The sequence below is a fragment of the Silene latifolia genome, chromosome 11 (assembly GCF_048544455.1).
Source record: "Silene latifolia isolate original U9 population chromosome 11, ASM4854445v1, whole genome shotgun sequence".
NCBI lineage: Eukaryota > Viridiplantae > Streptophyta > Magnoliopsida > Caryophyllales > Caryophyllaceae > Silene > Silene latifolia.
In genome coordinates, this window is record NC_133536.1 from 53,206,805 (window position 1) to 53,278,893 (window position 72,089).

The 72,089-nt window shown below is 34.8% G+C and overlaps 3 protein-coding genes across 4 annotated transcripts; all 3 read right to left on the reverse strand.

The window, feature by feature from the left end:
- Positions 1 to 27,355: 27,355 nt before the first annotated feature.
- On the reverse strand, positions 27,356 to 39,988 carry LOC141611633 (brefeldin A-inhibited guanine nucleotide-exchange protein 1). Of its 2 annotated transcripts, none has more exons than XM_074430220.1 (11): positions 38,649 to 39,988; positions 36,382 to 36,699; positions 35,422 to 35,758; positions 33,840 to 34,262; positions 33,366 to 33,658; positions 32,651 to 32,924; positions 31,562 to 32,064; positions 31,019 to 31,340; positions 30,029 to 30,389; positions 28,778 to 29,460; positions 27,356 to 28,176 (listed from the first exon to the last, which is right to left on the reverse strand). In XM_074430220.1, the coding sequence occupies exons 1-11, from the start codon at positions 39,668 to 39,670 to the stop codon at positions 27,562 to 27,564; spliced, it is 5,151 nt and encodes a 1,716-aa protein (XP_074286321.1). In that variant the 5' UTR covers positions 39,671 to 39,988; the 3' UTR covers positions 27,356 to 27,561. The 2 variants fall into 2 exon arrangements, with proteins under 2 accessions (XP_074286321.1, XP_074286322.1); XM_074430221.1 differs by having other exon boundaries at positions 35,422 to 35,768.
- A 1,163-nt stretch (positions 39,989 to 41,151) lies between these two features.
- On the reverse strand, positions 41,152 to 47,345 carry LOC141611635 (glutamate--tRNA ligase, chloroplastic/mitochondrial). Its single transcript, XM_074430222.1, has 13 exons — positions 47,027 to 47,345; positions 46,805 to 46,923; positions 45,726 to 45,847; positions 45,285 to 45,467; positions 44,525 to 44,643; positions 44,348 to 44,396; positions 44,148 to 44,249; positions 43,955 to 44,057; positions 43,779 to 43,842; positions 43,443 to 43,557; positions 42,557 to 42,657; positions 42,061 to 42,217; positions 41,152 to 41,632 (listed from the first exon to the last, which is right to left on the reverse strand). The coding sequence occupies exons 1-13, from the start codon at positions 47,260 to 47,262 to the stop codon at positions 41,399 to 41,401; spliced, it is 1,704 nt and encodes a 567-aa protein (XP_074286323.1). The 5' UTR covers positions 47,263 to 47,345; the 3' UTR covers positions 41,152 to 41,398.
- Positions 47,346 to 49,310: 1,965 nt separating this feature from the next.
- On the reverse strand, positions 49,311 to 52,564 carry LOC141613413 (uncharacterized). The gene is made up of 2 exons (XM_074432146.1): positions 52,233 to 52,564; positions 49,311 to 49,560 (listed from the first exon to the last, which is right to left on the reverse strand). Exons 1-2 carry the CDS (start codon positions 52,562 to 52,564, stop codon positions 49,311 to 49,313), a joined length of 582 nt encoding a protein of 193 aa, XP_074288247.1.
- Between the last annotated feature and the right edge of the window lie 19,525 nt (positions 52,565 to 72,089).

A 72,089-nucleotide genomic window follows, 5' to 3' on the forward strand; every position in this document is an offset into this window, starting at 1 on the left:
TATTTTTGTCAATTTGTCACATGTCACATGTCACATGTCACATAAAATTGTTATGTATTTTTAACATATTAAAAATCAACGCATTAATAAAAATACGTCATATACAAAATCAACTTAGTAATTCATAATTACTTGTACCAAAATATTTTACCAGTTATAAATCACAACATCTTGTATTTATAATAATTTATTCATTCAAATGCAATTGTTTCCTTAAACTCGATAAAATGATGATGCATGTTTTAGTTATGGCGATTTAGCGATGCATGCGACATATAAATAAAATGCAAAGCATAAAAATAAATCCTAGTATGGCCTTCCTAAAATAGAAAATCTAATTAACTATTACATATTCGGAAACCAACTCCATTGGTCCCTTGAACTTCGGTTTTAGCACGCATCTCGAGGTAACACCGTCTTTATGTATCGCCTTCTTGAGTGACACCGTCATTAAGGAACTCCGGAATAAATAAAATACATAACAAATTACATAATTTGCTATTATACATTTGTGATTAAAATAAAATAAATCTATTAAATTACAAAACGGTGATACGAGATCACAATAAATTACAACCGAATCGATATTCCCATACATTTCGGAAAATACCAATTAAAAACTAAGGCCATACTAAGTAAAAATTACATAAAACAAAATTACATAAAATAAAATTATGACAATCATAAATAAAATGCAGCATTATAATATGTATGAACATGCCCAATTTTATGCTAAATCGCCTTTAAGGAGCTAATATCGTATATTAAACGGTTTTTACGGATTTGCGTGATTCAACGTTTTATAATCACAATAATTACATAAATTCATATTTATGCACAAGTTAATTACCCTAACCTCTTAGGACTCACAATTAGTCTCCACTAACTATTTGACTATAATTAACTTATATTACTTAAAATTGTTCATTAATGGACTCAAAATTATAATAAAAAGCTATAAACTTTAAATAAATCACCAAAAATTCAAATAAATTTGAAATTTGAAATTTAAACTCATGAACATTGTGGAAAAAATACCATGACACTCATAATGTTCAAACACTTAGGTTAAAATTTCGAAATATTTATCGGAAAAACTATGTTGCGGTTTATCGGATTTATCAATTATAATCATAAAAACATGAGAAAAATATATTCATCAACTTTTTAATTTTAGATCTGAAATAGATAATAAAATGCAACATGTGACGTTTTTCCTTAGTCATGGAGTATGTTTTAGCAATTATTCACTAATTAAGTCACTATTTATGCTATTTTTCATCAAAAATTCATAAATCATGCCTGTGATTTTTATCATGAAAAATCCAAGTTCAACATACTAAATTGCATGTGACAACATACTAAATTTCTATGACTAGATTCGAAATTTATCTCATATTAACCTATTTTTCATCTAAATCCGATTTTTATCATGAAAAATCCAAATTTCGAGCATAAGAACTCCAAAAAATATGAAAATTTACAGGTCATCTAAAAATAATATATGTGAAAACATATCCAAAAACCACTGTAAAATTCAAAGTTTAGCTAATTTTAGTCCGAAAATGACATTTTAATCATAAAATCACATTTTTAATGCCATTATTATATAAGATGAACAATAAAATCCATAAATTAACCAAAATATCCTAAATACATTTTAGGATCAGAAACTTTAACATGCATAAATTATTTCGTGATATAACATAATAACACAAATTTACAAGTTTTATATGTTAATCGTATAACTCGGAAAAACTATAACCGATTTGCATGCAAACAACCAAGACTCTGATACCACTTGTTATATATCTATATCTCATTATAATACATATTCATATATGTGTTGATTTAATTTAGTCATAAAATTAAAAGTTGATCTTATGCATGCAAACAATAATAAAATTAAAGAAGAAATCATCATCTTACATTGAAGATTTCGGATTTTATGGGCACAAGTGAGTTCTCCTACTCACTTGTTCTTGAGCTTCCTTAAGTGGATGAACAAGGATTCAAGTAGATAATCCCTCCCAAGGATTTATACCCAAAGTAACAACTTAATAAAATTAATATTATTATTACTAGAACAATATTAATTTTGTATAAAATTGACCAAAATATTTCTTTGCTCTCTCAATGTTTCGGTTAAGAGAAAGGGAGAAAAGAGGAAGAATTTATCTCTCTAAAACTCTTATTTTAGATGTGTAGAATGAATTATACACTAACTATTTTAGGTAGTGTATAATAGGTAAAAATAAGGAGAAAAACCCATGGTTTTCTCCTCTTGAAAAACTGGGTGGAAGGGGGAGGAAGAAGGGTCAATGCATGCACAAGGTTGTCTTCACAAGAACAAGTAGGGTTGCATGTCTAGGTTTAGGAAGAAATGATTATGTTTACCACTAACATAATCAACATAATATATTCCTAATACCACCCCTAATTTCGGTCATTATAGATAAAATGGACTCTATTTTATTTTTGTCAATTTGTCACATGTCACATGTCAGATAAAATTGTTATGTAATTTTAACACATTAAAAATCAACGCATTAATAAAAATACGTCATATACAAAATCGACTTAGTAATTCATAATTACTTATAATCACAACATCTTGTATTTATAATAATTTATTCATTCAAATGCAATTGTTTCCTTAAACAATAATTTCATCTAAGTAATAAAACAATTCGATTACTTAGACCGTATCTTATTTAATCAAATTACAATGAGACACGTAAATATTACTTCCAAAATCGTCCGTCAATTTTAAGTAATTTAATTGACCTGTATCGTCATACGATCAATTAAATGATCAATTAAGAGTGTTACCCTTTAGGTATGACCTAAGGGGATCAACTGGTCACCACCGTCTCACGACAGTAATGTCAAACTCTAGTCAGCCAATCATTACCGATATGTGTGGACCAGTTGACAGTAAAATATTACTTCCCAATTGTATTCTTTAAAATGAGATTTAAACATGTGATCATCATGATCAATAGTTGTGATCGCATTATTGTCGGAGGACACATATTCCAACAATCTCCCACTTGTCCTCGACAAGTGTGCGTCACCAATTCTCTTGTCCTATTACTATCTCCCACTCAATGCAAGGTGTCTTTCAGGTCGTACTTGCAAGTGATCATATCGAGAGTGGTTTCCTCGATCTGGAGAATAACTTATTGACCGGACTTATCTATCATGGATACATTCCGAGCGTGGCCACGCATTTCCAGTTCATTACTCCTCGAGTGGCCCTGAGATATTGTTATAACCCTGACTAGGAGTGGACAATTCCTATCGCACTCATTCCCTTCGACTAGCCACAGCCATCATAACCCAAAATATGCCCATTTGACCCCATTTACGAAGGTCGTAGTAACACAAATCAAAGTTAATCTGAAAGTGTGCCATCTTAGGCGAATAGTCTTTAGTCAAAAGAATCGAATCATTAGAATACTATAGTAGCTCTCGCCACGACCAGGCTATATAAATTTGCCAGAACTCTATAAGCGGTCATTAGGCCCGACAAGGTGCTCTTAACAGTCTGCATATGTGATCGACTAGCCATCTCACATGACTCTATGGCACTTAAACTTGCCATCAATCGCATCACACTCTAGTCACTTCGAGACGTCGCCTCATACAAGTAACTATGGGCAAATACAATGTTAATCCATGTTCACTTTAACGGGGTTCAATTGTCTCCACAACCCGTTTGGATGTAACAAAGTAAAAGGTGAGTTAATAATAACTCAAACGACAAATGTCGACATCACATTCGGGTAGTCAATACCGTATTACAACCTTGTGATGCATATCGTAAGTGTATACACTTATAGATTGCAATAGAAGTTTAACATGCAATGTGTCCATGTGTTCAAACTTCTTACACTTGCATTTTCCTTTACATTCATGTTCTCTCTCACAGCATGAACTTTACCAAGTACACATCAAGGTTCCCGACCTTGGTTTTGGTTCTTTATCTCGAAAGAACTTTCTTATCGATTATCACATAACGAACGAATTTGTGGTGAATGATATAACTTGTACTGATCAAGTACTCCATCCACACACAATGCACTAGGTACATGTTTTGTAGAGTCTTGCAACAATTTGACAAGATGATTAGCCTAGCACTTCTCACAAGTCCTAGCATAGTTAGGAAGGATTAGTTTTGAGTAACTTCTTATTCAACTAAGTATCTTTCCAAAACTTCTTATTTCTCTTTTTAGCTAGAAAGGTTAAGTATTCTCATAAATCCTTGCATGTGAACGGATTTTCTATAATATGTGCAACCTCTTGACACGCAATAGAGCATTCCGTCAAACACCGAAATCGCTCATCGGATTCTTCTCGAGAATTCATGACGTTTCTATTATGGTTTACCGATGAATCATCATCCTCTTATGCATATGATTCACCATTTGGACATGTGCATGATAATTCTAATGGCGGAAACATTAGTAATTCATAATCATGAGATCAACCGTTCTTAGGTTCTATGAACGACCATGACTGCTAATGGTAATTTCATTTTCATTCATATGAATAACCTATGTGTATGTTGATACGATGTGTATCTCTCAATACTAATCCAACATCCCTTGATGTAATTGGATTCATCATAGTCCATTTTCATCCAGAATTGAAAACTCAAATCTTCTTTATGAAAGAAGGTATTAGCTCGTCATTCTTCAATGGGTGATGAGTTGTAAACATTCAAAGGATGATAGCTCCCACTAAATTCCATGTCTTCACATGAGAATTTCCTAACTCCCACTCAATTCTACATATTTCGAAATTGACTTCTCAATCGAAACTTTTCAAGAATTGAAATATAAATTGCATTGTCAAGTCATTAAGATCAAACCATATATGTTCCCATCATATCCCTTCAAAATACCTATTTCGAAGAGGTCTCATCTTAACCTTACGGAAAGAGATTTTAAATCTCTAACACACTCATGTCATAAAGATGTGTAGCAATGTCATTTATTAAATATAAGTAATATCTAATACACATCCTTCAAAATATCCCTTTCGGAAGGAGGTTTAACCATTTCATAATGAGGTTAAGCAATGACATTTGCGTGGTTAAAACTTGGCCATTTGAAGATATCGGTATATCAATCTTTGCAACTCGATCATAACTAGTATGTAACCTGGATTCATTTAGGCTCTTAAGTAAATCTCAAGGTTGAAACTATTGGTCAAAATTTCATAAACTTAGTCAAAAACTTGTTAAGACTTTACATTAGTCATTTTCCTTTCAAAACTTTCTTTTGGTCTCCTCGTGTAGTTATCTTGAGAATATACTCTTATGATTACTTCACTTGGTCTCTTTAGTCATATAGAACTAACTTGAGACCATAGATCTCATCTATTCGGTATACTATGTAAATAGATATACCTTCATTCAAATCATTCTCTCTTGCGTAGATCTTCATTTACACAAGAACACAATTTTATCTTGTTTTGTGTGTTGTGTCCTCATTTTTCTCCCACTCTATCTTTAGAATAAATACACTATAGATTCAAAGATAGTATATGAGACACAAATAATGATTTGAAATATAAGGAGAACTACCTCATAGGTTGACTAATAGTTTTAGATTTCTGATGTGACCATAATTAGCGCACATTTAGTCCCCTAATTGAGCCTATTTTGCATACTATTATAGCATTTTATGGCCATTTTATCCGTCAAAACCTTCCTATTTGCTTTTCTATCGCATTTCATATGTTTTGTAGAAAAGAAGTTAATAAGGCGGAAATTCCCGTCTTTCGTGCACATTTGGAAGCTACTTGACGATAATAGATGGACTAGTATGAAGAGGAAGTAAGGACTAAAGACCAATCCCGCAAGAATAAAATGGAAATGAGCAAAAAGGGGAGAAAAGAAGAAAAACCACTGCTGAAGAACAATCCGAGCGGATTGTCTCAAATCCGCCCGTCTCCACTAAACAATCCGAGCGTCCTGCTCCTAATCCGCTCGGATTCCCTTGGTACAATCCGAGCGTCTTGCTCCAAATCCGCTCGGATTCCCCCTCAACAATCCGCCCGGATTCCTTCACAGCATGATTTCGTCTTCTCCAAGCTTCAAAGAAAGACTCCCTTCCTCCGAAAAATACCGGCTCCTCCTTGCTCAAACTCAAAAGTGTAATTACTAGTTTAGTCCTTAGTTAACCCTAATGCATCCCACCTAATTTCCACTATAAATACCCCATCTTTGTAATTAATCAAGTATCAAGGTTTTTGGGTAGAAAATCCTTCTTTAGATTAGATTAGGAGTAGATTAGAATAGATTACTCTTTAATCTTTCCACAAATTACACATTAATCTCTCCTTAATTATTGTTCAAGTTTATTATTCAAGTTTATTATTGGGTAATTGAAGATTATTGGGTTATTATTGGGAGATTGACAACCTTCCATCAATCATCAAGTTTCTTCTATTATTCTTTGCTTTATTATTTGGATCATCTCAAGTTTGGTATAAAGCCTTTACTCTTTACTCTTTATTGTTTATTTCCTCATTCTACTATCATGTTTATACTTGTTGTGATGATTGACACCATTAATGACATGTTTCCCATGATAATGAGTGAGTAGTTTCTTTAGCTAGGATTAGTGGGTAATTAGGGGAAACCAACATGGGATTGATTCATGCTTAATCTAATATGTTCACATGATTAAATTGCTTGCTTGTTGTGATGTCAACTTTATGCACATGTTATGTTTGATGAAATGCTAAGCCTATGAATCCTTGCATTTACAACCATCTCTTATCTACTCAACTTGACTTGTAAGATATAACCCAACTCGAGTCTTGTTAGACCATGCATAGAAGTTGAATAGGAGGAAAGTAAGTCGACTTGTAGGTGTTGTACAATCTAATCGATTCGGCTCCGGGACCCAACTCTTCCTATGAACCGTAAGATATAACCCAACTCGGTTTCTCCACAACATTAATTGCTTGCAACCTTGTAAACATGTTTGTATGATCAATACCATGAATCCCCCATGACCCCATGATATCCTAGCACTTTTAATCAATTGTTTACATCTTTCCTTTCATTGCTCGTTCTACTTTATTGCTTGCATTAGTCTAGACACAACTACAAACCCCATCAATTGTGACACTAGCATAAATTGAGATAGATAGACTTAGAAGCCAAAGCACACCGTCCCATGGATCGACCTCGACTTACCGCTAACTAGTTGTTTGTTGAGTATTATAAAATGTGTTTGATTGGATGAGTGACGACCTCGACCACATCAAAATGGCGCCGTTGCCGGGGATGGTGCTATGTGATTAAGTTCTTACTTGTTTGTCTATTTTAATTGTGCTTTCACCTTGAGGAACTTGTTCCTCAAGGATCGTTTCTACCGTTTTCTTGTAGTTTCCATGTTTGTAGTTGTATCTTTATCTTGACCATGATGATGCAAGACTTGACATATGGAGTATGTGGTGGATCTTTTGAGTATGACTATAGGTATGGGGAGTTTGAGGAGCAAGTCAACACAAACCTACCTTACAATTCATACAATGAAAATCCTAACTACTACCCCAACTTTCCCCACCAAAACCACCACATACAATACCCACAACAACCAACCACCCAAAACTCACTTTACGACCAATTCCAAATGCCACAATACAACCACTTTCACACCTACCCACAACAAGAAGATGAACCCATTGAAAATATGATTCTACAAATGATGGGAGATCAACAAAACTTCTTCAAACAAATGCTAGAGGAGAGCCAAAAGTGGGACAATGTTCTTCAAGGCATTGTTGCCCAAAGTGAGGAGTTGGAGATTCAAATTGCCCAAATGAGAGAATCCCAAGAAACCACCCCCCACCACTCCTTGGACATTGACCATGAATGTGAGTTTAAAGGAGTTACCTTTGATGAGAAGTGGGAAGAGCCAACCTCTTTGGGCTCTTGTGAGTATGAAAGTGTGGTATTTGATGATGAAGACATGAGGTTGAGTAAGCCAAATACTCTTAGCCTTTGTGAGTATGAGGGTGTGTCATTTGAAGTAGATGTTGAGGTGTTGGAGAATGAGTTGGTGAAGAAGAGTGAAGCCCCCATTTATGATTCTTATGGAGATAGCGACGATGACAAGCCTATGGAAGAAGCTTGTGCGGGATATGTGTCTTGCAATGAAGAAGAGGAATGGAGTTGTGAGATTGCCTTACTTGAGGAGCCCATCCTTGAGAAGTTTGAGGTATGCTTCCATGAAGAAGATGAATTCCTCTTTCCTATTGACCATGAAGACATTTTCGCACCCACCATGGAACCTATGATTGTTGGAGATGATATGGTGGACCTTATCCAAAAGGTCAAAACATCATATAAAGGGTACTTGGTGGAGAAGCTCAAGAACAAAATTGCAAATGAACGTGCTTGTGGAGGTTTGGCACCCACAACATCAATTCCTAAGGTATCCGGTCATCAATGCCATGAGGATTCTCCTTCCACCTTGGAAGGATTGAAAAATCAAAATGCTATCATCATCACCAAAGTTGAAAAAGAAGGTGGCAAGTGGAAGTCTCCGGACGAAAATAAACCATACTTCATACCTAGTGATGAAAGGAATCATGGGCTTATTGGTTTGAAGCATCGTGAATATCCAAGTGCCAAGAAGAGGAAGAAAACAAGAATGAATGACAAAGTCCCTTGGCCAAGCTTCGTCTTGAAGTTAAGCAAACCATACTTATGCTTATTTGGAGCTTGTTCACAAGCTTTTGATCTTCTACTAAGAGCCTTGAGCTCTATGGACAAGAACCTTTACAATTTGAACATAGTTTGGTGGAGTCCTACCTCAAACCACCATTTGTAAGATACCCTTTCCCTTGACTTTGCATTACATTTACACTTGCATTTAGTTATTTACGTATACATTTAGCTTGCATTTGTATTATATTTCATATTTCATTTGCATTAGCTAGTTCATATGTATAGTTTGCATTGTAATATATCTCGCATGATTCATGTAGATAGTTGCATATAGACTAGAATTCATGCATAGTTATTATGACCAAACCTATTTCTTTCTACACTAGATATAGTGTTTAAATCGGTTTGGGGAGGTTTGATCATAAGTGACCATAGCTTAATAGAAATCATGCATCATATAGTATAGTTTAGTTTGCATTCACTTGTTATATATGTCATATAGAATTGCATTTAGTTAGAGCATGCATTCATTCATACCATATCATTGCATTTGTACTTTATTTCAAAAAAAAAAAAAAAAAAAAAAAAAATCCAAAAACATGTACTTTCTTTTCATTCCTACTCCTACATGTACATTGAGGACAATGTCCAAAATAAAGTGGGGGATGGGAATTTATATTCCAAACAATGATAAAAATTGAAAAATTTCGAAAAATCCCAAAAATATGTTCTTTAATTTCATAAAATCAAAAACCATAAAAATTTGAAAAATTTAAAAATCCAAAAGCTTGTTCATTTCCTTTGTAGCGTAGTCTTGTATATATTATTGTATATATTGTGTTTGTTCATCCTTGTTCACATTGATCGACTACGCCACATCCGAGACATAAGGATATTGAAGACCGCATGGTATGATCTTTCCAATCTCCTTTTTCCTCTTTATGTTAATGACTATGTGGCTTTATTTTGATTGATGCGGTAAAACAATGTGAATGTAGGATTGCATTTAGTTTATTTGGCATACTAGATGGTAGAATCATATGCATTAGGATGTTTATATGTTAGTTGCATCATGGCATATAGTTGCATGTTAGAAAAATTTTGTGAAACCGTCTACTTGGGAAGCTTGACAAGTGTATATAGGCCCTAGTAGATGCTTTTTCTTCTTAAGACTTTGCTTATTAGAATACTTGTAAAACACCCTAGGATGTGTCATGCTAGTATCCTTTGACCCATGGATTAAGGCCTAGTCAAGAGTACCTTGTGGTGTGATAACTCCTTGGCTACCGTTTATTCCAAGGTGACCCTTGAAACCATGCATCCATCCATCCATCCATCATCCATGTTCTACCACACTTTTGTCATCAAAGGGAATGGGCACAAAAAGAAATTATTCAAATTTGAGTTCAAGAAATGAAAAGTGAAAGAAAGTTTGCAAAAATGCATCAAAAGAAAAGAGGAGCAAAAATAGAACTCCTAAAGCTTCAAATACAAGGCACCCTCGTTACTAATTGGGGTGACTTTGAAAATGTTCAAAAAGAAATACAAAAAGTTGTCAAGTATTGAAATGCCAAAAATCAAAAAGAAATGGCAAGAAAGTGTTCTCAAATGTCAAAGGCCACAAGAAATTGGGGGGAAAACAAAAACAAAAGCAAACTCCCAAAATGAAACTCAAATACTATCGATCCCTTTTCCATCTTATCCATTTTTGTGCATGGTAGAGAGGGGACGACCCTTCTTCTTGTCTAGGCAAGAGGGGGAATTCCGCGATCCTCCAGTGTTTCTAACGCCATAGGGAGTCTACTCTTGACAAAAGCATTTAACGATTGAGGACAAAGGTACCCTAGCTTGACACAATTTGGAGGTGATTTATTGGTATCCTTCTAGGCTTAGTAGTTTGAACAAATTGCATCTATGAAGGATTGTGTACCCTTGAATTGCTTCCCTTGTAGGTAATTTCCGCCACTTAGATGAGGAAAGTGGCTATTCTTTTATAGATGCATCCATTACTTGATTTTGTGTGCTTAATGATTGGATGTGTCGCCATTTTTGCAAGACCCACCTTGCCTTGCAAGAAGGCATCCTACCTCATGGTTGTCTTGTTATGAGTTGAAGGGGCGGAGTGAGACCCGCTAATCGTCTCATATCGGCTATATTATTAGGTTAGTTTAAATAAAGGTCTAGTTTTAGTCACCTCTTTACTCGGGACGAGTAAAGGTTCGGTTTGGGGATATTTGATGTGACCATAATTAGCGCACATTTAGTCCCCTAATTGAGCCTATTTTGCATACTATTATAGCATTTTATGGCCATTTTATCCGTCAAAACCTTCCTATTTGCTTTTCTATCGCATTTCATATGTTTTGTAGAAAAGAAGTTAATAAGGCGGAAATTCCCGTCTTTCGTGCACATTTGGAAGCTACTTGACGATAATAGATGGACTAGTATGAAGAGGAAGCAAGGACTAAAGACCAATCCCGCAAGAATAAAATGGAAATGAGCAAAAAGGGGAGAAAATAAGAAAAACCACTGCTGAAGAACAATCCGAGCGGATTGTCTCAAATCCGCCCGTCCCGACCTTAATCCGCCCGGATTCCTTCACAGCATGATTTCGTCTTCTCCAAGCTTCAAAGAAAGACTCCCTTCCTCCGAAAAATACCGGCTCCTCCTTGCTCAAACTCAAAAGTGTAATTACTAGTTTAGCCCTTAGTTAACCCTAATGCATCCCACCTAATTTCCACTATAAATACCCCATCTTTGTAATTAATCAAGTATCAAGGTTTTTGGGTAGAAAATCCTTCTTTAGATTAGATTAGGAGTAGATTAGAATAGATTACTCTTTAATCTTTCCACAAATTACACATTAATCTCTCCTTAATTATTGTTCAAGTTTATTATTCAAGTTTATTATTGGGTAATTGAAGATTATTGGGTTATTATTGGGAGATTGACAACCTTCCATCAATCATCAAGTTTCTTCTATTATTCTTTGCTTTATTATTTGGATCATCTCAAGTTTGGTATAAATCCTTTACTCTTTACTCTTTATTGTTTATTTCCTCATTCTACTATCATGTTTATACTTGTTGTGATGATTGACACCATTAATGACATGTTTCCCATGATAATGAGTGAGTAGTTTCTTTAGCTATGATTAGTGGGTAATTAGGGGAAACCAACATGGGATTGATTCATGCTTAATCTAATATGTTCACATGATTAAATTGCTTGCTTGTTGTGATGTCAACTTTATGCACATGTTATGTTTGATGAAATGCTAAGCCTATGAATCCTTGCATTTACAACCATCTCTTATCTACTCAACTTGACTTGTAAGATATAACCCAACTCGAGTCTTGTTAGACCATGCATAGAAGTTGAATAGGAGGAAAGTAAGTCGACTTGTAGGTGTTGTACAATCTAATCGATTCGGCTCCGGGACCCAACTCTTCCTATGAACCGTAAGATATAACCCAACTCGGTTTCTCCACAACATTAATTGCTTGCAACCTTGTAAACATGTTTGTATGATCAATACCATGAATCCCCCATGACCCCATGATATCCTAGCACTTTTAATCAATTGTTTACATCTTTCCTTTCATTGTTCGTTCTACTTTATTGCTTGCATTAGTCTAGACACAACTACAAACTCCATCAATTGTGACACTAGCATAAATTGAGATAGATAGACTTAGAACCCAAAGCACACCGTCCCATGGATCGACCTCGACTTACCGCTAACTAGTTGTTTGTTGAGTATTATAAAATGTGTTTGATTGGATGAGTGACGACCTCGACCACATCAATTTCATATGTGTACTTGGTGATTGACATACCTTTAAAAGACTTCGTAGAGTCAAGGTTACTTTGTAAATGATCATACACAAGCCTTAAGCATGTGGACATATAATGAAACCCGTCATTATAGTTGTCTATTAGATCACTTTAAGCGAATAATCTTATGTTTCTAAGAGCAAGCATTTAAAGATGAATTTTAGAACAAAAGGATAAATGATAAAACGGGTGACTTGGGTTGCAAACCAAGTCACCATTATCCAAAATACAACCCATTATCCAAAATACCTTTCCATGTCGAACACGGAAACTTAAGGTTCTAAAATCCAAAACATAATTTAAAATAAGACAATGAAAAGCAAAGCTCCATAAAAGCTATCCCTAGCTTCTTGATGGTTTCTCATGCTTGCTTTTCTTTTCCCTTGTCTTTGCTTGGTGGAGGCCCTATTTACAATAAAAAGGGAGATACATTATCACAACTTTGCATCATAATACCATAGTTGAATTAGAAATATAAAAGAAGGATAGTCATTTACCTACTGGAGTAATCTTTCCAGCCTTAATATCACCAAGGTATTTGGAACAATTTCTTTTCCAATGTCCCATACCATTACAATAATGGCATTTATCAAGAGGACCCTTCTTGATTTTTGAAGTGCTAGCTTCACAAGTCTTAGCTTTGGTGAATGTGGGAGCTTGCTTTTTACCCTTCCTCCCATTCTTCTTGAACTTCCTCTTGCTTTTAGTGCTTATGTTAAGCACATCCTTTGGTGGGTTCACATTTAACCCCATGTCTCTCTCGGCTTGCACAAGTAACTTGTGCCACTCTTCAAGAGACACATCCTTGTCTTGCATGTTAAAATTCACCCGGAATTGAACATATGCTTTGACTTTGGACAAGGAGTGTAGAATCCTATCTATAATGAGTTCTTTGGGGATTTCAACCTTTTGAATTTTCAAGGTCTCGACAAGCTCCATAAGTTTGAGCACATGAGGGCTAACCTTTTGGCCCTCTTTGAAGTCGAGATCAAAGAATGCCGCGACCGCCTCATATTGGACGATCCGCGGAGCTTGTGAAAACATTGTCACAAGTTTGGAGTAAATCTCATTAGCATTGCCCATTTTAAAGGCTCTCCTTTGGAGGTCCGCCTCCATCGCAAATATCAAGACATTTTTCATTGCGGCGGACTCCTTTTGGTAAGCCTCATATGCTTCCCTAGTGGCGGCGGTTGACCTAGTAGTAGGTTCGGGTGGAGAGGCCTCGGTAAGGTAACGAAGCTTGTCGTCACCTTCGGCGGCTAATTTGAGTTGGGCATCCCAATCGGAGAAATTTGACCCATTCTTTTCAAGTTTACATCGATCCATAAAGGATCGGAGCCATGATGAACTAGCGAGAGGTGTGGCGTTTGGAGTTGGTGTTGCCATTTGTTATGAGAAAAAGAAGTGGTCTACAAAACAAAATATAAGGAGTAAAGCAATTGTCGTTTTAATAATACTCGTAAAAATGTATGATTTAAACAAGTTTTATGCATTTTTCTAGTGACTTCTACCCAACAAGATAAATGATTCCAAGACCCAAATTCATATCGACTCAAGCACGGGGTAGCCGATGAAACCTATATCAATATAACTTGGTGGATTAACTTTTAATCGATTCTACTTTTAGAACTCTTGGTCGATAAAATTACTCTAATATTTATCTATAGCCCAAAACACATCAACAAGGGCACGGGGTAGCCGATGAAACCCTTATCAATTACTTTTGTTGAGTTCAATCCAAATTTCGAATAAATGTGTCCATTATCCAAACCTATATTAACTTAGGCACGGGGTAGCCGATGAAACCCTAATCAACATGAATTCGGTGGATTAGACATTTATCACCCACTTCCCCTACGTAACAAGGTTTGTACCCCGGGGTAGCCGAGTGCACTCCCTCGCGAAATAGGTTTTCATGGTTTCTACTATTTGGTAAGGCTATGTCTCAATTAATTGTTTTAGCGAGAGGTCATGTCAATTTATTATCTATCACGTTTTAAGTGAACTAAAGCGGTGAACTACGATAATTTTAATTGACACGGTCGATAAACTCGATAAAAGAAGATGCATGTTTTAGTTATGGCGATTTAGCGATGCATGTGACATAAAATAAAATGCAAGCATAAAAATAAATAAATCCTAGCATGGCCTTTCCTAAAATAGAAAAACTATTTAACTATTACATATTCGGAAACCAACTCCATTGGTCCCTTGAACTTCGGTTGTGGCACGCATCTCGAGGTAACACCGTCTTTATGTATCGCCATTCATGAAGAAATCCGTCTTTGGGAACTCCGGAATGAGTAAAATTACATAATAAATTACATAATTTCCTATTATACATTTGTGAATTGAAATAAAATAAATCTATTAATTACAAAATGGTGATACGAGATCACAATAAAATTACAACCGAATCGATATTCCCATACATTTCGGGAAATACCAATTAAAATCTAAGGCCATACTAAGTAAAATTACATAATTCAAAATTACATAAATTAAAATTATGACAATCATAAAGAAAATGCAGCATTATAATATGTATGAACATGCTCAATTTTATGCTAAATCGCCTTTAATTTAGCCAATATCGTATATTACTCGGTTTTTACGGATTTGCGTGATTTCAACATTTTACAATCACAAAAATTACATAAATTCATATTTATGCATAAGTTAATTACCCTAACCTCTTAGGACTCAAAATTTAGTCTTCACTAATAATTTGACCATAATTAACTCATATTTATAAAAATTGTTCATTAATGGACTAAAAATTACAAAAATAAGCTATAAACTTCAAATAAATCACAAAATTTCAAATAAATTCAAAATTTGAAATTTAAACTCATGAACATTCTGGAAAAATACCATGACACTCATAATGTTCAAAATCTTAGGTTAAAATTTCGAAATTTTTCCGGAAAAACAATGTTGCGGTTTATCGGTTTTAACTAAAATAATCATAAAAACATGGAAAAATTATATTCATTAACTTTTCAATTTTAGATCTGAAAAAGATAATAAAATGCAACATTAGACATTTTTCCTAAGTCATAGATTATGTTTTATTAATTTTTCACTAATAATGTCACTATTTATGCCATTTTTCTTCAAAAATCCATAAATCATGCAAAAAGACTTCTTTATAGCCAATTATTTTACACACATCTTGTAAAATTGCATGTGACAACATATTAAATTTCTATGACCAGATTCGAAATTTAACTCTTATTAACCTATTTTTCACTTAAATCCGAATTTAATAATGAAAAATCCATTTTTCGAGCATAATAAGTCCAAAAATTATGAAAATTTACAGGTTATCTCAAAATAATATATGTGACAACATATCCAAAAATCACTGGAAAATTCGAAGTGTAGCTAATTTTAGACCGAAAATGACATTTTTACTCATAAAATCATATTTAAATGCCATTATTGTATAATATGAACAATAAAAATCCGTAAAGTTAACCAAAATATCCTAAAACACTTTAGGACCAGAAATATTAACATGCATGGATTAATTTCGTGATATATCATAATAACACAAAATATACAAGTTTTATATGTTATTCTTTATAACTCGGAAAAACTTTTAACCGATTTGCATGCAAACAACCGTGGCTCTGATACCAATTGAAGGATAAATATAGATCTATATACTTACATATTCATATATGATTTAATTTAATTTGTCATAAAATTAAAGATGGATCTTATGCATGCAAACATTAAAACAAAATAAGGAAGAAACATTGTCCTTACATTGGTATTTCGGTTCAAATGGGCACAAAAGAGATCTCCTTCTCTTTTGTTCTTGAGCTTTCCTTTTGGATGAACAAACATCCAAGTGTAGGATCTCTCCCAAGGAATAATACCCAAAGCTTACTCTTAATTAAAATTAATATTATAGTTACTAGTACAATATTAATCTTGTATGAAAATGACCCAAAAATATTATATACTCTTAATATTTTCGGTTTTGGAGGAGCAAGAAAATGGGAGCTTTTTATCTCTCTAAAACTATTATTTTAGATAAGTGAAAGTGTGAATGAATGATACCATTACATTAATGTATATTAGGTAAAATTTAAGAGGAAAAACCAAGTGGTTTTTCTCTTCATAAAACCGGGTGGGAGAGAGGCAAAAGGGGAGCCAATACATGCTCTTGTTTCTCTTCACAATGCAAACTAGGGTTGCATGGCTAGGCTATTAGGTAATCATTGTGTTTTCTATTAAATTAAACAACACAATATTAGCCTAATACCTCTTTAATTTCGGTACACTTATAACATGGAGTCCATATTATTTTTGTCAATTTGTCAATATGTAACATGTCACATGTCACATAAAATTGTTATGTAATTTTAACATATTAAAAATCAACGCATTATTAAAGATACGTCACATACAAAAATTGACTTAGTAATTTCATAATTACTTGTACCAAAATATTTTACCATTTATAAATCACAACATATTGTGTTTATAATAATTCATTCAATTTCAATTGTTACCTCAAACAATTATTTCATCCGAGTAATGATACAATTCGATTACTCAGACCGTATCTCATTTAATCACATTTCAATATGATACGTAAATTTTACTTCCAAAATCGTCCGTCAATTTTCAAGTAATTTAATTAACTCGTAACATTATACGATTAATTAAATAATCAATTAAGAGTGTTGCCCTATAGGTATGACCTAGGGGATCAACTGATCACCACCGTCGCACGACAGTAATGTCAAACTCTAGTCAGCCAATCATTACCGATATATGTTGACCGGGTTGACAAAGAACAATATTACTTCCCAATTGTATTCTTTATAATGAGATTTAAACATGTGATCATCATGATCAACAGTCGTGATCGCATTATTGTCGGAGGACACATATTCCAACACTTGGAACAATTTCTTTTCCAATGTCCAACACCATTACAATAATGGCATTTATCAAGAGGGCCCTTCTTGATCTTGGAAGTGCTAGCTTCATAAGTCTTAGCTTTGGTGAAAGTGGGAGCTTGCTTCTTACCTTTCTTTCCATTCTTTTTGAACTTCCCCTTACTCTTGGTGCTTATGTTAAGCACATCCTTGGGTGGGTTAACATTTAACCCCATGTCTCTTTCGGCTTGCACGAGTAACTTGTGCAACTCTTCAAGAGACATGTCCTTGTCTTGCATGTTAAAATTCACCCGAAATTGAACATATGCCTTGACTTTGGATAAGGAGTGTAGAATCCTATCTACAATGAGTTCTTTGGGGATTTCAACTTTTTGAATCTTCAAAGTCTCGACTAACTCCATTAATTTGAGCACATTAGGGCTAACCTTTTGGCCCTCTTTAAAGTCGAGATCAAAGAATGCCGCGGCCGCCTCATATTGGACGATCCGCGGAGTTTGTGAAAACATTGTCACAAGCTTGGAATAGATTTCATTAGCGGTGCCCATCTTAAAGGCTCTCCTTTGGAGATCCGCCTCCATCGCAAAGATCAACACATTTTTCATTGCGGCGGACTCCTTATGGTAAGCCTCATATGCTTCCCTAGTGGCGGCACTCGGCCTAGCATTAGGTTCGGGTGGAGAGGCCTCGGTGAGGTAACGAAGCTTGTCGTCACCTTGGGCGGCTAATTTGAGTTGGGCATCCCAATCGGAGAAATTTGACCCATTCTTTTCAAGTTTACAACGATCCATGAAGGATCGGAGCCATGAAGTATTTGTGAGAGGTGTGGCGTTTGGGTTTGGAGTAGCCATTTGTTATGAGAAATAGAAGCGGTCTACAAAATAAAATATAGAAGGAATAAAACATATGTCGTTTTCATAATAATAATACTCGTAAAAATATTAATTTAAACAAGTTTTATTGCATTTTTCTAGTGACCTCTACCCAACTAGATAAATGATTCCAAGACCCAAATTCATATTAACTTGGGCACGGTGTGGCCGATGAAACTCTTATCAATATAACTCGGTGGATTAACTCTTTAATCGATTCTACTTTTAGAACTCTTGGTCGATAAAATTACATTAACATTTTATCTTTAGCCCAAAACACATCCGACAAGGGCACGGTGTGGCCGATAAAACCCTTATCAAAAACTTTTTGTTGAGTTCAATCCAAATTTCGAATAAATGTGTCCATGATCCAAACCCACATTAACTTGGGCACGGTGTGGCCGATGAAACCCTCATCAACATGAATTCGGTGGATAGACATTTATCACCCACTTCCCCTACGTAACAAGGTTTGTACCCCGGTGTGGCCGAGTGCACTCCCTCACGAAATAGGTTTTCATGGTTTCTACTTTTTGGTAAGGCTATATCTCAATTGATTATTTTTGCGAGAGGTCATGTCAATTTATTATCTATCACGTTTTAAGTGAACTAAAGCGGTGAACTACGATAATTTTAATTGACACGGTCGATAAACTCGATAAAATGATGATGCATGTTTTAGTTATGGCGATTTAGCGATGCATGCGACATATAAATAAAATGCAAAGCATAAAAATAAATCCTAGTATGGCCTTCCTAAAATAGAAAATCTAATTAACTATTACATATTCGGAAACCAACTCCATTGGTCCCTTGAACTTCGGTTTTAGCACGCATCTCGAGGTAACACCGTCTTTATGTATCGCCTTCTTGAGTGACATCGTCTTTAAGGAACTCCGGAATAAATAAAATACATAACAAATTACATAATTTCCTATTATACATTTGTGATTAAAATAAAATAAATCTATTAAATTACAAAACGGTGATACGAGATCACAATAAATTACAACCGAATCGATATTCCCATACATTTCGGGTAATACCAATTAAAAACTAAGGCCATACTAAGTAAAAATTACATAAAACAAAATTACATAAAATAAAATTATGACAATCATAAATAAAATGCGCATTATAATATGTATGAACATGCCCAATTTTATGCTAAATCGCCTTTAAGGAGCCAATATCGTATATTAAACGGTTTTTACGGATTTGCGTGATTCAACGTTTTATAATCACAATAATTACATAAATTCATATTTATGCACAAGTTAATTACCCTAACCTCTTAGGACTCAAAATTAGTCTCCACTAACTATTTGACTATAATTAACTTATATTACTTAAAATTGTTCATTAATGGACTCAAAATTATAATAAAAAGCTATAAACTTTAAATAAATCACCAAAAATTCAAATAAATTTGAAATTTGAAATTTAAACTCATGAACATTCTGGAGAAAATACCATGACACTCATAATGTTAAAAAACTTAGGTTAAAATTTCGAAATATTTATCGGAAAACTATGTTGCGGTTTATCGGATTTATCAATTATAATCATAAAAACATGAGAAAAATATATTCATCAACTTTTTAATTTTAGATCTGAAATAGATAATAAAATGCAACATGTGACGTTTTTCCTTAGTCATGGAGTATGTTTTAGCAATTATTCACTAATTAAGTCACTATTTATGCTATTTTTCATCAAAAATTCATAAATCATGCCTGTGATTTTTATCATGAAAAATCCAAGTTCAACATACTAAATTGCATGTGACAACATACTAAATTTCTATGACTAGATTCGAAATTTATCTCATATTAACCTATTTTTCATCTAAATCCGATTTTTATCATGAAAAATCCAAATTTCGAGCATAAGAACTCCAAAAAATATGAAAATTTACAGGTCATCTAAAAATAATATATGTGAAAACATATCCAAAAACCACTGTAAAATTCAAAGTTTAGCTAATTTTAGTCCGAAAATGACATTTTAATCATAAAATCACATTTTTAATGCCATTATTATATAAGATGAACAATAAAATCCATAAATTAACCAAAATATCCTAAATACATTTTAGGATCAGAAACTTTAACATGCATAAATTATTTCGTGATATATCATAATAACACAAATTTACAAGTTTTATATGTTAATCGTATAACTCGGAAAAACTATAACCGATTTGCATGCAAACAACCAAGGCTCTGATACCACTTGTTATATATCTATATCTCATTATAATACATATTCATATATGTGTTGATTTAATTTAGTCATAAAATTAAAAGTTGATCTTATGCATGCAAACAATAATAAAATTAAAGAAGAAATCATCATCTTACATTGAAGATTTCGGATTTTATGGGCACAAGTGAGTTCTCCTACTCACTTGTTCTTGAGCTTCCTTAAGTGGATGAACAAGGATTCAAGTAGAGAATCCCTCCCAAGGATTTATACCCAAAGTAACAACTTAATAAAATTAATATTATTATTACTAGAACAATATTAATTTTGTATAAAATTGACCAAAATATTTCTTTGCTCTCTCAATGTTTCGGTTAAGAGAAAGGGAGAAAAGTGGAAGAATTTATCTCTCTAAAATTCTTATTTTAGATGTGTAGAATGAATTATACACTAACTATTTTAGGTAGTGTATAATAGGTAAAAATAAGGAGAAAAACCCATGGTTTTCTCCTCTTGAAAAACTGGGTGGAAGGGGGGGGGAGGGCCAATGCATGCACAAGGTTGTCTTCACAAGAACAAGTAGGGTTGCATGTCTAGGTTTAGGAAGAAATGATTATGTTTACCACTAACATAATCAACATAATATATTCCTAATACCACCCCTAATTTCGGTCATTATAGATAAAATGGACTCCATTTTATTTTTGTCAATTTGTCACATGTCACATGTCACATAAAATTGTTATGTATTTTTAACATATTAAAAATCAACGCATTAATAAAAATACGTCATATACAAAATCGACTTAGTAATTCATAATTACTTATAATCACAACATCTTGTATTTATAATAATTTATTCATTCAAATGCAATTGTTTCCTTAAACAATAATTTCATCTAAGTAATAAAACAATTCGATTACTTAGACCGTATCTTATTTAATCAAATTAAAATGAGACACGTAAATATTACTTCTAAAATCGTCCGTCAATTTTAAGTAATTTAATTTACCCGTATCGTCATACGATCAATTAAATGATCAACTAAGAGTGTTACCCTTTAGGTATGACCTAAGGGGATCAACTGGTCACCAGCGTCTCACGACAGTAATGTCAAACTCTAGTCAGCCAATCATTATCGATATGTGTGGACCAGTTGACAGTAAATTATTACTTCCCAATTGTATTCTTTAAAATGAGATTTAAACATGTGATCATCATGATCAACAGTTGTGATCGCATTATTGTCGGAGGACACATATTCCTACAGTAAAATCATATATAAAATGGACACATCAGGTTAATTAGTAGTATTTGTTGTTGTAGGATGCTTTGTGATAGTTGTTATGGAATTATGTAGGATGAGACGGTTTTATGATATGGATGCTTGGTGGTTTCAGATTTCTTATGAAGATGTTAAAAGGTAGGTTAATCCTACTCGGTTTCAGTAATGTGGTCATTTCACATGTTATTGTTAATGTTGTAATTAGTGTCACATAATTAGAGTGACAAATATAAAACCCTCTCCTCCTTCTCTCTAAAAAAGCCTAGCCTCCATCAATTAAATCTGGGGCTTCCATCGATCATTGATTGATGGTAAGCCCCTCAAATAGTTTTATTTATCAATTATCAGTATGAAATATTATGAATTAATCAATAAAAGTCTCCCTTTTGGTGAGATTTGTTTTTCCGTCTCTATTTTCAGAGTTTTAGTCCTTGTCTTTCTAGGGTTTAGTATTATTATTAGAATTATAGATAAGAGCGGTTTGTTGATGATTCATCATATGACTCTACAATGGATATGCGTTATTCGTCAGCGATCTATGGTGCCAGTAGCAGGTAAATTTTCTCCATCAATGAATCAAACAAAGGATCCCCTTAAAAGCTACATGAAGAGAGCAATACAAGGACGAGCCGAATTGGCATATCATGTTTTGAGATCCGTAGTTTTTCCGGAGAAATTTGTCCTTTTGTTTCTATTAGAATTGTTTTCGATTATACCTATCTTTTATAAGTGTTGTTTGACGTTTTATTAATAAATTGATCTTTTCCTTCAAAAAAAAAAAGAAGATAAGTATGTCGGTTGAATTGCCTTATAACATGATATTGGTTAAGTGATGAGTCGGTAGTTGGCATATTGTGTGGTATCTTACATTATTGTATTTGTCATGTATATTGGAAAATATGACGGTTGTGATTGTTTGGTGGTGTTACTTGGTTATTGAGGAGACGTAAGACGGTTGGGAGACCGTCTTACGCTTAAGTCGCCTCTTGGAGCTTCCCACTCCAAGAGGGATGTGCACATTAACGGCTTGAGTTACGGAGGGACTCGTGTGGTTGAGACACGACGTCTGGCAGGGGATTCGGTTGGCTTCCGGACCCGGTACATCTAGGCATGTCCCGGCACCCGTTTGTGGTTTTTGGTAGGTCTGGGCGTGTCCCGATACCAATGTGGTTGTTGGTATGTCTGGGCGTATCCTGATACCAGTGTGGTTGTTGGTATGTCTGGACGTGTCCCGATACCGTGGTGGTGGTTGTTGGATAGCGTCTCATTCATATTATAGTCATGTTGCATATTCACACACTGTGTCGTGTCACACTTTTTTTATTAAAACTGACGCTTGTGTGTCTGTGTAATTGTCACCTATTTCCGGGGTGGCCTGTGTCGATCCATATGATATTTCCGATCATATGGGGAGCAGGTTGAGTACATGTTTGCTTGTTGATGTGATCGGGATTTGGGTCGCGCTTTGGACTTGGAGTCGAGTATTGTCGCATGGATGACATAGTCATAGACGAGTTATATTTCATTTATTCATTTGTTTACATTTATGTAATCACCAAACTTGTTATTTATTTAATGAAGTTTCTTAATTGTAATTCCGATTTCACTGCCTCGGAAAACCGAGATGGTAACATTTCCTAATTACCTTGGCCGGGTAAGAAGGGAGTGTTACCCAGTTTCAACTCACAAACCGCTAAATTAAGGAAAAGGGATAGGCCGAGGGAAGTGGCCAAGGGCTGGTCATGTGCGGGTGGAAGGCCGAGGAAACATAAGAGTCTAAGGGCTTGTGAGTAATGACGAACAGCCAAAACGAAATTTTCGTCCCTGAAAAGTGAGTTACCCATATCCTTCACCAAATGGACATTGGAGATGGATGGTATCCCCAATTCCATAACCAACTTAACAAGGTCATTATCATCGACACCATTATCATCCACCACAAACAAATCTTACTTTCTTAGATCTATAACTCTTAGTCCTTAAGCTTGGTGCTTACACGATTCACTTCCATGAATTTGATACAATAGCTGGAGACAGTCAGAAGAGACGTCCATGTGATAAAAACCCTTTAACAAATCCCATTTCAGCACCTCTCTAATGCCAATAACTTTGGCTTGTATCGCAGAGACCAAAACCTAAAACCATCTTGATGAATGGTCTCGCCATTCGGAATATAGGCAACCATCCAATAGAGGAAATGAAACTCGGTTTCCAACTTCATCAACCTTAATTTTGACCGGATTGCAGCCAATTCCATTTCTTGCTTTTGTTTGATTATTTGATGGTTAGGGCCTTATAATATCTTCGATTGATTTATCTAATCTGGATAAACTTTATAAGAAATTGGAATTATGTTATGCCAATGTGGTGAAAACTTTAAGTTAATCAAATAAGGATAATACTATTCTTTTCTCTTGTAATTAGTCTTTTGTGAGGTGACATTACACCAAACTTAAATCAAACGAATCCCGACATAAAACCTGACCCATACATGATATATCTTAAAAATACGATATTAAAATTAGTGTAGATCTCGTGCGAATGCACGGATTTTTAAATTGTGATATGTAAAGAAATTAACATATATAAAGTAGTACGAAGTAATTATTATTTTAAATTTAGGGTTAAGAGTCTACAAATAAATATAATATTGAAGATACATTTATGGTTAAAATGTGATTATAGTATGAGTAAAGTATATAAAAGTCTACAATCTGAAATACATCATATAATATGTCACACGTAAAAGAAATAATAGAGTAAAATATTTTGGTAAAATATATTTTTGTAAAAATATTCACATATAAGAATTATTTAAGGTAGGCTAACATTTGTATAGACTATAGAATGAACAAAAATGTTAAGCCCAATACTTGAGAATAACTACTAAACATGTTAATACCCAATTTATAATTCTTAAATTCGCCTATTCTTTTGATAAATAGAGTGTTGTGTTTTACTATACACTGGTGTAAGAATGCATTAAACAAGTATTTTTCTCGTGATAGTTTCTTGAGAGACAACTTTACGATAAATATATTGTGAGACCGTGAAAATGGTATCATAGTTAAAAACACATGCACAAATCACGGTTATAGACAAATGAATACGCTTGTTATAAAAATAGTTACAAAATTAAGAGTCACTTTGATCCACGATCAATAATAGAAGAGTCACAAAAAACATTTAAAGAGGTATAAAAAAGTGATTTTAATAAGTTAATGAGAGACCCGTCTCTCGTATGTTCGTCTTTTACCTTTTTACCATCTAAACCCCCCATAATTTTAAATGGGTCGTATGGGACGGGCTACTACTACATTGAAGAAAAGGTCTTTGGTTTATGTTGAGGTTTCAACTTCTTTGTGCAGGTACAATCACACTATCGCTACGTTTATGAGGATAAAGAGAAATGAGGTTCACTCAATCGAATTTGATACTCATTATCATCCTCCTTTTAAGAAATGTCGTATTTTCTTCAGTTATAGCTTCATGTATAACTTTTCGTCCGTCACTAAGATATCGAGTAGTTTAGGGGCTTTAATGCCCCTTTGTTTGTAATTTAAGTAACTCTATGTAGTAGTTTTTTTTATCTATGGAAGTTAATTGTTGTCAAAAAAAAAATGTTAACAATTAAAAGGATAGACCTATTATGTTCGATGTCACCTTATGATGTTATTTGTGGGGTTATTAAGACACTAGGGTAATGTGGGTGTTGTCATGATGAGGCCTTAAGTATTTTTGAATTAGCATAGTAATGTATAAGGAGTATTGATTATATTTTGAGTGATGAATATAATGTGAACATAATCAATTGGAAAGACAAGAAATTTTGTGAAGGAACCCAACCGACGGAAATTAATTTGATTAAGATGATAACGATTCAACAGAACCTATTTATGAAAGATCATACTATTTGTCCAACGCGTAAGATGTCAAGTTATTGAAATCAAGTCCCGCATCGAAGAGATAAGAAACCAATAGTTTGTTTATATACAAAGTGATGAGCAGCTGCCTATTAGCTCTGATACCATAATAGGCCTTATTGAGAGTTGATTTAAGTCCTATTATTGAGTATCAGATTTTTGGAATTTTAAAAAATTATTTTCAAAATTATTAATAACGCTATGAAGATATAGATTAATTGGTTTTTGAAAATCCGATTTGCTCTTACGATTCTATGATCCAAAACGTCATGACCGATTCTGATCCTAGCTAGAATCTTCAGTTTTTTGGATTTTATGATCCAGTTTATTTTAAAAAATTTAATCATAACATGACCGTATGACTCAACGATTAGATTCCACCGTCCTATTATAATACTTTTTAATTTTTTAACAGTCTCATATATAATTTGCATATAAATTTTAGAAAATGAGATGATGAACAACAATTTTTCTTTATCTAAAAGCTCTTAGTGATATGTTTTTTTTAACATAAATTTTTGTTAACATATTTTAAGAATAAATGACTTAAAAGTAGATTGTTTTCTAACAACATTGGATATATCATGAAATATTTACTAGTGAAATAGAAGACACCATAAATCCTGTTCAATTAAATAGGGGTCTATACAGAGTTATGATTATGGTAGAACATACATTTTAAGTGTCGATTCTGTAATACAGTTATGATCATACAAAACGACGACTCATGTACTAACACCCTTTTACAGATTTGAAAATTTCAATTTCGAATGGATCTTTATCGACCGACCAATATTGAGTCCTTTTGAAACTAACTATAAGGCTCACTTTAAAAACAAAAAAAAATACTCCGTAGCAAATAGATTTTGAAGAAAACTTATTTATTAAGACCGAGTCCATTAAACATGCAGTAAGAGGATTATACATCTGATGTATTACCTCCAATTCTATAGTTTATGAGCATTCTAATAAAGTTTTTGAGTTTTATTTTAAAGTTTATGAGTTTTACTATGAAGTTTATGAGTTTATTCATTTAAACATTATGCTCTAAAAAATTACAATAAAACTCAAAAATATTACTATAAGTTTAGTTAAATTTGAGTTTTGACGGAAAAAATATTAAAATCTAACTTATAAACTTTAATATGCTCAAAAAATACACATATATGCTCAAAAACAAATAAAGTTTGAGGGAATAAGCTCAAAAAAAATACATATATGCTCAAAAAACAAAAAAGTTGGAGGTAGTACATCCGATGTATGTTCCTTTTTCTCATTAAACATGCGCAATTCTATGGAATCGCAAATGACATTGGTTTGTGGAGGAATATGGTTCAGTTCAATTACCTATGAATGACCACAACCAGAGCCACGGACCATATGAACAGAGTGAGCAGCACTGTTGATGATCATTAGGGCTAAGCAAAACCATATATCCAATGCGGTTTTACCATTTAGCAAAATTGGTACATGGTTTTGATACCGTATACTATTTTTGTATGTATAATTAATTTCTTGTTTAACAATCTGGTTAATGTAACGATGACAATCTGGTTAGTGGACTCTGGTTAATTCCTCTAAATCTTCGGAATTTGAGGCGAACATTGGGGAAACAGTTGAATTAAACTATTAAAGTTGACAATTGTATTGGTAGCCTTGTAGGCATAATATTCTCTATTTTACATATTTAAAACAATCTACCATCTATACTACAAAAAATTGGTATATGACAAAGAAGCCAATCAGAGAAGTCCGAGGGACAGGAAAACGAACCCAAGAAATGGGCTCGAATATTATGCCAAAAGACGTATAATCAAATTAGGAAAATCATGACTCAACAAATATAGGGCCTATACATGCATGAAACATGTCACTCAAAACAAGCGGAACTTCTCCGGAGCTATGTTCACTTTGCACAAGGTCAACCAACAATGGAAATAATCGAGACATGTACCTTTTAAACGACTCTTTCTTGAAGTTGCTCAGAGTCCTTAATCCTGATAGAAGCAAAGGAGTTCGCACAGCCAATTCATCCCTTTTGGCCGTAGGTAAGGGAAGGATCCAATGCAGTATTTGCTTGTCCGCTGGGTTCTGCTTGCCTGAGCGAGTCCCAGAACAATCTAGGTATATTTTTAATATATGCTCACAAACAGAAAAGATGTGTTCTTCCAACACGATAATATCTTTGGATGCCGATGTTCTTTCCAATCGTAAAGCATCAAGAAAATTTAAGTAACTCTGAAAACATTCATTTTCAAAATGAACCACAGGTGGCTCGGAGAGCTCAAGCATGTTGCATGCTTTTTGAAGCTTCTGCAATGAGCTCGTTTCAGAGTTTAGCTGGTTGGCGTGAGACGATATCATTGAAAATATTTCAAGGAGGATATTGACGTTGGCTTTTGAAAGATCATCATGGTGTGTCTTGAAAAGATCAACTACAACCTGAAACCAGAAAAAAGAGATTTCAGGCTTATCAACTTGACAATAATGATATTATCATTTTTAGTGGAAAACATTATACGAACAACAAAGCAACACTGATAGATGACGAATCTATACGAAACGGCCAAGGGTTTTTCTGGAAGAATGATGTTCTGCTTTCAAATTTGCCCTATGTCTGCAGAATTTTAATGATCTTTCCTTTTCTCTCACTTCCAAACCAAAGAAAGGGATATGTCATTATGTCCCTCTCGCCTTCCCTTCCGTACCCTCCAAACACAGGGTGAGGTTTGTTTGGATACACAACAGTAGCTGGAAGGAAGGGTGAATGGAACAGTCCTCTTCATTTCCTACCAACCAGATTTGCTAACCAAATAAGGAGGAAAATAATGCAAAAAGGGCGAGAGAATAGCAGAATTGGAAAGCAGACACTTCGTTAGCAGAGCCCTTGAACTAAACCACCACACAATCCGCATAACAAGAGCCATTTTTGTTCCTTCCCCTCAGTCATTGCGCCACAAAATCAAACTAAAGGAAGAAGATCATTTCGAGGTGGTAAGAATAAAAACAGAAGTTGCCATCTAGACAAAGAATTAGATATAACCTGTACGATAATCAGCTGAAGAGAAATATGACTTTTCATTCTAGAGACCACATATGCTGCAGTGTGCAGGTGGTCATCGTCCAGATCATTGCTGGGTTTTTCATAATCAGACGACGTTTCAAAACCAGCATAAGGTTGTGCATCCTCAGGGATTTCAATGTTGTCCATAGTTCTCAATAGCTTCAGAAATCCTGGGATAGTTGAACCTGCTGCATCTTTCAAAGCCATAAACATGCCTCTCCAATCATCTTCGGAAAGTCTGGAACCCAATTCACTTGTCAAGCGTACTAATGCGCTTACCCCAGTCTTTGCAGGACCATGACCTGGACTCTTAATAAAGCCTGTCAGTACAGCTACTGCATTTGGTAATTGAGACCGGACCACATTGAAGAAAGTAACAAACAGATCAACTAGGCGCTCAGCAGCCACTGAAGAAGTTTCAGAGTCCCATGAACTTCCCTGATGTGATGAGTCTCCAGATAATTGTATCGACTGGTTCGTACTCGTCTCAATGTCAACCTTATCATCTCGGCTTCTAAATATTGGGAAAATAATTAACTTGAAAATAAGGTTCCAGAATGGCCGAGAAAATAGGCTTCCATGATCCTTGAGAATGTTGAAAAGCACTTCCAAAGCACTCTTCCGGATTGCTGATCTTGGATCAGATGTCAACTTCGATAAACCTAGTGGGTAGTAAAACAAAATAATAATAATTACCAAACATGTCCAGAGACAAATGGTTTGCCAACATGGATATGTGCTATATTTGTTACAACCACCACCACTAACAACATACAGCTTTGGTCAGATGTCAAACAGTCTATTTCCGGATGACCTGTAAAGACAATTGCGTCTAGAGTTGCTTTGTATGACTGCTACTTTAAAATAAAACGCAACACAACCAGTTTAGTGAGCCATTTTGCTTTATTCCATCATAATACGTAACGAAACAATGGTGAGTATTAGGCTATATTTGTCATAGTTGAACAATATACGAGGGAGGAAAAGAACAGTATCATATACTCCCTCCGTCCCACTTATTTGTTTACCTTTTATTAAAATACCCCTCACAAAGAATAAAAAAGGCAAACAAATGATTGTGACAAAGGGAATAATAGGGAAGCATTGAAAAGGTCTCCAAAGTTTATATCCCAATCTAGCATACAAAAATTAAACAGGTAGATATGACCTACGACTCTAGGAGCATGGACTCAACATTAAGCAATCATACTCTGAGTTCAGAATTATCACCTGTGAGCAGAGGCATCCAATAGGAAATATTTTCGTCTTTATTAGTTAAAGCTTGTCCATCCAAAACCTCCTCGCTACTATCTATATCATATGAATCAGCATCTTGGCTGTTCTCATTGCAAAACAAACCCCCTTCAGCAAGTTTAACTGCGCAAAACCGCAGAAAGGCAATGGCATTAAAGCTAACGTCACTGTCAAATTTGCTGTTTGTGAAGGTGATCAGGCATCGAACACAGTCAGTGAAAGTTGTAGATTCTGTCTCAGTTATGTAAGGAAAATATTCTCGTACAATCTTTTCCATAGTCTCGAACGCCAACAGCACTACACTCTTTCGTTCGTCCGCAGCAGCTGTTGTGAAAACCTAAGAGATGAAAAATAAAAGTAACATAAAGTTATATCATATAGTTTAATGGAAGGTCAATAATAGTATTGCCAACAGAACATAAAAACATAAGAGGAATGTGGACTTCATCAACACATTTAAATAGATGGTAGATGAAGGAGAATGAGATTTAGTATTCAATTTCAGAACCAACATAGCACACATCACTGACTTACTCCAGTGTGGGTCATTAAATCAGCTAGGCTAATCTTATGTCTAGGTTTATGCTCTAACATCCAGAAGACAATGTCTTTAGATTCCTTGAATTCCAAAGAATTTAATGCTCACTATCATAACATATCATACACTATACTCCATAACATACAATGCCAGCAGGTCAATTAAGTTACAAGCCCTGTAAAATCTTAATATTATCTCCAAGTCAAGTGACAATCTAATGGTTAATAAAGTTCACTAATGAGTTCAGAATCTACATTATCACTCATCTCAAAATCCCACAAAAGCACTTTAACCCAACCGATAAACTATATCAGTCTGAATCTATAGACTCAAGTAGAAAACAAAGAAAAGGCACAAACATCTTCCCAAGTCATTCTTATAACCATGAAAATATATAGAATATAACTCATACTAGAGGAATTCTTTACCATAAACACACTTTTCCATCCAGATTTCACATTGCCGACACGACTGAGGACCATCTGAGAAATGCAGCGAACTATTAGTTCTCTAATTTCTGAAGAGTTGCTCTTTTGCATTACAATCACGAATGGCCTCAAGAATTCGTTTTGGAAATTGTAATTTGCCAACTCTTCACGCTCAAGAAATTTCATAGCCAGCTGCCGCAGCGAATCCATCACAAAAATTGCCACCGAGAGATTTTCTGACAGCCCAACTGACACAAAGAAATCTGAAAGAACACTCCAGATGCGAGACCAAACGAGTCTGATGCGATTCATATTATAATGCCTGCACAATTGAGCCAAGATTTTAGGCATGCTCATTCAACAACAAAAAACAAATCACAAAAAACGATTTCCCACTGAAAGAACTTTAAGCCTTGCTTTCCATCAAGGAGATTTGAACAAAGAGAGCATTACTTATATACAGTAAATTTCAAATTTCCAAGCAAATATATGCATCATGGACAAACTCAAAGATTGAGATTTCACAAGCAAAGGCATACTTACGCAATTTCAACTATTTTTGTGAGGCTGAACACACGGGGATCTGTTGGGGACTGCAACTCAGACATTGAAACTTTGCAAAGAGCTCGCACAAAGGACACTATTGCCTCGCTGTTCAACCTTTGACTATGAGCAAAAATGTGGTTCAACTCATAGCTTCCAATTTGATCAAGCAAGTGCAAGTTTGAGATAAAGTTGTTGACCTGATCTGGAGTTACCAATTTAAGGGAGTTAAAACCATGTGCACTGCTGTCATAAGACCCACCTCGAACTACCGCAACCACGGCTGGATTGTGAAGAGCTCCTTTTTTCCTTAGGGAAGCCAAGTCACTTGACTTGAGTGATTTCTGTTCAGTTTCTCCATTAGAGTTGGTTAAAAAGGACGCATCAGGAGGAACACCCTCCCCTAGAAGTTGCAAATGTTCAAATCTGGACAAGCAAGTTAAAATGTGCTCCCATGATTCTTGGAGATAATTTCCATCTTCAATGGCAATTGTCATTATAGTCTGCCACAGGAAGAAAGCATAATGTCATATCAATGATGGATTTTCTTTTATCAGCAACTTGCATGCAACTTCAAAGTAACAGGATACAGAAGAATGTGACAAATGAAGGATTGCGGGTTAGGTTATCTAATGCACTTTCAGCTGGCAGAGCTTGAGGTATGAGATATCCCACCCATAAGACATGACGTGTGTACTAATGCTTTTAGGCTTTTAGCAAACTTGCTGTGGCATATATGAACAATAAAACCTACATAGTAGACCTGTCAAAACTGAACTGACCCAAACCCAAAAGAAAAACCCCAAAGTAGGTCCGAACCTCTATTGACCTGACTCGACATTGACCCCATCCTAAATGACCCCAAAATGGCATTATGAAGGGTGGTGGTGGTTGGGGGGGGGGGGGGGCAGAACTTGTAACGCGGCCATGAAACAACCATAAGGAGGTAAGGATTAATCGATACTCCGTATTTCTTATTTCAACCTTCCCTTACCACTACTCACCTCCATTTTCTAACTCATTTGAGCTCTAATAACTACCTCGTCCCAAGCGACCCCTCAGAAGCAATGATCACAAAAATTGTTATACCTTCATAGCATCAACATTTTTTTGCTTCATATCGGCTACGCAGTGGAGGTAAGTGAATTTGGCCAAAGATGTCACAAAAGCATCTCGCTCGGTTTGCATACCAAGCACTGATGTAACATGTACAGAATATCGGAAACCTTGCAGACATTCTGATGTAGCTAACTTGTCATCACTCTGATCCAGTGTCATACTGAATGCAGCAAGCATTGGACCCCAACTAGATTCCACCATGAACCTTAATATTGATACATCAGAGACAGCATAGAAAACAGACCTGCAGCAAACAATTTGACTACTTACGACAGCTCTTTTTCACACCGATCAAGAAAATAGCTTTCTAATGGAAACTGCGTTTACAACAGAATTATATTGACCATAGTACACCACCCCTAAAAAGTAAGAATAACAAGCTGCAACAAAAACAAATTCTGGTGGCAGTTAATTTATAGTGTAGTGGCGGCCAAAATTGGATGATCTACTTGTGAGTTATGACAGACTAGGATTCAAATGACAGCTATATCATTAAAAAGGGTCCAATAACCAATATTAGAGCACGTGCGATGAAATCATAAAAAAAGGTCCTCCGATGAAAAACATTACCTCCGTAACTGACCCCACATACAAGTAATTTTCCTTAGGAGACATCCCCACACCAATAGGTCACCATGTTCAAAAACATAGAGCTTATAAAAACTGACTGTCTAAAATAACTTACTCAGATTTTCCAGATTTTGCCTTAAACTGCTCTTGAATATTCTTAATAAGAAGCCCATTTGTGCCCAAGGGCTTTTCATCTGCCTGCTTCCCCATTACCAAATTTAATATACCATCTAAGCCCAATAATCTGTTGAGCCCATTGACCTGCTTGTTCTCTGGTTGAGAATTTTCTGCATTCATTTTTATTTCATTCTTCACTATCTGATCATATAGAGTACCGAGAAACTCATCAGGTAAGTCCTTGCCATCATCAATGCCGCGATTGTTACGAACAAAATCAGCTTTAGTCATCTGAAGAAGAAAGAAACACAGCCAAATTTAATATTGATCATGAAATATAGATCACGGCCACATGAAAAGTCAACGTTAACAGTCACGCCACAACTTCCAGCTCACGCCCACAAATGCAGTAAATACATATTGCTAGGCTTTTTACTTCAAAAATAATCTGATCATCAAAAAATAAGCTCACCTTATCTTTGACCATATTGTTGTGAGCATCTGTGTTAAGCATTATGACCGAATATGCGAGAACATAAGCTGTATCAGCACTTTTAAAAGAGTTAGGATTGCATTTACAGTAGCGCTCAGCAAACTTTTCCATAATTCGATCTATCTTCTGAGCTTCTCCAGGTAATCTGAAACCCCGCAAGAAATATCTAATTGCTTCACCAAAATCCCTTTTATCAAAATCAAACGAGTCAACATAGGCATGCATTACTTTTAATGGAAAGTCGTCTCGTTCACCCAAGTAGTCACCAATAACTGTTGGATTCAAGCCAGCAGTGTTCTTCAGAAAAGATGCTACTGCTTCAGGAGATCCAACAACTTTTTTACTCTTGATCAAAAAGTCAATACCTTTCGAAGGTTTCCTATTAAATAATGAAATACCTTTCTGCACGTCGAAGGAAAAGTGTCACAGAAACGTAAGACAAAACTGTAAATAAAACCACTAAAAATATATTCATGGGGATCCCTACGTTTTATGAAAACTATGTTAATCAACAACAGTAGCAAAACGTCAGTAACTATGTACGAGTAAGCCTACAAGCATCAGATGAAAATGCTTAAGTTATGAACAAGTTCATGTAAGTGCACAATGAAGGTATATACGCGGCAATAACGCAATGAAAATGTTTTTTTCTGTAGTAATAGAGGATATCGATTATGAGAAATACATTGATAATGTTGAGGGACATCAAGCAAGCATTTAAAAACTCTGGCTACAGAAAGAGTACCACACCATGGCCAGGAGTAACTAATTTGGAACATCTACAATACAACATCATTTCGCAATCCTTAGTGAAAGTGAAGGTCTTAGCAAGCAAAAACGTCTAAAGCATGGAGATGAAGAGGCAAATCCGACTCAATAAAGTTCTATACAGGGCTTGCCTCTCCTCGCACCTTAATTAAATAATGGGATAAAAGATGATATCATTAATTGTGCGCCACAGCTGAAAGGTGCAGCAGCAAGTGTCAACTTCCTTGGGCAGAAACATGGGAAACTTAAATTAAATAAACAGACTTAAGCACAAAGTCAAGGACTAGACCACCTTAGGTCAATCGCCAGACCCTAACAATCTACCCATCTCAAGTACTTTCATTTGTAGGCAATATTCTTCCACCGCCCTATTTCATTAGCTAAAAGCTTCTTTTCAATAAGCATGGAGATGAAGAGGCAAATCCGACCCAATAAAGTTCTATACAGGGCTTGCCTCTTCTTGCATCTTAATTAAAATGGGGAAAAAAAACGATATCTTTAATTGTGCGCCACAGTTGAAAGATGCAGCAGCAACTATCAACTTCCTTGGGCAGAAACCTGGGAAGCTTAAATAAAATAAATAGACTTAAGCACAAAGTCATGGACTAGACCACCTTATATCAATTACCAGACCCTAACAATCTACCCATCCCAAGGGCTTTCATTTGTAGGCAATATTCTTCCTCCGCCATATTTCATTTAACTAAAAGCTTATTTTCAATAAGTATCATACAGTTAGACATCAAGATTGAGGGCTCTATCATTTCAGTTTTCAACGACTTAAGGACTTAACCTGCATTTCAAGTTTAAAAGCGCGGCGTTGCTCAAGTGAAGCGGCATCTGATAACTCAGAGTTCGATTCAGATTGCAAGTCGTATTCTGCCATCACTCCTTCCTCTCCATTCAGAACAGAGTGCATGTCGACTGAACCATAGATCATTTGAGATTTATTGGGCAAAGAGGCATCTTCAATCTTAAGCTGCTGGTCCATCCAAGATCCCATTGACTTGACAACTCTAACAAGGCACGTGACTGATTCAACCCGGAAGGTGAGATCCTGAACAGGAGATAGAGTTGTAGTGGAACCAGATGGTGGACCAAGGGCAGTCTTCAAAAGGCCATTAACTGTCCTGCAAATATCTGATGGAATTATAGAGTTTATATAGAATTTTCAAATCTAAAAAGTGATTAAAGACGTCAACCGGACACACAGAACAGAAGTAACGTAAAGCCTCGAGAGTTCAACTTTCAAGCTAAACACTCTTACACAAATTTAGGTAAGATTCTAATACATTGGGACATGGTGAGCTCCTAAGGTTTTAGGGTGAGGCTTTCATTTGGAACTTCGAAAGCCCACCCTTAAACCTAGAATCCACACACTGTATTATGGTAAGACCATTATAAATCAAGTTTGCCATGCTCCAAAACTTCGCATCAGCAACAGCTGGTCCAATAGAACGAAAACCCTTTAACAGAATCAGGTATGAACAGAACAAGCAGTCAACTCTCATCATTCTTGAAGGAAAGTGTGGCCAAAAATTATGTCCCTTCATCTCCCTCCCCTCCCTCTCCTCCGAATTCCTTCATCCAAACAAGGCCTTGTGAAATTTACCAAGCCCAACACAATAATTTCACACACAAAAAGGAAGCAACAGACATAGTGAGAGAAGTGAAAGACCAAAGAGAGGAAGTGAAAGAAAAAAAAAATTGACCAAAGAAAAAGTTGAATAAATAAATGAAAAGGAGTGAGTACCTCTCATAAATGTTTGGAGCATCAAGGTCACAATCGTAATTGACAAAAATGTCAACAATCAGCTGCGGATCTTGAGATATCTTCTCAAGCAGGTTGAGGACCGTCATTTTTTGTATAAAACTAGGTTGAAGAACATTCTCCAGTACACGTAAGATGAGCATTGGGAAAAAAATCCCTATCTCAGCTTTTAACCCTGATCTGAACTTGGACAACAAGTTCATAAATATTGAACACAGAAGCTGGAAGATAGTCATTACTGACAACGCACTATTCTTCAACAACGACAAGCAGAGAAACTGTTTGATGATATTCATAAACCTGCAAAACCGGGACCAAGTTACAACAGTGCGACATGCTAGTCTGTGGTACAGCAAATCACGGAGCAGAAACCTGAATAAACTATACAACTTGATGAAAAGTACATCATGTTACATAGACAACGCACCAAGGTCTAAGAACTGACAATAGACAAAGGCCGTGCTTGATCCCCATGAGTCCAACTCCAAATCTATAACCCCCTAAATAGTGTCCACCATATAATAAAATATTACATATATAAAGCATATCAGAATTCATACACCCCTTAATTTGTAAATCAAGGTCACATGGATATCAACTTCCATCTAAAGATAATACAGTCAAACAACAGAACAGTAGACCCAACTGTAGCATGGAAAGGCACTGAATCTCAAGTTCTGCCATTTCCTAGAAAAGCTAGTCTTAGCCGATGAACACTGAGGACATCTAATTTCTCAAGGAGTATCACAATTTATACCTGAATGGACAAGGTTTTACCTTAGTGAGCATTTGGTTCGGAAAGGGTAAAGGAAGAAAATCAAGAACGAGATTCAAGGGGAAAGTAAAGGGATACCCTTAGATTAAACCTCTTGTTTGGTATGAAATATACTCCCTCCGTTCCCGAATTCCGTCAATAGTTTACACTTTCCTTTTTGGGTTTTCAGTCAATAGTTTACACTTTCCTTTTTTGGTATGTTTTACTTTCTACTTTATCTTTTATCTTTTCATAATATTAAACATTTCATTGAGACGAAGGTTGTATAATACAACAGTAAAAATAAGTTAAACAATTTAACCACACCTAAACCGTCCATTACCACCCCCACCCACCAAACACCACAGCCTTAGCACCACCACAGGCGCCAGCGTCCCTTGCCTCCCAGGTCGCCGGCATCCCTGCCCCTCAGGTTGCCGGCGCTCCTCTCCCCACCCTCCCTCAACCCTTTCATTGCCTACCAGGCTACCACCACACAAAATCCCTATGCCCACCACCTAACAATCACCCACCTAGCAGTGGGGGCGTCACTGGCGCCGGTGGTGTGGGTCGCCAGCAACTGGGGTGGCAGGGATGGGTGTTGGTGATTGTGGGGTTGGTGGAAGGTGATAGTTGCGGGTGATGATGATGTTTAGGCTGGAGGGGTAAGGGAATGGGATACCCTTGGGGGTGGGTGGGGGAATGAAAAAAAATGTCAACCAAACATCAACATAGAGAATCATTATCTCTCATTCCTTTACCCTTTCCTAAGACCCTCAAACAGCAAAATTATTTCAAATTCCTCCAGATTCTAGAACAGGTTCAATGAATCCCAATCCTGCATTGTGCATTCCTCTAGTACAAACAGTGTGACTAAATAAACCAACTTCCATCGCTGAGTTGCCATTGATAACATACTCACTGCTCAACATCAGATTGAAAAAAAAACTTATAAAGCAGTATCTCACTTTTTAACAGCAAGTCCCCAACAATCAATCAAGCTTCTCATCTGCAGCAAAACTGCAAGTGGCAGGGCTACATTTGACTCCTTGTGGGAGATTCGTGATCACCTTCGTTCTAACTCCACACATTCATTCATGTCATCCGAGGTTGGCTGTATTTTAAAATGGGAGATGGGAAGTGGGAACAATGCTCATTTATGCAAAAAATAGAACTGGCGCCTTTTCTCTCATTACCATTTCGACTAACCCCCCTTTTTTACTAACTCAGACTCAGAAACATATGATGATCATATATAAATGCCTCAAATCCCAAGTGCCATTCTCCATGAGATGATAACGCTAACCTACCATGTACTTAACAAAATTTACCACCACCGAACCCAATACTAGCAGTTGCCACATAACCCCAGTGCAATGTACATCAATTTCTCATATTATAAACAGCAAAAGCAAAACAAAATCTAATTATGCAGCAACAATAACAACAACAATATCGTTTGAAACCATGAATGACACGTAAAATAACAAAGTACCTATCATTAGATCGCCAAGCAAGACCACTACTGTTATCCATGACGACCTTAAGCAACTCCAAAGACAAAATCTTGCCTCTCAAAAGAATGTTATCATCAGAATGATCCTGGGACGAGAACTTCATGGACAATTTACACAAATTCTTAAACAAAGTAAACCCGTCCTCTCGTAACGGACTCTCCTTCTCCACAACTTCATCACCACCCTCCTCGATGTCGTCCACATTCTCACCATTATTACTCTCCACATTATCCGAATTCCCATCAACATCCTCATTCCCGCCCTGATTTGACTCCATAACCTCATCAATCACACTCTGAACAAGCTGAACAGAATTCCCCTCACTCAAATTCCTATCAGTAAACTCCAACAACTCCGAAACCGACACGACCTTAAACCTCGCAACACTGACAGAATCGGCCTCAACCCTGGTAAACACAATCAACACAATCTGCGCCAAGACGGCCTTAGCGCAGATCTGATTAGTCCCACTACCACCTCCTAAATACACATTATAACAAGTCCTAACAATATGATTCAAATACTCGCCATGAAACGTGACCCGATGCGACCTGACCGCAGCCAGAAGCGTCTTTAGGACGCTAAATTGAACCCCCTCGTCGCCGAGCGAGGCAGAAGCGCAGACGGCGTCAAGGAGGTTGGAAATGAGGGAGGAGGAATTAGGGGAGGAGAGGGAGAAGTGGAGGAGGTTAAGGGAGAAGAGACGGAAAAGCGCGGCGAGGGAAGGGTCGATGATTTTGGGATTGGAGGTGGTGAGGGCGGCGAGGAGGGGAGATAGGAGGGATTCAGCGGCGGAGACGGCGGCGGGTGAGGGTGAAGAGAGAGAAAGGAAGTCGAGTGAGGTAGGTAAGGTTTGAAGTTTGTCAATGGTGGATTTACAGGAGGTTAGAAGGGTGGTGTGTTTACGCCATGGAATATTTTTGATGATCTTGTCAAGTGATGGACCGAGTACACGGCCTACTACAGTTGGACCGCCAGTGGTTTCGGCCGGGGTTGACATTGTTGTTGTCAAGGTTTACAGATCTCGGGATTCGGAGCTCGTCACCATGGAAATGGTTGATGGTGGTGGTGTTAGGACAGGTGATGTGACGTGAGAGAAGGTGGTGGTGGGGAGGAATCTGTAGTTATGAAAGGTTGTTGAAATTGAGAGATTTATGAAATGGAAATTTAAGGTCGGAAGGAGAATGGTCAATTTGTTGGTTATGTAGGAAGGTACGTTCTTCAATTCTATTCAATTCAATGTCATCACATTAATTAATTTAGTCTCAATTTAGAGCTGGTCTTCAAAACTGTTTATGGAATTATGGTAATGGTCGCCAACAAAATAATGGAGTCATGAAATATAAATAAAAGAGTACAAATTTCTATTGAAGACGGATGGATAGTGTTCCTCTCACAAAATATAAATGGATAGTGCAAGTGGGAGAAATGGATACCCCGCTTGCCCTCCCACTTGCATTTTGTGAGAGGGCCGCTATCCGTCTACATCTTGTGACGGATAGTGTCATCTTCAATGAGACGGACTGATAAAAGAGTACGGAAAACTAATTCCTTCATAACTTATAGAAAGATCGTCTCTCTTAGTTTTAGTGTCCAAATAAACCCATCAAATTAAAACACTATCGTAAATTCGTAACTACAGACTGCTCTTTTATGTACAAGGTTTACTCTCCAATAATAGGGCGTCAAAACTCACGACTTCTTTCATTAATGAGAGGACATTACGACTGTTTTATACTCGGGAGATTTATTGTCCAAATTCCAAAACATTAAATTATCAAGCTATTTATACAAACTTAATTGAAAATGAAGAATTGGGCTCATTTATCGTGCATAAGTTCTCCGTGTTTATTCAGAGTCATGAACTCTTGAAGCTTAGACTTTAACCATCTCGTTTTGGTTGAAGGCGGTAAGCCGGTAACACAGTAGGATGAATACAAGGATGATGACTTATGTGCGTAGTTTTCAGTGTCCGTGTTTTCATTGCATAACATAAATAGGACAATAGACGAGTAGTGTGACGAATTTTGTCTCATACATCCACGAAAAATGAGGTATTTCAACCATTCTCATAAGTCGTGGCCCGATTTTACTCTTAATCCCACCTTATTAACCTTGACCCATTTTCATCCTCCCAAACAGAAGGTCGCGACCTAGATCATCAACCCAATCATTTTTCACCTTCCAACCCTTTTTGTTTCGTTTACAACCAATAATAATGTGACACCTATTGGGTCACCAATTGGGTCAAGAGCAAACAAAGAGGTCACAAATTGACCTCTTTCACCAAAGGGTCATATTAATTTGCAAAGAGGTCACGCTAATCTTGTGCTTAATTGTTGGTTAAAGCGACCTAACAAGGTCACGACCTCCCTCGTGACCTTGCTTGGGGGATGGTCATATTTTGTACTCCATTCCATAATTTTCCCCATTTATGGTTTAATAATGTCAACTTTGATCACCATAACAACATAGCGCCGATGACAAATTTTGAGAATGTTATAAATATGAAAATAATACTTATATTCTTAAATATCAAACTGGACAAATTTCGCGTTACCTCTACCACTCTGACTCTACGTATATTTGGAGAAATTACAAAACCATCGGAAAAAAAAAATCATCTGCAAAATGACCAGCCAACTCTCAAAAGAGTGTGGCGTCAAAACTCTGAGAACGCTAACAGCTAGTTAAATGATGGAATGAATAGAAATTTCTGGGTTAAATCTCAGTGTGCAGCAACAGTAGCAGGTTCCAAAGTAGGAGGATCTGCTGCTTTGATTGTATCCCAGTCTAGATTCCTCAATACCTTGAATCTTTCGTCCAGCGTTACAAACCCAAACTCAGGATTTATGATGTCGGTTGTCCCGGCTTTATGCAAGAGAATAATACCAGCTCCCATATCTGGGCCGTGGAGCTTTCCTGTCAGCAAAACTCGGAGGGGCATGAAAAGGCCTTTTCCCTGGCATATTCCATTGAGAATAATGAGAGAAGAAATAGAAATAAAGCATGATAAGGCTACAGTACAAACTCTCATATAGGACAGTCTGATGATATGTGACCCGTATAACACAAATGCTCATATGAGATGATCTCATGATAAAATTATAATGAGACCAACCCATATTATGTGTTGTTAATTTTGAACGTGGTTGGTTAGAAGGTATTTGGGTGTGTTTTTTTTTTATAAACAGATTAGTCTTGCATTCTATTGACATGAGGCTGTCTCTTTGGAGACTAATTTGCCTATATTGGGTAGTTCCGAATTTCAATTGTTAGTGGGTTAATGGGTAGGTGTTTTTGGTTAAATTGATTGAAATCACACTTTATGTTAATACGAACTTATCGCTTAAACAGACTAACTAATTGAAGCTAAAGATGGAAACAGACCTTGCGCTTCACCAATTTACCAAAACTCTTGACCCATTTTTGCCAGCCAGCGTGCCCTTCTTCAAGAGCTGCCATGAGCTCGCCACTGTCATATGCAGCTACCAAGCTGGCAGTTACATCAGAAAGACCGTCTTCAACGACTGGCTTAGCTTCAGAACTGAAACGAATGAAACAAGCAAAACGTAACAGTCATGCGCAGAAACACAGAAAGGAAATAGATAATGAATGAGTAGATAGGTTTGCGCATAAATCGTCTCCAGTACATAAAAGATGGAAGACGTTAGCCAGACAACAGCTCAAAAGTTTACTTAGCCCGTCCATAGTTAAACCAAGGTTAAAATGAAAATAAGACCATGCTACATTTTTTTAGGTAAAGGGAGCCAAAAAGGGGAGTTTTGATGCAATGGCTTCCAAGTTCCAACCATGCCAGCTCCCCACTGACGTGAAAGGTATTCACCAAAATATAAATTCAATGCATTAGAGATCCAGAAGACACCTTGAAAGTGTGTCACGTAAAGGATAAGATAGCAAGCGTGAAAGTAATTTATCAGATTCAGGTACCAAATCAAGCCCATCCTTCAGCAAAGCAATGGCATCCTGTTCACACAGTTGAGCAAGCATACATCAAGGATGTTTAGATAATAAGGACTAATAGAGGGGGGGGGGAGGAGGGGAGGGGGGGGGGGGGGGGAGAAGGGGGGAATCAAGCATCCAGATAAAATTGTTAATTTAATCTTTTCCCAATTTTCTACTCCTACAATACAAAAATCTGACGCTCTGTTCAGCAATCTTTTATGTTATTAAATATTTATAGGCAATGATGGATACATTGTGGGAGTGTTCGCCTCTTTTTTGTTGTTCTTTTTCGAATGAGGGTAAACGTTGTGACATCACCCTTCCATGGTCATGTTTCAGTCTTAAAGAGAGTGCACAGTTCACTGCTCTCTAAATAGAAGCCCCTGGGAAGTTAACTGAAGCAGGCCAGATACTAAGTCAGTATAACCATACAAAGACCGTTTACAAGTAGAAATGGCATTAATTTAAAGATCAATTAGTCTCACTTTAGACGGGTATATCCGTCTAAAGTGTAGACGGGTCAAATATGTCACCACTTACATAATAAGACAAAGTGGTGACATCCCACTTGTTGTTTGTCTTATTATGAAAGTGGTGTGATATTTGACCCGTCTACAACTTTAGACGGATAGTGTCCGTCTAAAGTGAGAATTTGTGTTTAAAGATTCCCATCGATCGACAAAAATGTGATTAAGCAGAAAGTCAACACCATTATAATCAAGCGCAAACCAAGAAGATATATCTCTACATGAACCCAGACATAAGCTTGTTTCTTCTGTGAAATATGTTCAAGGAAAGGGGTTTACTTCTACAAATTGTCCTTCTGATACGTTGAGGATGCCACTGCTCTTCCACCAGTCACCGATTAGTTTACTTAACTCATCTGATGGCAAAGCTCGTAGGTAATGACCATTCATCCACCTGATGATTTCATAAAAAAATACATCAGCCAAGTTGAACACTGCACGTGATCCTTGCACATCTTTTGTGCTCTATTACATTAGTAGCCATGTGAATATCAGAATCAGGATACAAATCTTCTAGACACTGTACTACTATAGAAATCAGTTTAATGTGGAGAGTAAGGATTGAGTCCCAAAAGATTACGGAGTATAACATAATAACCTACAGGTCATAATTACCTTAATTTAGTAGAATCAAATATAGCTCCACTCTTATTTACTCGATTAACGGTGAACTTTTCAACTGCAACCATATCAAATAAACCACGTGAATACATTATTTGCGCAAAAACATTTTAATGTGAAATTAACCTAGAAATTTATTCAGTAATAACGAAACCTAAAGAATAACTAACCAAGTTGGTCGATGGTGAAAAATTCGTTTTCTGTACCATCCCCCCAACCCAATAGTGCCAAGTAGTTCACCAGTGCCTGAGGCAGATATCCCATCTCCCTGAACTGTTAAAAGAAGACACAAATATTTAACACTGACAATCATGCCATAATATTCAAAGATAAGCCACAAAAGATATCTATGTTCTCAACTACCTGACCAACTGAAGTTGCACCGTGACGCTTTGACAGCTTACTCCGATCAGGTGCTAGGATTAAAGAGACATGTGCGAAGCAGGGCATAGGAAACCCTAAAGCCTGTATATCAAGGGGTCCTTAATTAGCTTCTGCTAACGAAGCAGCAGAAACAAACCAATAATTCAAGTCAAAACAGGAGTTCATAATTTAACGATCACCTTGTATATCAATGCCTGCCTCAGAGTATTAGGTAGGTGTTCCTCTGCCCTGGTATGAAAATGAAGTAAGAAAAAGCATTCAGTTAGCAAATACTCCCACACTATATACTCTAACAAAGAGGTAAAATAAAACTACAACACAGTAATCCATGATTCCACCTGAGTCAGTAATTTCACCTGATGACATGTGAAATGGCCATTGTGGCATCATCAACAGTGACACAAAAATTGTAAACAGGTTGTCCGTTACTTCGCATTATCACAAAATCTCCAAGAGTATCCAGGTTCCATCTAACCTTCATGAGCCATGACACTATTAGCACTGCTAACACCTCTTCTGAACCACAACTATCAACTACTGAATTATATGCATTAACATAGTGTGTAAAAGTCAAGCTCTGCTTGTCCTACTTCTAGAAGTCAAAGTTCAGAGTGCGCTTGTCAAATAACCTATGTTACTTCGACATTTCACTTTGGTCACATGTCGCGTGTCCAACACTTGAAATGTCCGACGACCGACGCGACACTCCTACACTTCATTTTAGAGCAAAAATTGAAAATTTCGAGAAAAAATAATCGTATTTAACACTCTGACACTTGCATCCGAGTCAGAGTAACATAGCAAATAACAGTGATGAGATAAGGCATCATTCTAATCAAAGGTATCTCGATATCATTTACATCAAGCATTACAGAACTGGAAATGAAAATCCAAGTTAAGTCAGAAATCAGCAGGGGAAATCTATGGACAAACAACATAAGACCCCTAAACCGCACCCAACCTAAAAGTAAGAAAAATAACAGATTTATTGCAACAAGGTTTATGGTTTTCGTCTATTCAAGGTCAAGCTAGCTACAACAATAGACTCCGTCTGAAAAAAGCAAAGCTAGGAACTTTAACAGTACTGCATTTGGCCAATGAGCTGAAGATACTTACTTCTCCTCGGATAAGGTCATCAATTTTAAGACTCCCTTCCTTGGGAACGCGAAAGCGGTAAGTGAAGGGACTTCCCTTTTCCAGCTCTTCCTCTACCTCTACATTAGTGGCATTGGCCCATTTTCCGGTGTATACTGGTGGCAATCCCTTCAATTTAGCAATTTCTTTCATTTTCTCTAGTTCCTACAGAATACCATGTATCATGTATTGTTAAAAGAGCACAACAATGGGTACTTGACTCATCATAGTAAATTAAACTCAAATATAAATCTAGGATATGGACACAAACATCTAAACTACTAAGTTACCCCGAATGCTTCACTTCTCTAGTGAGTACAAATATACAGGAGAATATATGCACTAGCCCTTCATTAACTCAGCTTCATGTCACCAATAATAAACTAATCTAACAACCATATTTAAAGATTGAGAAGAAAATACCTCACTAGAACAAAAGCATCGATAAACATATCCCGACTCCAATAGCTTTTGAGCATATTCCTTGTACAATGCATTTCTTTCAGATTGTCTATAGGGACCATATTCCCCACCAACGCCAGGACCTGCATAGCAATATACCATTAATCAATTCATCACTATTGTCACACTCTTACAATGACAGCCCAAATCACCAGGCCCATTGTACGAACATAAGTGCATTTTCTAATATCAAGATATACCAAATTAAGGTTATTGGCTTTTGATGCATGGCAAAAAACTTATTGGAGTAAAATATGAGCAACATATAATTCAAAGCAAGCAAATTCATTCCTTGAATTTCCTTTATCTCATTGATAGATCCATTATGATCAAGGAACACGTATTATGTACAACAGGCATGGCTTTAATCATCAAAGCAGGGAAGTCACGATTTGCAAACATATAGCATTAATTTAAATACAGTTGTTCATGATTCGTGAACACATAGTATTAGCAAACAGGATTTACTACTCACTTTTTAGTAGTCACCACCCGGCACCCACCCCATATAGTTAAGGTAGCAAGCTAAATAATGTTTCAAGATGCATAGTTCAACTAAATCCAACTCTCCAAGGCAAAGGCAACACTCACTAAGTAGCTAAACTGCCAATATTTACTTTCATGAACAGCCAATATTCGTCACCATATAGCTAAGGCAGCATCAACACAATCTCAATACACGTACTTCAGCTAAAATTTCTAATCAGTTGGTCATAACATCACACAAACGGAGTATGAAACTATCAAAGACGGAAATTCAGTGAATTTATTTCCTCAACAATGTAACACTACGAACAAGACATTAGCCACGCCACAGGGAGTAGAGAGAGTCTACTTCATAAGACCAAGGATGTTCCATTTCAAAACGAACTCGCAATGGGAGGAGGAACTCATAGATTTATGAACTCGTAAACTATCTCCTCTTTTTCCGATGTCTCATATGTGACATTTATCGTATGTGAGCTCTTTCTTCACACAAAAACAACTAAAACGGTTCTTCAAATGGAAATTAAACCGCTAAAATGGAAAAAAAAATGAACCTTCATCCCAATCAAGACCAAGCCAACTAAGATCACGCAACACAGCCTCTTCCGACTCTTTCGTCGACCTCTCCAAATCCGTATCTTCAATCCTCAGCACAAATTTTCCTCCTTGTGACCTAATTTTACACCAAAATTCAACAATTCGCACGGACTAAAACACAATTACAAAAAATACCATCGAAAAGCGGCAAAAATCATAAAGATAAGAATGCGAAAGACCTAGCGAATAGGTAATTGAAGAGAGCAGTACGAGCGCCGCCAACGTGGAGGTTACCGGTGGGAGAAGGTGCGAAACGAAGTCGAACAGCGGCGTTGTCGGTAAGAGAGGCGGAGATAGAGAAGCTACGACGGCGGAGTTGACGGTGGAGAGAGACTGAATGTCGCCGGAAAATCGGGAGGTGGAGGTCTGGTATGGCTCTGAGTCTTATCCATGGTGTTCCAACCATTGTCGCCATTTTCAACTTGGTGTTTTATCTTAGAGGTTCGGCCAATGCTTGCATTTCATGTTTTAGCCTTTTACTCTTTTAGCGTGGGTCAATTCGTTTCGTTTCACACATATTTGAAGTTGATACGTTGCGTTTAGTACTTGGTCTAATTGTGATTTGTGCGAGTTTAGAGTTTAGACTTTAGACTACTACATAAACACACCATTGTTAATCGCGTGTTTATCTCGCGTCTTAGATTTAGCATTTCTCAACACTACGTCGTTATGTGTCGTTACGAGGATATCATTTTGACGAAAAAGTTTAGTTGCGATCCAAAACGATAAGTTTTTTACTTTTTACCGTTATTCCAGAAAAGAGATTGTCACGAACGAAGGAGAAAAACGATTACGCATCTGAGGTAGTACCTCAGACCTTATAGTTTTTGAGCATATACACATTTTTTCTGAGCATATTACCATTTATAAATATAGTTTTTGAGCAATATTATATTTTTTTAGTGTAATGTTTTAGTAAATGTGCTCAAAAACTTTATACTAAAGCAGAACTCAAAAACTTTAAAATAAAACTCAGAAAATAAACAATAAGAGGTACTACCTCAGTTCTCAGATGTATAGTCTATAAACTGCGAATGAAGGTAGTAAGAAAAAAAAAAATGTTAGACTTTGTGGTTAAACTCAATGACTAAGAAGTAAGAACCACACATCTTGAGGCAAACCCCTCTCAATTTTTATCACTTGGCCGCTCTCCAATTGATCAAGCTTCTCATCTCATTTGAAAAATAAAGAAAAAATCACAAAGAGACTAATCACTGATAATCGTATGAATGTATGATGGATGTTGCCTCGCTTGACGAGTGTGCCAAGTGGCATCTTTTGGTTGGTTTTTTAAATATTTACCCTTTGCATATATTGTAACTATATAACTAATAATTGCAAGTTCTCATTTGTGACGAATTTAACCTTGTGACGTGAGGTAAATAGGGGAGTAGGACTGTAGGAGGGACAAGTGGAAGAGGGTTGTGAGAGGTCACAAGCAAAGACGGACTGAACTAAAAATTACTTCATAAACAATCACCAATTGACTTATTTGTACATTGGTTTACAAAGCAAGGGAGGCGTGAGCGGGGAAATCTATGTCATCGACTCATCGGCATGTTCCTCTAGCCGGCGGACTTCCATGATTGGTTCGAGGGGTCATTTTCAAACGCGAAAAGTTTCATTTTCTCGAGCATTTTGATTACTCAAGTGTTTTTTGTCAATTTGACAGCTATTAGCGTAAGATACGAAGTTATCTTTTTGCACCGAAAAATGATGACATATTCAAAAGATACCCTCCATGTGAAAGACACCAAGTTTTAATGGTTTGGAGCAACTTTTTCACATGAAATCTCACCGATCGAATTCCTTGCTTTTTGAAAAAGTAGTTTTCAATATTCGAGATTGGTTGAAACAGATATGGATGTAAGTTTTATGCTTTATAAATTTTTGAACGACAATCTTTCAAATTATTTGAAATTTTATATGGAAAAGGAATTTTAGATCATTGAAATTTGGTAAAAATAAAAAATGATGTATTAGAACTTGCAAATTTACTGCGTAAATATTTATTAAATAATTTAAAGTGATGTAAATGATGTAATACTTAATAGATTCGTAAACGTCAATGGCGTGGAACAAGTAAATCATGTGCGGGGCAACAAATTTCGACTCGCAGGTAAAAGCTAACTCAAATAAATAAATTTATATAATAATCCAGTTTCACCTTTAAACTACGGTAAAAAATAAGCTAAAACTAATAACCCTCCTAAAATTAACTCAAATGAATTTTCGATAATCCCATTTCTAACCCAATTCATTGTGATCGAACCAATTGGGCTACTTGGGAATATGTAATTTTAAGCCTCCATTTATACTCTTAGCCATACGATTAAAGAATGGTCAATCTTTACAAAGTACTTTTAAGTCCTATACAAAAGTTTTTCCTTACATGTATTAGTACAAAATTTCGAATGTACATTTTAAATTTTTAACCGTCTACTGACAGATACTTCATCTAATTTATTCCAAAGTCCAAACAATTATGTCTTTTAGCTGGACGATGGTGCCAATCGAAAGGTTTTTTCCCTTGTTACGAATGGTGACCGAGCCATGGTTGTTATTGTCTCCATTAGCATCATTCTTATCAACATGATAGTAATTGTAGGTAGATTGATCGAGAGTTCCTTCTCTATATACGAAAACACTTTCATTTCCATCCATCCTACGAAACCTCTTGTTACGGTCATACGTTCGATGGAGTGGCATTCCCCTGTCAAGCAATAAAAACATTCCATTGTAACAAAATTTAAGCATCTCAAAGTTGCTGGTTAACAAAATAGAATTGAGACATGAACAAAACTCAAATCCCTCTCCTAAACTCGCCCCAAGAAGTAATTTTTCTACTCCATTTTTTTGGTTTCTAACGGGAGCATATTAACAATTTGGTTTTCATACGATTTGAGTCAGGTCCAACACTCATAAATACTATAATTTCTAATTTTACAAGTTAAGTTAGCTAACCTCTAAAATATAACTAACGTACATATGAATATATGATTATACAGCACATATTTCACCGTTTTTTTTTTTCAAGACCGGTTAGAGTTCAATTATACACTTTTGAAAATAATACTATCTATAAAGGCGTAAGAGTTTGAAAGAAGGGAAAGATTGATAAGGACAAGTAAATTAGAATCCTAGAAATTATGCATGGAAGGGGTTGGTAGATGATCGGAATAATCATTTGGTCTACTCCCCCTCTTTTCACATTCAATACAACACTACAACAACACTACAACACACGTATCTCACCGTTTCTCTTTGAAGACTCGTTAGAGTTCGATTATGACACTTTTGAAAATAATACTGTTGATAAAGGCGTAAGAGTTTGAAAGAAAGGAAAGATTGATAAGTACATGTAAATTAGAATCCTAGAAGAAATTATGTATAAAGGTTAAGGAAATAAAACATAAATTGACTGACAAAAAAGATGGATCAACAAGAAAGAAGGAAATGATAAGAAAGGACGATGGAAAACAAAAAAGGGAGGGAGTTGGACAGTGAAATTATACTTGGAAGGGGTTGGTACATGATCCGATAATAACTTTGGTCTACTTCCTCTCTTTTCACATTCGATACAACATTATAACCACGCTAAAATTTCAAAATAATGAGATTTTCATACGGTTTTTCTAAAACGGAAAGTTTGATAATAAATATCATAGAAAATTGAAATAGTAAAACACGTGTTCAGATTCCAATATCCAACCCTTAAGTCAGAAAATTACAATGACAAGAATAAATATTTGTACGGAATTACTTTTTCACATACGGATTTTACTCTTTCACATACATTTTTTCATAAAATTTTCATCTCATACCCTTGTCCTAAACATATTCCTCTTTTCCTAGACATCATCAAATTAACTCATATATATAAATCTAGCCTAAAATCGAATCTAATAAACTTGAACAATAGATTACAATTGAACTAACTGTTTTTAGCAATTATTTATGCATTTTTTATAAACTTAATAGATTTATATGCATAACCCTTATTGTTAATTAGGGTTCGAATAAACGTCGGATTACAATAATTTGATTAGTTCAAATTTGATTTGTAATTAATCGTCTCATAAACTTAATCCACCAATTGTCACATCTTTTTAAATTTCAAAGAACCAAACTCAATGACTAGTCAGCCGTCTTAATCCACCAATTGTTGTGTTGGTGCTTCGTTTTAATTGTGTTGGTGCTTTGTTTTTTTTAATACGAGTATTAATTAACGTGGGGATGGGAGACGTTGATGAGATTACCCGGAGGACGGTCGGAGTAACGTCATCGACGACTGGATTGATTGGAGTAGTTGAACGGAGGTGGTGTTGGCGGTGAAGGTAGATGAGGAGGGAAGAGAGAAAAAAAATTAATTGGATGAACATAAGAAAAATGACAAGGGTATAGATGTAAAAAACGTATGTAAAAGAGTAAAATCCGTATGTGAAAAAGTACGTCCCATATTTGTATTGATTATTTTAATTTAATTTTATTCGGCTTAGAAAAAAAAAACTGATAGAAAAACAAAGTGTGGGCCACCTCTAGCGCCTGCCAGCTCGATCTAAAGCTCTACATGGTTTGAAAGCCTTTTTCAAGTGATTCGAGTACTCTTTTTTAAGTCATTGAATATTTGAACCCGACATTGTAAATCCAAACTTTAATTCTACTCCCTCTCATCCACTCCAAAGATAATATAAATTCACTTTTTGTGAAAGGAAAAGTGAATTTATATTACCTTTGGATGGGAGGGAGTGTGATTCTAGGATAGGTACTCCATACTCAGGAAAAATCAACTCATTTTGACGGTTCTACATGGTAAGGCTGTTCGCTTCTATAAAAAAGAATTATTCATCTATTACTAATAAATGTGTTTTCTTTTATCCAATGAAACCGTTTTATAGTGTTAGACCGCCTCATATAATAATTACCGAGTTCTTTTTCCTAAGGTTAATTGTACGATCCTACAGTAACTACAAAACTCTAGAAAATCAACTAATTTTACTTCCACATGTTAATATAATACTGTCGACAGTTTAACACAAAAGGGTTCGTTTCTGTAAAAAAAATTATTTATCTATAAAAATAAATACATTTTCTTTTTACAAAATAAAAAGATCTGTGCAAAACGGTCTCATATGAAAGTACCTTTGAAAAGGAAAATTAAAATAGGTCAAACAATGTTTTTCGCTTTTTCAACAACCAACTAATCAAGTCAAAACAAAGTCAATAAGAAATCTTTAGAAAATCAAAAAAAATTAAACAACCAACCGAACAAACCACGCATTTGAATACAATTCTAATCAAACTCAATCAGCAACAAACAATAGTCTCCTTATCAAAGGGACACAAAACCTTAAACAATTGAATTAAGCGTGCAATTGTGTTTACCTTATATGAAACAAGTCCGAAATATCATCCATATCAAGATAAAAATTAACGGCGTCAATAAAAGCCCGATACGTATATATATGTAGACCATCAATTCTGTGGCTAGGTAGTTTCGGTCTTGGTAACGGTATTGATAGCTCCGCTGCCAACGCTCCAGCAGCGTATACGTACTCCTTCCAAACAACTCCGTTTTGTGCGGGTTTATCAGGCTGACCGACAAAACCCAATACCGCCATGATGGGTTCGAGTTCATCATGGGTTATTAATGGTTTGAACGATTTTGTGTACCAAATTGCGAGCTTTTTCATGCACTCTCTCATCGAGTCCTCCATAGTTTTAATTGAATTTTGAATTTTTGAATGGATAAAATAGAGAGTGTTTTGGTTTTATGGTGATGATATTAGAAGTATTGTGGAAAGATGGGATTTTATTAACAAATCTAGTAGTACCATTTATGGTTGACTTGATTTTGAAAGAGGATTTTGAAAAGTTAGGGAGTTTAATTTAATTGAAGGGGAGAAGAGAGGTTTTAGGAAGGTGTGTTTTATTATGTTTCCATCATTAGTTAACGGGATTACCAAACTTGGTGAATAAGTGGAATGTATTTTTTTGTGGTTCGATTAAAGAAAAGTTTGATGAGAATCTCCACAATTAGGTAAATTATTATATTTCTGATCTCATATTCTCATTATATGATTTCTTTTCTTTTAATTTGGAAAATAGAAGGTTTTTTCGATTTTGCAATTTTGTTTATTTTTGAGTAAATTATCAATTACACTCACGCCTAATCCACTTTTTTACAATTACTCGCATGTTAGTTGTTTTTTTTTTTTTTTTTTTTTTTTTTTTTTTTTTTTTTTACACCCAAATTATTAGCTCGGGTTATAATTTGTATTCAACCTCATTTTCAGGCGAAAAAATTATGAAATGACAATTTTGCCCCGACTATTAGTCGGGGTCTTGTGTGACATTTGCGTTGCTTCCCTTATTTCATCTCTTCAACCTAATTTTCCCCAAATATTTCACTCAAACATTTTCCCCTAAATATTCCCCCAAATCTCCATCATAATTCTTGAATCATTGAGCTCCTTTATTGAAAGATTATTCATCCATCCCAAAATTTATGTACTCCCTCCATTTTTTTAATATATGACGTTTTGCTTTTTCGAGGCGAGTCTTTGACTTTAATATTTACAAAAATATACTTCCTCCGTTTTTATATAATCTACCCGTTTTATTAAAATACTACACTCATATATTCAACAAATGGGTAGATCATATAAAAACGGAGGAAGTATTTGGTAAAAAATTATAAAAATTATACCATTAAATTCCTTATGAAAAATTCTTTCATATGAGTATACATATCACTATATTTAATCATATAATTTGAGAGATATTGAAGAGAGAAGTGTGTGTCTCGAAATGTGAGAAAGTCATATATAGAAAAATAGAGGGTGTAGTTACTTTGGGAATTAAATTGGGTTAATTTGGTGAACTTAATTTTTGGGTAAGTTCTCCTTCATTCTTCAAAGTCACGAATTTTATTGACTGTAAATTAATTAAGCTGAACCAATGAACGAAAACAAAACAATAGGGAATGAGTTACCTTGATGATGAGGAACACAATAAACTAAGAAATTGGGGAAGATGAGAGAGAAGGATGAAGAGGAGAAGAAACATCTAGCCTATATATGAAAGAAAAGTAGATCTATATACTTACATATTCATATATGTTATAATTTAATTTGTCATAAAATTAACTAATGATCTTATGCATGCAAACAAATAAACAAAATAAGGAAGAAACATCCATTATTACATTGGATTTTCGGTTCAAATGGGCACAAGAGAGATCACTTTTCTCTCTTGTTCTTGAGCTTTCCTTTTGGATGAACAAAGACCCAAGTGTAGGATCTCTCCCAAGGATTTATACCCAAGGCTTACTCTTAATTAAAATTAATATTATAGATACTAGTACAATATTAATCTTGTAGAAAAATGACCCAAAAATATTATAAGACACTTAATATTTTCGGTTTTGGGAGGAAGAAGAAGAGAGCTTTTTATCCCTCTAGAATTCTTATTTTTGGATGAGTAAAGAATGAATTGCACTAACTACATTTTTAGTGTATTATTAGGTAAAATAAGATGAAAAACCAAAATGGTTTTTCATCTCAAAAACCGGTGGGAAGGAGGGGCAAAGGGAGCCAATGCATGCCTTTGTTTATCTTCACAATGCAAACTAGGGTTGCATGGCTAGGCTATTAGTGAATGATTATGTTCTCCACTAATTTAAACAACACAATATTTAGCCTAATCCTCCCCTAATTTCGGTACCTTCATAAAATGGAACCCACTTTATTTTTGTCAAATTTGTCAATATGTCACATGTCATATGTTACATAAATTTGTTATGTATTTTTAACATATTAAAAATCAACGTATTAATAAAATACGTCATATACAAAAATCGACTTAGTAATTCATAATTACTTGTACCAAAATATTTCTCCAATTATAAATCACAATAAATTGTATTTACAATAATTCATTCAAATTTAATTGTTTCCTTAAACAATAATTTCATCTGAGTAATGATACAATTCAATTACTCAGACCGTATCTCATTTAATCAAATTTCAATGAGATACGTAAATTTTACTTCCAAAATCATCCGTCAATTTTTCAAGTAATTTAATTAACTCGTAACGTTATACGATTAATTAAATGATCAATTAAGAGTGTTGCTCTATAGGTATGACCTAGGGGATCAACTGATCACCGCCGTCGCACGACAGTAATGTCAAACTCTAGTCAGTCAATCATTACCGATATATGTTGATCAGTTGACAGTAAAAAAAAATTACTTCCCAATTGTATTCTTTATAATGAGACTTAAACATGTGATCATCATGATCAACAGTCGTGATCGCATTATTGTCGGAGGACACATATTCCAACAATATATGCTTATAAGAGAAAGAGGAAGGGCAAAATCGTCATAAAATTAATGTTTTAACACACAAAATTTGAATTATGATAAAAATATAGTCTGGAACCGATTTTGGGTGCAAATTATAACCTGAGCTAATAATTTGGGTGAAACCGATTTCGGGTGCAAATTATAACCTGAGTTAATAATTTAGGTGTAAAATAATAATTAAAAATTGACGTGAGAGTAAGTGTAAAAAAGTGGTTTAACTGTTTAAGTGTGGTGTAATTGATAATTTACTCTTTATCTTTTTATGATTTTGACATAGATTAAAAATAATTCATACTCATTATATAAATTTTTTATAAATTAATTATTTAAACTTTATTTTTATTTGAGTAAGAATAACTCCCTTTTAAAATTCATTTTTTAAAATTTACTCCCTTTAAAAAAAAAGTTTAAAAATTACACCCAAAATATTACAAAAATTTAAAAATTGTTACCAAACCCCTACTTTTGCATTTTTATGACAAAAATGCCCCTTATTTTATTTCTTATATGACGAGTACGGTGGTGAAGTTTAGGCGGAGGATTGTGATGGTTAGCACTTAGCCGTGGAGTCCTTGGGTGGTTGAAGGGTGGACATAGTTGTAATGGAGTTGGGTAGTAAAAGTAGGGGATTGGTAGCAATTTTTAAATTTTTGTAATATTTTGGGTGTAATTTTTAAACTTTTTTTAAAAGGGAGTAAGTTTTAAAAAGTGTATCTTAAAAAGGAGTTATTGGTAAATTATCAACAACTCCCTTTTAAAATACACTTTTTAAAATTTTTATTTTCTGCATTAAAAAAAACAACATACTATATTATATTATGTTACTAGTATTGGTGACCGGCTTCGGCCGGGCTACCTCTACTTACCATTAAATTTTTTTTTTCATTAAATAAAATTTCCTAAAGTTGCATAACCTATAAATTTATCATTAATATATTTTTCTATGACATATCCTAAAATTACGACGAAATAAATTTTGAGACAAATTTACTACTCCCGGCCCGTTATTAATATTTTATTCTTATTAATGAAACAATAGTAATAACATTTCACTACTTGCTCATAATCATTGTTACTTTCACTACTCCCGCCGTAATTATTGTTACTGTCACTAATGCGGCATTAATATTGATAATTTCACTACTCCCGTCGTAATTATTGTTACTTTCACTATTGACGCATTAATATTGATTATTTCACTATTCTCGTTGTTGTTTCTACCACTTTCACTAATCTCGCTGTGCTGATAATATTGTTACTTTTACTATTCAAATGAGTGATTACTATCATATAACTATATCCAATGTTACTACGATTCTTTTCTTTAGTACGAAATTACTTTTACTACTTAGGCATGCAATTTTAAGGGGATTATATATTTATATAAATATATCACATATACGCATTAAATCAAATCGAAAGAATAATTATGCAATATTATATATTATGGAATCTAACTTGAATTATTTATAACCTACTTATATTATATTTTTGTAGGTTAAATAACTAACATCTCTATACATCTAATAACCTTTAAAGTTTAATAAAATTGCATATATTTTAAATTTAATATATAATTTTATGATGATAATAATTAATATCATACGTGTGCATGTTTATACTAATTAATTTTTTATTTTAAGGAAATTGACCATCTTCTAGCCTTCAATAAATATTTAGGAAAATTACCAAGCATATTCTTTCCTTTAGTCTCCTTGAGATTGACCATCTTAATTAATTATTTTATTTTAAGGAAATTGATCATTTTAATTAATTATTTTATTTTAAGGAAATTGACCATGTTTTAGTCTCTTACAAATGTTTAGGAAAATTACCAAGCTTCTATATAATTTAATTTTAACCCAAACTATATAATATTTGCATTAAGATCCCTTAATTGTGTCCATCACACAATGCTAGTGATTTAAAACTATATAGTATAATTAATTTGTATAACTTTCTTTAATTACATTGAATCAATGTGAGACATATAAAATCTTTAGTTAGAAAATATAATGATATAAATTTTTTTACCGACATTATTTTGCCAAATGAAATGTAAAAGTTTTTATACAAAAATTAGAAACATCACTTGAATATAAAATAAGAAATACAGAGTATATATTATAATAACTAAAATATTTTCCAAATATTAACTTAGGTTAGAAATCATTATTGTAGAGACAGTAATAGAAACTATTTTAAGAGCTCTCTCTAACAATACTTAAGAGAATCAAAAGATTTTAGGTTATGACTTCTATTTATAATCATAAGATCACCCTCCCTTATGGTAATCTTCTGATGTGGAACAATTCTAATATTTATACATAGTATATTCACCACACTTATATTACTTTTCAATGTAGGACAAATAACATACTAAGTACACCATTTTTTTCGCACCTACTTTAACATCAACCCGATTTAATAATGAGAAAATACAATACAATATACACTCTAATGTAGCATTTTTTTGTCACAATCTAATTATATAATTTTCATATGATACTTTTTTGTCAAATGAAATATAAAGTTTTTATATCAAATTATAAACACCACTTTAATATAATATAGAAAATGTATATTATGGGACAGTTTTATTATTTATACATATTATATTCACCACACCTACATTATTTTTCAATGTGTGACATGACATATAACACACTAAAAAGTACATATCTTTTATATCAGACAATTTTGGGTTAATACCTAAGTTTCAAGGATGTCTCCTATTTATATTTATAGAATCACCCTACCGTATACTATTCTTTCGATGTGAGATACATAATTTAATTATTTAGACGTAGTATGTTCATCATGTCTACATTATTTTTCAATGTGAAAGATATAACATACCAAGAAGTACATGTCTCTTCTTAAAAAAACCACTATTGTATACATATTATCAATACTATATATTAAATCCAGTAACCAAAGGACTTCAATGTAATTAAAGAAAGTTATACAAATTAATTATACTATATAGGTTTAAATCAACAGCACCGTGTGATGGACCCGATTAAGGGATCTCAATGCAAATATTATATAGTATAGTTTGGGTTAAAATTAAATTATACTCCGTATAGAAACTTGGTAATTTTCCTAAATATGGTCAATTTCCTTAAAATAAAATAATTAATTAAGATGGTCAATTTCCTTAAAATAGATTAATTAATTAAGATGATCAATTTCAAGGAGACTAAAAGAAAGAAGATGCTTGGTAGTTTTCCTAAATATTTATAGAAGACTAGAAGATGGTCAATTTCCTTAAAATAAAATAATTAATTAGTATAAACATGCACACTTATGAAACTTTATAGTTTATTAGATGTATAGAGATGTTAATTATTTAACATACAAAAATATAATAAGTAGGTTATAAATAATTCAAGTTAGATTCCATAATATATAATATTGCATAATTCCTTTGATTTGATTTAATGCATATATGTAATATATTTATATAAATATTTAATCATCTTAAAATTGCATGCCTAAATCTATATCTATATATAAAAGAGAGTTTTTTCGAGCGATTCTAGAGCGTCCACATCATCAAAAACTAATTTAGGAAAGTTTCATAAATAATATTTTTCACATAAAAAATAAAGTGGAGAATCTTTAAATTATTATAATATCTATATTCCCTATTTTATATTCATGAGAAGTTTCTAATTTTTATATAAAAACTTTGACATTTCATTTGGCAAAAAAATATCGTTATAAAAATTATGAAGATAATATAATTAAATTCGTGGTAAAAAAATACTTACATCAGAGTATAGATTTCATATGATTTGTACATATTAAAGATGGTGTATTTCTTAATATATTATATGTTCCACATTGAAAAACAATGTTAGTGTGGTGATTATAATACGTATAAATTATAGAATTGTCCCGCATCGAAAGATTAACATAAGGTGGGTGATCCTATTATTATAAATAGGAGTCTTCATTGGAACCTATATACCAACCAAAAACTTTTTGAGTCTCTTAAGCATTGTCTTGGAGAGCTCTTAAAGGTTTATATCATTATCTCCACGGTATATAATACGTATAAATTATAGAATTGTCCCACATCGAAAGATTAACATAAGGTGGGTGATCCTATGATTATAAATAGGAGTCTTCATTGGAACCTATATACCAACCAAAAACTTTTTTAGTCTCTTAAACATTGTCTTGGAGAGCTCTTAAAGGTTGATATCATTATCTCCACGGTGTATAATACGTATAAATTATAGAATTGTCCCACATCGAAAGATTAACATAAGGTGGGTGATCCTATGATTATAAATAGGAGTCTTCATTGGAACCTATATACCAACCAAAAACTTTGAGTCTCTTAAGCATTGTCTTGGAGAGCTCTTAAAGGTTTATATCATTATCTTCACGGTATAATATATATATATATTTTATATAATGTCCAAGTGATGGTTATAATTTCTATATAAAAACTTTTTAAGATTCGTGGTAAATAAATGCTAGCATTAGAATATATTATCATATTATTTGCACATATTTTAATTATGATAAGAAGTTAAAAAAAATGTACGATACGAATATTAATAAATAGTATAATATTTGCTTATTATTATTATTAAACTGAGTTACCTGTCGAATTAGGTGCGAAAAGTTGGTGTATTTCTAAATATATTGTTTGTCCCACATTGAAAAATAATGTAGGTGTGGTAAATATACTACATATGAATAGTTGAATTGTCCCACATTAGAAGATTATTACGAGGTGAGTTATCACATGATTATAAATAGGAGTCATATTTGAAACTTAGGGGTATCAACTCAAAATCTTTTGAATCGCTTAAATACTATCTTAGAGAGTTCTTATAAGAGTTTGTATTAACGGAAAACCTTAGTTACAACAATACCATACAAATATTAATCACGTAGATATTTATAAAAGCGATTATATATTAAAATATTAGTGATATTATAATGTTTATTTTAAGACAATCGATAGTATAGTAACTTTAGTTAAGAGAAAATCATAATTAAAAAATAAAATGGGTGCTAAATATACCAAAATTGGTTATTAATGTGTCATATATAGTGATAATCTTTGCACTAAAATAGAAAATTTATGAATTATAATACAAACAAGTATTGAATAAAAAGATCTTGAATCCACAAACAAATCAAGAATGAGCTTTTTTCTTTTGATAAATAGTAGAATTAAATTTTTTTAACTTTCAAATATAGGTAATTATTATGCCTCATTACATTTGAGTAACTAAAACACATCATAATTTTTAACCATTAATCAAACTTGTACCAGAAAAATAAAATACTTTGCATTTGTTTATAAATATTATTGCTCCTTCAATTACATTTTAAAAATCGTGTTAGGAAAAAAATGAAATTTAAATCATATCATTTTGTACATATTTTAATTATGTAAAAAAATGAAAAAAAACGTACGGATATAAATAGATAGTATAGTATTTTCTCATTATTAAATCGGCTTGGATATCGAAATATGTGAAAAAAAGATGGTGTACTTTTTAGTGTGTTATTTGTCCCACATTGAAAAATAATGTAAGTGTGGTAAATATGCTACATATTAATAGTTGAATCGTCTCACATCAGAAAATTATCATGAGGTGGGGTGATCCTAAAATTAATTTAGGAAAGTATCATAAATAATATTTTTTGATGTAAAAAATAAAGTGGAGAATTTTTTAATTATTATAATATTTATTTCTTATATTATATTGAAGTGATGTTTCGAAGTTTTATATAAAAACTTTTACATTTCATTTGCCAAAAAAACATCGTTAAGAAAATTATGAAAATAGCATAATTTGATTCGTGCTAAAAATGATATCATTATCGTATAGATTTCATATAATTTGTACATATATAAAATTGTGTACTTCTTAGTATGTTATAATAATGTAGGATTATATAAAAATAATAGAATTGTCCCATATCGAAAGATTAACATAAGATGTGGTGGTCTTATGATTATAAATATGAGGCATCCTTGGAACTTAGGTATCAACCCAACATCTTTTGCGTCTCTTAAATAACCATTTTTTTTGTTACTAAGCTAATTACCCCGTTGCAACGCACGGGCATCCAAACTAGTAGTAAAAATAATTTTCTAAGTAAATAAAAGAATTGTAGAAACAACGAGAGTAATGAAATAATCAATATTAATGCGACAATAGTGAAAGTAACAATAATTACGGCGGGAGTAGTGAAATTATCAATATTAATGCGACAGTAGTGACAGTAACACTAATTACAGCGGGAGTAGTAAAAGTAACAATGATTAGGGGCAAGTATTGAGATGTTATTACTATTATTTCATTAATAAGAGTAAAATATTGATAGTGGAGTAGTGAATTTGTCTCAAAATTTATTCCATCTTAATTTTAGGATATGTTATAAAAAATATATTAATGATAAATTTATGGGTTATGCAACTTTAAGTAATTTTATTTAATACAACAACAACAACAACAACATCAGAGCCTTAATCCCAAAATGATTTGGGGTCGGCTGACATGAATCATCCTTTCGAACCGTCCATGGGTGAACGCACGCCGCAAAATGCGAATAAAAAAAGGAAAGTGAAAAACAAAAAGGAAGAACGAAAATGTAATGGAAAGTCAAGGTAAACTTAGGGGTTTTAAAATCGAATTCCGGATTTCTTTTATAAAAACTTAAAATTTAAATCGAGAGAAAAGATTAAAATGAGTTTTAAAAACCGAAATAGAATTAAGGATCCGGAATGAACCAAGTAAAATCTATAAGTAATTTTATTTAATGAAAAAAAAAATTAATGGTATTCCAGAAACCAAGGAACTTCAATGTAATTAAAGAAATCTATACAAATTAATTATACTATATAGTTTTAAATATATAGCGCTGTGTAATGGACCTGATCAAAGGATTTCAATGTAAATATTATATAGTTTTGGTCTGAAGTATAATAATCCAAAGATGCTTTGATACAAATTTAAGGAAATTACATTGAAGTCACTAAAGTATATAATATAATATAAAATTAATTTACAACTCTTGGTAATTTTCCTAAATATTTAGAGAGGACGGGACGATAGTTAATTACCTTAAAATAAATTAGTACATCATCATAGAACCATAGAGAGCTATTATACGTTTAATTAAAATTGAAATCCCGCCTCAAAATTTTTCTGGGTGAAATTATGTCCGAAAATCAAAGTGCGTTTACCCCTGGCCGTCTTATCACGGACAATGTACTCATTGCTTTTGAGATGTTTCATCATATGAAGAGTTCAAGAGAAGCTGAGGGGCACATGGCGATTAAGCTTGACATGGCTAAGGCCTATGATAGGATCGAATGGCGGTTTCTGAGACAGGTTCTGGAGGTGATGGGTTTTGACCAAGGGTGGATTAGTCGGGTTATGAGATGTGTTTCATCGGTCTCTTTTTCGATTCTCATCAACGGAGTTCAAACGGAGGGGTTTCGGCCTGAGTGTGGTTTACGCCAAGGGGATCCCTTGTCCCCATACCTGTTTATCCTGTGCGCGGAGGCTTTATCCAATCTTATGCGACGGGCTATTGAACACGACTCTCTGCATGGGCTGCGGATAGCAGCTACAGCTCCTACTATCTCTCATTTATTCTTTGCGGATGACAGCATCTTTTTTGTGAAAGCAACGGAGGATGGAGCGGAGGTGGTGAGTAATATTTTAAGGAGGTACGAAGCTGCGTCGGGGCAACTAGTCAGCTTGGATAAGACCACGGTGTCTTTTAGCAGAGGAGTTCCACATGCGAGACGAGATGGGATTGTGGGTAAGTTGGGTGTGAGCGAGGTGGAGGTCCAGAAGCGTTATTTAGGCTTGCCTACGGTTGTCGGGAGATCCAAAAAAGTTCTCACTGATATCATTCGTGACAAGTTGAGTAAAAGGTTACAAGGTTGGCGTGGGACACTAGTAGAAAAAGTGCTATTGCATCGCCTTAATAACATCGCTTTTTAAAAAAACCGATGTAAATAATCTAGCCTTAGCTATTGACATCGGTTTCTAAAAAAACCGATGTAATATAAAATTATTTTTTATATTTACATCGTTTACTAGCATCGGTTGTTTGAAAACCGATGTTAATTTTGTTTCTTCACATCGGTTCTATTGAAACCGATGTTAAATTTATTTACATGATATTTAGGTTGCATCGGTTATTTAGTGAACCGATGTAGGAGATAATAGGAAAAAAACCCTTCAGTCCCCACTCTCCTCTAATCAAACCACCTCAAATCGAACTCTTCTCATTATTCCCTGGAGTCCCTGCGTCTCCTTTCTCTTTTTCTGTTTCCCATCCAATTCACTCAATCCATGGACACTACGCTAGTAAGGGCCAGCCGCTACCACCATTCAGAATCACCCACGGTCGCCTACCATGCCCACCATCGAGACTCGCAACTCCTTCCGCCAGTAAGTTTATTCGCGAAATTACTCATACTTTTGACTTTCATTATTCTTATTCGAAAAGGATTATTATTATTAGATTGAAACTAATGCCTAAAATTCTTGTCTGTATAGTTTAGAATCAATACATTTTAATGTGTGTGTATTATGATTAGGGTTTATAATTGAATTAGGGAAAGAAATAGCATTATTGAGAGGCAAAACAGCGTATGATGTTCGTTCAATTTTTGTATGCATATTTGATGTAACGTATAATCATAATCATCGAATTTCACATTTAACTGACGATTGAATATGTTATCTGCGGTATTTTTTTTACCGTAACTTGAACAAATGCGATAATACTTCATCTTTAATATCAACAATTTTTTTCTCCCAAAATCTGGCGTGAAGTTAATGCCCTAAGTTTTCAGGAGAAATCAGGATGGTGTTTCTTGATACAATATCATACATTTACTGGAATTCTTGTTGCCGTTGTTGGACAGGGAAACTAAGAGAGCTAGCAGGGATGATAGTCCTCTAGGCATTGGAAAAATGAAAATTTCCAGTCAAGTTTTGCCCCCCTCTAACTTGAAATCCTGGTTCGTCACTACTGTTGGACTTTGTCGTAGTTTCTTGCTTCAGCTGTGCTATTAGTTACAGGAATTAGTGCTAGAATGGTTAATATGTTAATGATTTCATTTGATGGTTTTGTTTGTTATGATGTACACAATTACACAAATGTGTACAGAGTTTGCATATTGTTAAAATGTTAGTTTTGGGATGGGGTGATGAGTTTAATCTAAAGTCAAACTGTTTCCAGAGACAAAACTGTATGATGGCTGAGCAGGATAATTTCTGTACAGTTCCATTTTCATTTTTCGATATTGTTTTCACTCTTTAATATTTATTTATTCTATAATGATAGAAAACATCAAAGTATTGAAACGTCAATAATTTCAAAATAACTATATCTGTTGCAGTACGGTCCAGTACATGGGGTTCTCTCTCGGTTGAATATGAATCTAGCTTGGATCACGACCTTCCTTTCTTGGTATGTCCCAACAATGCATAAAATCTTTAATATTTATCATGTTTTGGAGTGGTGATTTCACATTTTAAGTTGTTTGTTAGTCAATTTTTACCTTATTTTTATGTGGCTGCAGTTGTTCGTGATGGTACTCAGATCAAGGATTCACATACATCTTGCTTCTTTATATTCATTTTGAGCCTTACACACTTACAGTTTGTTGTTTGTGATGTGATTGTGTGCAAAAGGATTATGTAGTGCTGTTGGATGCTTGTCTAGATTGGAGGTAGAGCCTGATTTATTGGAGTTAAGGCACTGCACTTAAGAGGCAACTAAAATGCACCTACAGAGATAAAGGAGCGAGATAAGGTAATAAACCTTATCTTTGATCATTTGTTTTCATTTTACTCGGCTCATTTATTTTTTCTATCTAAACATATTTATAGTTGCTGGATTGACAGATGATAACTTTCTTTTTATGACACCAACGGTGGCTTAATACATTTGCTATATGGGTTGGAAGGGTGGTCATATTATTGGTGTCATGCTTTGTTGTTTTAAGAGTTGTCTGTCTTGCATAACGAATTAATTGTGTGAGAATGACCTTACAGTTGTAGACGGACTTAGTAGTAACATCCCTGGAGAGTTGGAAGGTCTTGGATATCACCTGAATTCAGTGAAGTCTTATCCTTATTTTTTTTTGTAAGTTTCAAGATATATTGTAGCTTTTCTATTTGCTTACCTTTAAGAATTAAGAGTATTGCTCCTCAGAACGGTAAGTTTCAAGATATATTAGAATGCATGATTCTTGAACATGTTATTCATGTTTATCACAAAAATAGCCACATTCTCTGCAGCATGATCTGAACTAGTGGCTGAAACAAAGAACATAAGAGAATAAAACTGAAAAGACAAGAACTTTGAAAGAAATACCTAAAAATAGAAAGGAATATTAAATAGAAATAAGTGTAAGTATTGAGTTTAGTGTGGAGTTTGAGAAAGTAATGACAGTCGCGATGTGTTACTTCAGTGTGCAGTATTATGTTGGTTACGGTAATTTGAAAACAAAACATTATGTTTTGAACCACTTCAATATTGAACATTTGTGCCTATTTTTTTACTTCCTTGATGAGTTGATACTCATACTGACGGTGAGTATGAACACACTAGTTTCTAATATCTCCGTATCGTTACGTTGTTGACTGAATCTAAGTAATGACAGTCGCGTATTGTTTTCAAGCATCCTACTGTAAATAACACAACAAATTAGTTGATCCTTTGTCTAACAAAAGACTTTGTGTGTGTGTTTGTGCTTCCTTGTCAGGTTTACAATTTAAATCAAGGAAAAAGGGATGTAGGAACTGTCTTAACGATGGGAATCATGGACAATGTCAGCATATTTCCCCAACCTGCCGAAGGTACATACAATTTCTCCTCTAACCTTCAATCGAGTATTAGCTTATTACACTGCCATTCTGCCAACAACATGTCATGTTATATTGAATACTGTTTACCTGGTGAACTTCTTGTATGGAATTCGTTGTTTGGCCTTCGCAAAGATTACAGATTCTGATAAGATGAAACCCTTGCTAGCCGAATTTAGCTATATGGCTGTATCCCATGCTTCTGAAGTTGTACTCTCACTACTCTGTAGTAGTGTAGTATTCTTGGAGTATTATTTCTAGTTATGGCTTAAGCAGAAGGATTTAATTTACTAGGATAATTCAAACAAATAGCTAGTGATATCACTGTTTTGCACTTATTTTTTCAGCTATGCTCTGTGGTCTATCATCAGACATCAGGAGCATATAGTTGATTGGCTATTAGACCCACTGACCTTACTTTATATAGATTGGGGATTTGAATTTAATCTTCATGCTACATTAGCTATTTAATGGACACGTAGAGACAGGCCTGGTCTGTCATGGTAGATTTTCTGCTTGTGGTACTGAGATCTTACGAGTGTTTTGGTTTGTCATTTGCATAGGAGTTAATCACTAACTCACCATACGTCCGTGATACCCGTCGTTGTGAGTACCAAAGATAAAATTTATAATTCCTATTAAGACTAACCTAGGCTAGTGGTAACAGGGTCGAACCACAAGGAGGCAGATGTAAATTCTAGTTGATTTATATTCAGTCTAAGGTAACAATTGTGGGGGTTGAGTTGAGATGGTCTATAGCTAAGAACAAATAAAGACAATAAACTAAATAAACGGATTAAAACAGATATTAAAAGGGTGCAAGGATGGTCGGTTCACTATAGCTTCGGCGGCAGCAAACTAAGTCGGTCTGAGTCAACACAGGTGAGGCGGGAAATAAAGAGGTCCTCTCGATCCACTCTTAACAAATAGCATCTTTCGATCTCGCTATAGGTCCCTAATATCACTAATACTAACTTTCGTTCTGAAAAGTGACTAACGGCGCCAAAATTTGATACCGTCGTAAAGTATCAAAATTAAATTTATATTCCGAACTAAAACTATAGATAGTGATAGTAAGGGTCGAACCACAGGGAAGTAGGGAATTATTAGTTGCTTTCTATTTTAGTCTAAGGGTAACAATGAGGGGGGGGGGGTTTGATTGATTTATAATTAAACTAAATGCAAATAAATAAATAGGCAAATGAAACTGACGATGTAAACGATGATAAAAAGGATGCTAAGACGATCGGTTCATTGTAGCTACGACGACGCAAGTCCTAGGTAAATCTGAAATAATCACGTAAGGTGGGAAAATAAGAAGTCCTCTCAGACCAACTTAACAAGTAGCGCCGCTCAGCCTAAGCTACTAGTCCCTAGGTCTCACTAATAATAGCTCACGCCCTGAAAAGTGATTCCTAAAGCCTAAATTTTACTTATCTTACGATCTTAGTATAATTTAGTCGTTCAATTGGTAGTTTATTGCCCTCCCCTCTCTTTCGATCTATTGGGTCGGTCAATTCCTAAGAATTTAACAAATAGCCTCTCGGTCTTTTATCAAAAATTGCAATTAAATCAATTGAACAATGCTAATTCTTACGCGATGCAGTCGATCGACCATACCTCCTAGTCGATCGACCAGGTTTTCAGTCGATCGACTATTGACATCAGTCGATCGACCAAACCCCGAAACAGGTCTACCTATTCTACGTCGTCTACTCCACAAATTCCCTCACATCTTAGCAAAGGGTGATTACCTACGCATATTAAAATCGATAACAACAACGAAATTGAAATAAACGATATGGGAAAACATAATTTGAATGATTAAAGCAATAAAACGCAATAAAGAGGCTATGGTTCGGGATTCTAATCTATCAATTCTATGCTAATGACAAAATAAAGTAGAAACTGAAATTAAGGACAAAATAATACCGAAGTAGGAAGCAAGAATTGAATCCAAAAGCAAGCAAGGAACTTTATTGAGAAATTAATGTAAACTAAAGAACCCTAAATTTTTGATGATGAAAACTGAATGATAAAACTGAAAGCTAAAGCTACGTTATGTAGGAATATCACGCAACTCTTATTCCTAAACCTAATATACAATGGGCTTAAGCTAAATCTCGTCTTTAAATTCTCGTCAGACTCGTGGAGTGGTCGATCGACCACTTGGACGATCGATCGACAACATTGCATACAAAATTGCATTCTGACGATTCCTACAGCGCGCACCGATCTTAAAACAGCTGCCATTTCTTCGTTACTTGGTTAAATCAGGCGTTCTACACGGCGTTGGAAAGCTAAGAGGATAAGCTTTCACCTCCAATTGGAATCACTCGATTATCTGCTCTAGAACTCGAGATATAGCCATCTGAAGCAGCCTGCAATGTCGTGAAGTGCTTCTTTGCTTGTTAAACTCGTACGCACCCATGCTTTTGCTATCTTCAGGCCTTGAAATGCATTCTAAACTTCAAGTCCGAGTCAAATATTCATGTCCTTCCTATGCTTAGCTTCCAGGGTCAAGATTTGGTTCATTTTCTACTCATTTCCGCAATAATCTGCAATATTACATAAAAACACGAGAGTAGACAGAAATAGGGAAAATAGTAGAATAAACTACATATAATAGACATAAAATGCGTGGAAATAAAGATGTAAAACATCATATTATAGACACGCATCAAACTTCCCCAAACCAAACCTTTGCTTGTCCCCAAGCAAACTAAATGCAAAACTAAATCTTGATAGAAAGGAGCAAAACATGGACAAACTGAAAACCGTCTACTTAAACCAATTTAATGCATATGAATCAACTACTAATAGCTCAATGTCACGCAAACGAATTTATGCATATTTCGAAGAGATGTTGAACATTTGACCTTGCAAGACTTTCAAGATTGGACTCTCCCGGGTCACTCTTCTCTCAACAAAGCAAATGGTAAGCAATTTATATGTAAGAGAGAAAGAGACAAAAGTCGCTCACCTAGACTCAACCAACATGATCATGCATGCAATATAGTATGATAAATAATTCTAGCTACCGTGCACATACATTCCAACCATTCAGGGTCCATTACATGCCGAATACTTGCAAAGATATGGATAAGTGAGGCTATGGGTAAGAAGAGGCAAAACAATATGGGAATGAGAGGGAAATAGCCAAGCTAGCATCCTATCAAACCGAATAAATACATCCACTTCTAACTCAATGAAATAAGCTTAAATGCCTTAATGAATTAGGCAAACACTTCACTAATCCAAATAACACTCCTCATAAAATATAAAGCAAACATAGGAGTAAACTTTTTTTTTTCTTTTGCCGTTTCTTTTTCTTTTGTTTTCTTTTTTTTTTCGTTTTTTTTATTCGTTTTTTTTTTTCGTTTTTTTTTTCGTTTCGGCAGTCACTACTTTTTTCAATTTTTTTCATTTTTCTTTTTCTTTTCTCCTTCATTCATTACCAACTTCATAGAGTGCAAATCGAGCCAAAATTGATACAATACAACGAATACCACTAAAACTACTAAACTAGCTCAGCAAAGGATAGGCTTAGTTTATGGATTGTAGCTAAAGGGTCAACTGGCAATTTTTGGCTAATGTGAAGCTAATGGGTAAAATGAACAAAAGGGATTTCGCAAGCATTCTCCAAACATGCAACACCAACCACTAACCCGAATGTATGCGGGCAAAAAGAAATTAAATGTCATACTTGTGCAAATTAATGTTACATGATATGCAGGGAGTAACTACTCAAAATCCTAAATGAAACTGGTCATGAACGACACCAGTTTATAAAGCTCTAATTCCTTAGAAAGTTTTGTAGTTTGCCAAAATTTCAAGTCAAGTCTAATTGTTCAACAAATTTTGAAACGAAATTCGAGATATTGCAAAAACTTTTGCTAAAAGATGTAATAAAATGCAGGGTATAAGCAAATGACAACTATCAGTAATGAATACTCCAATCTGACTCAACCTAATATGCAAAATTAAACGTGATATTTTTGAATTTTTTGAAATTTTTCAATTTTTTGGATTTTCTGTATATATAGGGGAAAATAAACAACAATGCAAGACAAAAATGTAAACGTGTAACTGAAATGCAATAAAAACAATGCAAATGCGACGCAAAACCCTTCCCCAAACCAAATCACACAATGTCCCCATTGTGCGAAATCATGTATAAAGAAGCAAAAGGAAATGGGATTTTGCGATAAATAACTTGTGGACAAGGCCCTCGGGAACTGCGTCCGCGGGATCCACACCAGGCATAATCGACTCGAGGTTCTTTCGAATCGAATTAAGACAAATTAGATTCGCCACCAAGTTTTTTGGGAACTTGGAACCGTTCAAGTCAACTTTACACCTTTCATCGAAAAGCATAAAGCCAATCGACTACGAGTGATTAAAGATAAAGACTTGTACCCTATATCACTCGATTTGAATGACTCTCGTAATCCAATGGTATTTAGACGGATCCACAAACCATAGATCTTGAGTAAGGGGTGAGGGTACGTGTTGGGAAGCCCATAAGGACACCCAACCCCGCCCGTCAATAACGGCCTCTACTAAGTCAAGTGTCGGATTTCAAACCAGGTCATAGCTACTACGATATATGATATGCAAACATCATTTTAAACCCTAACATGTGACAACAATTTCTATGTCGTTTTAGATGCAACTAAACTAACTTTGTCAAAGTTGTAATTTAGCATGTGGGTTGATTAATCTAACAACATACAAAGCAAAGCAAACAAGGCTTAAGGGGGAATGGGGGAGCCGTGGGATCTACCTATTACAAACCAGGCATTTCATGCCGACACAACAATAAATTAAAGATACAACTCGATCTAAATACAATTGCTACATACAACACCGTACACGACACATGGCCAATTCGGCCTAGGAAAGCGTGCACAAAGGGGTGGCTCACAGCCTACATGACTCACAGCCTTGGGTCACTCCTCGTAATGTGTGCTTTCACTTAATCTTATCGAATTAGACATTGGGTCGCGCACCAAAGCATGCATTAGCATAAATCGGGCCATGTTGCTTTAAACAACATGCGATTTACTACGCTCTTACTTGCATTGGGGCACAACCATCTAACCAAACAAGACTAAAGTTTTAGAAGAGGTTTTGACTCGATAAAAGAAAACTAACTTGAAAATTACAACTCGATAACAAACGATAAATTACAAGCGACAAAACGAATAAAGAACGAACGATGCAAAAACAAACGAAACAAGAAAGGCCAAAGGCCACGGCCAAATCTCACGGCCCAAAGCCACGTCCAAACCTAGGTCCTAGGTCAGGTTCATTAGGTTAGATAAATGATTGCGAAACGGGATAGGAAACAAATTAGAAAACGAATTAGAAACAACGTTGATCGATTGGAAGGATGTCGCGCAAAGGTGTATTCTACACGGCCTAAAAGTGGTCAAATTAGGTCAAGTTTGCTAATTAAGTTAACTCATCGAGTGTTAATAAGAAGGTGCTAATCACGCACTCTTATACTAGCGAGAAATTAGGTGAAAGAGAGAGATGCGTTCATTAAGTTACAGAATTGTCGATTGATTTTAAAAGCTATGTCGAAGCACCCTAACATGTCTAATTAGGTTATTTAAATGATCGAATGTCGTCTAAATAAGTCATATGTTAACAATCAGAGGTCATACTAACATATAAATGGTCCTAGGGTGTGTCGAATTGGCCGAGACAAACAAAGGGTCAAAAACGAGGAGCGAAGTTAGAAATTCGTTTTATTTGTGCCCTACCTTGAACACGAGGATATGTAAATGAGACGGGGGTGTACGACCGACTGATGTAGCGGTTTCTTTTCCCATCTCAAGTCAACGCGGGTGTTCATGGTGGTACTTTAACTCATACTCGGACTAAACTAGTTTCATAGTTAATTTAAACGATAAATAAAAGCGATAAACAAACAAAAACAAACTATAAGAAAAACAAACATAAAAAAACGAAATAAAAGGGAGAAAGAAG

Bases quoted from the DNA above. Each gene is read 5' to 3' on its own strand.
- LOC141611633 (XM_074430220.1), bottom strand. From the start codon at position 39,670: ATGTCAACCCCGGCCGAAACCACTGGCGGTCCAACTGTAGTAGGCCGT. The intron at 29,461-30,028 runs GTGATAATTCTG...ACTACCCACTAG, and splicing joins TTGGATGCCTCTGCTCACAG to GTTTATCGAAGTTGACATCT. The intron at 28,177-28,777 runs GTTATATCTAAT...TTCTGGTTTCAG, and splicing joins TTCAGCTGATTATCGTACAG to GTTGTAGTTGATCTTTTCAA.
- LOC141611635 (XM_074430222.1), bottom strand. From the start codon at position 47,262: ATGGCGACAATGGTTGGAACACCATGGATAAGACTCAGAGCCATACCA. The intron at 43,558-43,778 runs GTAATTATGACC...TGAAATCATCAG, and splicing joins TTTGATTCTACTAAATTAAG to GTGGATGAATGGTCATTACC. The intron at 42,218-42,556 runs GTGTCTTCTGGA...CATTCGTTTCAG, and splicing joins TTACGTGACACACTTTCAAG to TTCTGAAGCTAAGCCAGTCG.
- LOC141613413 (XM_074432146.1), bottom strand. From the start codon at position 52,564: ATGGAGGACTCGATGAGAGAGTGCATGAAAAAGCTCGCAATTTGGTAC. The intron at 49,561-52,232 runs GTAAACACAATT...ATTGCTTGACAG, and splicing joins TCGGACTTGTTTCATATAAG to GGGAATGCCACTCCATCGAA.